The sequence below is a fragment of the Sciurus carolinensis genome, chromosome 11, assembly GCF_902686445.1.
Source record: "Sciurus carolinensis chromosome 11, mSciCar1.2, whole genome shotgun sequence".
Lineage (NCBI taxonomy): Eukaryota > Metazoa > Chordata > Mammalia > Rodentia > Sciuridae > Sciurus > Sciurus carolinensis.
The window spans coordinates 83,605,296-83,677,384 of NC_062223.1; positions in this window are offsets into that span (position 1 = coordinate 83,605,296).

The following is a 72,089-nucleotide window of genomic DNA, read 5'->3' on the forward strand; positions in this document are numbered from 1 at the left end:
TTGGAAAAATAAAATCGAACCAAATAGAGAATCTAAAACTAGGGTCATATTAATAAATTTCAGTCTCAAAACTGAAAGCATTTTCAATAATTGACACTAAAATGTCAGATTACTGTTTGTAAAGGAAAAGAAATCCATGCTTTTGTGATAAGCATCTAAAATTATTTTAAGGTAGACTACACTCCTAAATGCAAAATGTAGGAGTATGAAGTTTTAGTAGGAAGCTTTTTAGAACATCTTTATGGCCCAGAGACAGGCAAAGATGCCATAGGCAGAAGACAGAAAGTAATAAACAGAAAGCATATATACCTTTTTGATTGGTCTAAGCACAGATATTATTTTTAAAAGTTTAATGCTTTTAGTAGTGCATTATAGTTATACCTTATACTGGGGTACATTCTGACATAATTACACAGGCATGGAATATAATTTACTTAATTTTGGTCCCCAGTACTTCGTTTTGCCCTCCCCTCATCTATCACCATGTTCCTTTTTCTCTACTATACCAGTGTTTGTACTCTTTATTTTTTAAATTGGTGCTTGTTATGGTTTGGATGTGAGGTGTCCCCCAAAATCTCACGTGTGAGACAATGCAAGAAGGTTCAGAGGAGAAATGAGTGGATTGTAAGAGTCTTAACCCAATCAGTGAATTAATCCCTTGATAGGGATTAACTGAGTGGTAACTGAAGTGGTGGAGTGTGGCTGGAGGAGACTGGAATTGGGGCGTGTATCTGGAGAGTGGAGACTCTCTGCTCCCTGATGATGTGAGCTGCTTTCCTCTGCCACACTCTTCTGCCATGAAGCTCTGCCTCACCTCCAGCCTGGAGGAATGGAGCCGGCCTTCTATGGACTGAGACCCCTGAAACCTTGAGCCCTCAAATAAACTTTTCCTCTTTTACAATTGTTTTGGTCAGATCATTAGAGCACAAAAAAGCTGACAAAAAGAGTGCTTTTATACATAAAGAAGGAATTCGTTGTGGCATAATCATACATGTAGGTAACATAATCAGGTCAATTTCATTTCACACTTCCTGCCTTCTTCTATTCCTCTTCCCTCCTCCTTTTTCCCCTTTTTCTGCTCCTCTGGTCTCTGCTCCAGTTTCATGGGCTTTCCTCCACACCCTGCTTTATATTTTGCTCTAAATTCTGCATATGGGAGAAAAAATTTGACCCATGACTTTCTGAGTATGGTTCATTTCCCTTAGCATGATACTCTCCGCTTCTTTCCATTTACCACCACATGTCAAATTTCATTCTTCTTTAAGACTGGTAATATTTCTTTAAATATACATAGTACATTTTCTTTATCCATTAGTCTTTTTTTTTTAATTTTGATTCATTGTACACAAATGGAGTACAACTTTTTTTTCTCTGGTACAACTTGTTTCTCTGTACACCAAGTAGAGTCACACTATTTGCTTAATCATACGTGTACATAAAGTAATGATGTTTGTCTCATTCTATTATTTTTCCTTCCCCACCCCTCATTTTTCTCTATAGAAGCCATCCTTCCCTGATTCTTGCCTCTCCTCCATTCCCCCTTTATATATCATCATCCACTTATCAGAGAAATAATTGGGTGAGATGGAATCTTAGGGTAGTTTTGATTTGCATTTCTCTTATTACTAGAGATATTGAACATTTTTTTCATATGTCTGTTGATTGCTTGTAGATCTTCTTCTGTGAAGTGTCTGTTCATTTCCTTAGCCCATTTGTTGATTGGGTTATTTGTATTCTTAGTGTAAAGTTTTTTTAGTTCTTTATAGATTTTGGATATTAGTGCTCTATCAGAAGTGTTTGGGGCAAAGATTTTCTCCAACTCTGTAGGCTCTCTCTTCACATTGCTGATAGTTTCCTTTGCTGAAAAAAAGCTTTTTAGTTTGAATCTCTCCCAATTACGGATTCCTGCTTTTATTTCGTGTGCTTTGGGAGTCATGTTAAGGAAGTCTGATCCTAAGGCAACATGATGAAAATTTGGACCAACTTTTACTTCTCTAAGGTGCAGGGTCTCTGGCCTGATTTCAAGATCTTTGATCCATTTTGAGTTGAGTTTTGTATGGAGTGAGGGATTTAGTTTCTTTTTGCTGAATGTGCATTTCCAGTTTTGCCAGCACCATTTGTAGAAGAGGCTATCTTTTCTTCATTGTATGTTTTTGGCACCTTTGTCTAGTATGAGATGATTGTATTTATGTGGGTTTGTCTCTGTGTCCTCTATTTTGTACCATTGGTCTACCTGTCTGTTTTGGTGTCAATACCTTGCCATTTTTGTTACTATTGCTCTGTAGTATGGTTGAAGGTCTGGTTTTGTGATACCCCCTGCTTCACTCTTCCTGCTAAGTATTGCTTTAGCTATTGTGGGTCTCTAATTCTTCCAAATGAATTTTGTGATTGCTTGCTCTATTCCTATGAGGTATACCATTGGGATTTTAATTGGAATTTCATTGAATTTGTATAGTGCTTTTGGTAGTATGGTCATTTTGACAATATTAATTCTGCTTATCCAAGAACATGGGAGATCTTTCCATCTTCTAAGGTTTTCTTTAATTTTTTAGTGTTCTGTAGTTCCCATTGTAGAGGTCTTTCACCTCTTTTGTTAGATTGATTCCCAAGTATTTTTTTTTTTTGAAACTTTTGTGAATGGGGTAGTTTTTCTAATTTCTCTTTCAGAGAATTCATCACTTATGAATAAAAATGAATTAGATTTATAAGCATTGATTTTATATCCTGCTACTTTGCTGAATTCATTTATGAGTTCTTGAAGTTTTCTGGTGGAATTTTTTGACTCCTCTAAATATAGAATCATGTCATCGACAAATAGTGATGGTTCAAATTCTTCTTTTCCTATTCATATCCCTTTGATTTATTTGGTTTGTCTAATTGCTCTGGTGACAGTTTTCAAAGCTGATGTTGAATAGAAGTGGTGAAAGAGGGTATCCCTGCCTTGTTCCAGTTTTTAGGGGGAATGTTTTCAGTTTTTCTCCATTAAGAGTGATGTTGGCCATGGGTTTTATTATAGATAGCCTTTACAATGTTGAGGTATGTTCCTACTATCCCTATTTTTTCTAGTGTTTTGAGCATGAAGGGGTCTCTATTTTATAAAATGCTTTTTCTGCATCTATTGAAATAATCATATGATTCTTAAGTTTATGTTTGTTAATGTGGTGAATAACATTTACTGATTTCAGGAAGTTGAAACAATCCACTAATCTTTTGACGGGCACTTTGGTTGTTACCATAATGTGAATATGGTGAATTGTGTTGCATTAAACATTCATAAGTATATATCACATAGTATGCTGACTTTAGTTATTTTAGATAAATACAAAGGAGTGAAACAGCTGGGTCATATGATTTTCCATTCTCAGTTACTTGAGGAATCTCTATACTGCTTTCTGGATTGGTTGTACCAATTTGTAGTCTCAACAATAACACAGGAGTGTGTCTATTTTCCACACATTCTCACCAAAACTTCTTATTATTTTTACTTTTGATGATTATAATTCTAATTAGAGTAAGATAAAATTGCAATGTAACTTTGATTTGCAGATCCCTTATTCCTAGAAATATAGAACATTTTACATATATATATTTGTTGGTCGTTTATTTATATTTCTTCTTTTAGAAATTTCTCTTCAGCTTTTTTCCTTTTAATGATTGGATTCTTTGGTTTTTTATGGTAAGTATTTTTAGTTTATGTATATATAAATATATATATTCTGGATACTAATCTCACATCAGACGGCTAGTTCCTAAAGATTATCTCTTATTCTTTAAGCTCTTTTTTTTTTTTTTTACTCTTAAGTGTTTCCTTTGCTATGTGAAAGCTTTTTAATTTGATGCAATCCCACTTATTGATTCTTGATTTTATTTCTTGAGCTTAGGAGTCTTGTAAGGAAGCCAGTGACTGTGCCAATATATTCAAGTGTTGAGCCTATATTTTCTTCTAGCATTTGAAGTTTCAGGTCTAATTCTGAGGTCTCTGATGCACTTTGAGTTGACCTTATTCATCTCTGGGACAAGATGAAGCCATTATAAAAGAAAAGTTTATGTCAGTAAGCATCTACATTAAAAACACAGAAAGACACCAAATAAAATATGTAATGTTAAACCTCAATCCTGTACAAAAGAAATAAGAACTAATTTCAAAATCAGTTGAAGACAGGAAACACTTAAGATCAGAATAAAATTAATGGTATTAAGAATAAAAAGGTTCAATGAAACAGAGTTTGTTTCTTGAAAAAATAACCAAGATACATAAACCTTCAAGCTAACTAACCAAAAGATAAAGATTGAAGACCCAAATCAACAAAATTAGAGATTAAAAAGGAAATATCAAAACAAAAAATTTGGAAATCCAGAGGATCATTAGTAAGTATTTCTGCTGCATGAGTAGATGTCCAGAGTGCAACCTGAGGTCTCCTTCTAGCTGTCCCTACTTGGGTTCTGGTAATCAGGCAACTATAGTTTTTTTTTATTTTCATCCCCTATTCTACTTGTTAAAGTATTGTTGGAGCTTGCGTGAGCCTAGTTCATATGTGGAATGAGGTTTCATGTCACTTGACTGATTGTGAATGTAACTCAGCAGGAGGAGCTCTACCCTGTGAACTTAGAGTGCCCCAATCACTTTCCAGCACCTCTTATAAAAAGGGGGAGCAAACAATAGCAATAAGGATTGTGACTGACATACAGCCTTAAAATGAATGTCAGATGCCTACCTTGACTCTACAATACTAATTGTGACACAAAAATGAACGGGGGATCAATATTTAACACAAGCAACAGCAATAAACTGTCACACACTAGACCCAGTATTAAATGGCAGATGTCAACTCTACAGTCCACCATATTAATAACCATAACAAAATGATGGTCAGGGGCAGGAATTGTATAAACTAAAGAGCTTTAACAGATAGTACAATTACAATTCCTTAAGTAGAAGAGAAAATGAGGCAGTTGTACAAGAGAAAATTTGAAAAAGTTAGGAAGTGAACAGAGTGGAAACAGGAGGTAGCAGGTGATGATAGTAAAGGAAAAAGAGAAAAAGAAAGAACTGAAAGTAATAAATAGGGGGGAATAGAGAGCAAGAGAATTTCATTAGCAGAGGGGGGAGAAGGGAAGAAGGAGAAGTAAGCAAAACAAAGATAAGAACAAACAAATAAATCAAAACAAAACAAAACAAATCCACAAAAACTCTACCCTCCAAGTCAAAACAAGGTTAAATAACAAACATATGAATTCACACACACACACACACACACACACACACACACACATGCAAACCAATCAGCAAAGTGGGAAAACAGACACAAACATACATAGAATGAAAAAAATTTTTTGAAAAGGACAAAAATATTTGGGAAAATATTATTTTATAATATCCTAGTATTTTATAATATAGTATTATTTTATAATATTAGGAAAATATTATTATTGGAAAATGAATGTCTTGTGTCCACTGAGGGAACCAGACTGTTGGGAAGGATGGATGTTACTGCTTATGCTGTTGCACCCTTCCTTGCATTTCTGTTTATGCTATGTACCTCTTGGATCAAGGGCTGGGGATTGTTAAACCCAACATATTGTGTTTCTCATCAAATTGATAGCTGGTGTGGCCTGAAACTGAAGCTGGTTGTAGTGGCTCTCAGCTTTCCTTCTCGTAGTACAAGGTAGGATAAACCCTGAAGCACTGATAACTGGAATCTTGTCTGGACAGATGAGGTCAATGCACTCCCAAAACAGTGCTGGTGCAGAGTTCTAAATGGGAAGTTCCAGTGGCTGGGGTTTAGTTCTTACTATCCTTTGGAATTTTATCAGGAGATATTTACTCTAGGGAGTTTAGATCGACACTTCTTTTTGTTCATCTGAGTCTGGTCTCTTCTGAATGTCTGGATCTCAAAGGGTTCCTAAATATTTCACTTGCAGAGTGAATGAACTAACCTTCCATCAGTCTCACATATTTCACCACTGTGGATGTGGATTTCTCAGGATCCAACCTGAAGTGCAGATGCACCTGTCTAGTTCATGGCTTCCCTCAAATTAGTTGCATGAGCTGTCAGAAACAAAGAGAATGCTAGTCTCTCTCTCTTTGGTATCCTGGGCTGGATTTCCCAGGGCAAAATCATCCCTGTGCCTGTTTCAGTCTTGCTGAGCCAAGCACACTCTGGGCCCCACGGCTGGTATCTATTGGGATGGACTGAGAAGGCTTTTTATCAACTCCTGACTCCCACCACTGAAAGGGGCACATAGCCATGGGCAAATGCCTCCTCTCTCAACTCTGATCACAGCCAAGAGATTCAAACTACTTTTCAATCATCAGCCCACTTTGCTGTTTCTGGGTCAGTTAAGATCAGCCTCCCTCTCTGTTCTAGAGTTCGTCTATACCAAATTAATCCACAATGTTTTTATTCTCTTTCTGACTGTATTACTCCTCCCTCCCCGGGGAACTCTTGACATGAATACTGGTAAAGCTGGCGTTACTTCAACATATTATTTCTTGTTTGATGTTCAAAGCTTCTGAATTTTTGTGTCTCTATAGTTATTTTACTGTCCAATGTTGATTTTCAGTGAAATCCTTTAGTCACCCATCTCTTGAGAAACAATATTCCTGCTGCTTGAATTTCAAGCTGTGGAGCAACTGGAAAGTGAACCCTTCCTCTGATCTTTCATGTTCCTGACCTCCCATTTTCTTAAGATAGAATCTTCCTGTGAACACAGGTCCAAGCATGATTGATGCAAATCTTTTTTGTCTTTCTTTTCTTCTTCTTGTTTGTGTGTATGTGTGTTTGCTTGTGTGTGTGTGTGTTTCTTTTACAGTGTTAGATATTGAACACTTGCCTCATGCATGCTAGGCAAGCACCCCAGCACAGCACTGAGCTACACTTTAAAAAGACTATTATTATTTCCTGCCATGGAAATGTTCTCCATGCTTCTGAGGTTTGATACTTGGACACTTCTCTAGATATCTCCCTCTTGAGTACCTGTGATTATGGCATGGGGGATTTGGAAAAGTACTATTGGTGAAGTTGATCAGCGGCTAGAGAGATAGCAGGCAAGATAAGAATGATGGTGGAAGTGATTATAAATAGCAAATTTATGATGAAAATATTTGGAATAATTTATATGAGATAGTGATGTGGCACAAAACAAAAATATGATATTTGTTACATAAGTGAAATCAGAACTCAGCTAATGAAATTCAGACATTCTGCTCTTCTATTTAACACACAGGTTTTTTTTTTTTGTTGTTTTTTTTTTTTTTTTTTTGTTTTTTTTTTTTTTTAAAGAAAATGCATCTAGGTTGGTTCCACAATCTAGGTATTGTGAATTGAGCTGCTATAAACATTGATGTGACTACGTTACTGTTTTATGCTAATTTTAAGTCCTTTGGGTATAAACCAAGGAGTAGGATAACTGGGTCAAAAGGTGGGTCCATTCCAAGTTTTCTGAGGATTCGCCACACTGCTTTCAAGAAGCTGTGGTATATATATATATTATTCAGTCATAAAGAAGAATAATATTATGGCATTTGCAAATAAACGAATGGAATATCATGCTAAGTGAAATAAGTCTTTCCCAAAAAACCAAAGGCTGAATGTTTTCCCTGATAAGTGGATGATGATATATAGTGGGTGTGGGAGTGGAGAGTGAGAGAAGAATGGAAGAAATTTATGTAGAAGGAAATGGGGAGGGTATGAACAATGGTGGAATGAGACTGAACTCATTACCCTAAGTACACGTATGATTACGCGAATGGTATGCATCTACATCGTGTACAACCATAGAAACAAAATCATGTACTCCATTTGTGTACAGTGAATCAAAATGCAGTCTGTAAAAAATAGAAAAAAATTAAAAAATAATTAAAAAAAGAAAATGCACTGTATCCACATACATTTATATAAATATATGCATATATACACATGCATAGACACATTTTTAAAATTCAAATATATGAATATCATAAACCTCCCCAAATCACTATAATTTAAAAGTAGTTTTACCACCTATATCTGTCTCACATACACAAGGGTGCATACACACACACACACACACACACACACACACACTTACACACATCCCCCCAAATTGGAATTCTACAGTTCATTTACCACTAATTTATTATGATTCCCATTACATTAAATAGTTACACAAAGCATTTTATTAGTAGTGTTGTATTCCACTATATGGATGTGCCAGAGCTTACTTAACTGATTTTCTACTTTTGTATAGACAGGCCATTACAAACTTCTTCCATGATATAAATAAACCAGCATGAAAACACTTTGGAATAAATCTTTATTCTCATCCTATTATTTCTTTAATATGTTTTTTTGAAACCAGAATCACTAGGGAAAAGAACATCAACATATTTAGATTACACATAAATGTTGCTGCTAAATTGTTGTACAAAATTATGACAATTTATCAGGTGTAGCATTTGCTACCATTTCAGATCCTCTTTCCACTATACCTCAACTGCTTCTGGGCGGTCTGAAAAGATAGCAAAAAAAAATCATGAATGTGGAAAAACTTCTGTCTCCTTCTTGGTAATAGCATAGGACATAAATTTAAAGATGGGAATTTCTAGAAGAGATATCAACGTATTTTATTCAGCATGAAATATTTTAATTCCTGTGCAAAGACAGGAGACAAAAGATCAATAGAAAATGATAAAGCAATAGTGGAATTCTTGTAGGAAAAATAAAATCTTTAAGTTTGAAACAAATTTTCTATTTTACCTCCCAGTAATGTTGTAGTGAAAATTCTTGTATGGTTACTTATTTTTTTTCAAACTTCCCTGATGACTTTTTAAAACAAATATTTAAGCCCACATGTCATATTAATATATAAAAGGGTAGAAGTGTATACATTACACTCCTGTTACTGACTTGCCAATGGCACAATGTCTTCTCTATCTCATAGCAACTTCTGTGGCAAAAGATCTTAGTTCTACCCCACAGCCGGTTTCCCCATCTTCCATTCTAGCACAGTTCACATACTGACAACTGGACTACTCCTTCCTCTACATGACTACCTCAGGTCAACAATGATGCTCTTCAGTGTCTTGTTTTTCTGACTAGTTCCGGACTTCACACGAGGTACAATAAGGGTTTTATCCTTGTGAGAAAGGTGGGATTTTTTTTCATGTAAAAGGGAAAGATATTTTAGAGAAAAAAAGTGTTAGGATGAGCAGGTTTGTGTGCTTGGAGTAGTAAACTGGTAAATTTGCTGAATTAAGAGACAATATTTGAAGGTTGTGTCTGTGATGCTAAAATAATTTGATTTTTTATACTTTCAAAAATATTTATTAAGAATCAACCATATGCCAGGCTTATTTCAAGTTAGTGAGTAGGAGAAGGGTATAAGAATAAAACTAGAAGCAAGCAACACAATTTTTGTAGCATTCAGGGCTATGGAGGAATTGCAACCCGGTAATATGGAAAACATTGGCCAGAGAATGGTGGTTGTGTTGTATTTATATCATGGCCAGAGAGAGACCTGTAATGATATTTGAACAGAGACTGTCAATAAAAAGAACTTTGTCATGAGAAGGTACTAAGCTTGGAAATTCAAAATAGAGAGAATTGAGGGTATTGTTATTTTTTTCCTGGAAGGTAGAGAGTAATTCTTATATGTAAAAATCATATCATGCGTTGATTACAAGTTTGAAGTGAAAATTTAAGATAAATTCAAAATGATGTAATGAATAATAAAGAAAAATGTAAGCAAGGGAGGAATGTGGTCTGGCTTGTTCTTCCAAGTTTCACTGTTCACTGAATGAAGATTAAATTGTAAAGTAGGAAAGATAAAGGTGGGATAATAATGCCAGGGGCCATATTAGAGTTTGTATGTATTCTAAATCTAATTACCCTATTTATGGTCATCTATTTGAAATTCTCAAACACTGATTTTGAGTTGGTTAAATGAGGAAAGTATCTAATAACTCCTTCAATCTATTGAGTTATCTTTGTTCACATCAAAGTTTTGCCAACATTGATTCCTTTTCCAGACTCCCCCATGCCTCACTTCCCCAGAGTTGTCCATCAGTTCCAACTCCACAGCTCTTCTATCAATTGGATTGACTGGGTCACTTTGTAGAAAACCAACTGACCATAAATGTAAAGGTTTATTTATTGATCCACAGTTCTTTTCCATTGATCTGTGTGTCTATTTTGTCAATATCATGCTGTCTTGTTTACTGTAGCACTATGTGAAGTTTTAAAATTGGGACTGTATGAATCCTCCATTGTATTTTGAGCTTGTCAATTTTTGCAGCTATTTGATAGTAATTCTATAGACCACATCAATTTAAGGGTGTATTGAAATATTAATGAGGTTGTTTTCCAGTCCTTGAATAAATTCATTTAATTAGGTCTCTTTAAATATCTTTCAACAATGTTTCAGAATAAAATGTTGTACAATTCTATTGTTACAATTATTCTTAATTATTTAAATTCTTTTGTGATACCACCTTAACATCTGGTTACTTGATATCTTCTCTAATTGCTTCAGTCATTATTATTTCCTCAAGAATTTGACAAATTATATTCAAGGACAGATACACACATGTTAGCAACTCCTGTTTCTTAATGTGTGCCTATTAATTGTTCTGACTCCACAAGTAGTGTGCCAGCTTCCTAAGAGCAGGGTCAATGCATTCATATTTTGTTTAGGCGTAAGTGGGATAGAATTTTCCTTTTTATATAATATGTCTACAATGTATCATTATCTATTTTTATCTTAGAATTCAGATTTAATATTTTCAATGGTTCTGGTTTATATGAATCACTGTGGGATAGGATATACTGTATTAGATTCTGGTAACTCTTGATTTCTCCAACTTCATGACCTATATTTCCCACTAAAATGGTGATAATTTACTTAGAACCCATATACATAAAGGCTACTTCACATTGTATGGTTTTGTGTGTGTTTTTCCATTTCTTTAAGGATCTTCTTTCTTACAACTTCCTTGCTTTCTGGAAGGGCAATGTTTGTTGAATCTCAGTTATAAAATCCAGCGTATCCAGATGTATACCCATTTGTGTCCTTATCTGCTCTTATTAGTGTGTTGACTCTTTGCATGGTTTATTACCACATTTGCAATTATGAGATGACTGATTCTCTTATGAGTTCTAGGCTCTAGGTAGGCGGTGTTGATGTCTTGCTCTTTTTATGAATTCCATTGTCTTCAATGGACTCATGCTTATAGTAGGTGTTCAATGGTGATTCAATTAAATGTGGGAATTAACTAATATTTCCCCTAGATTTTGGTGTAAATATCCTATTTTACAAGAATGGTACAAAAATCTTTAGTACTTATTGTTCATTTACTTTCTCTATCAATTTAATTTGATCAATGTTATTGAAGCCAGAATTAAGGACAGGTAGTTAGTGTAGAAATAGGAAATCGGGTCAATTCGAGGAAATGAAGCCATGAAGCCATCTGCCTTTGGAAGTTGGAGACTGCCCCTGGAAGAATGGAATGTCAAGGATCTCCGGAGCCCATTGATGACCAAATTTACCTGCCTTTATCAAGGACTGCAAGCAAGGAGCTGCTAATTAATGCCCCCTGGGCCCTTGCCTGCCTGAATCACCTTGGCCCTCCCCTGCCCATGGCTTCTCACTTATGCAAAACCAGGCCTAGTCACGTAGGCAGAAGGAGAGAGAGATAAGGGGGGAGAGAACTGGAGAACAAAAGAGACTTTAACCTATAAAAGATGCAGGGTGTGCTCACTTCTTGGGACTTTTAGAACATCAGCCATGTCCCCCTTCTTCCTGCCGGGAGAAGTCTGTATTATTCCCTTTAAATAAACCTGCTTAATATGCTTGCCTTGGCGTGCTTCTCTAGTGTTCAATCTTCAACATTAGAAGGAGCAGAACTCGTCACCGGTAAACGGTGGTATCAGATTGGGTATTCTGAATAATTTTTGATTTGCAAAATTTTAAAATTTGTGTAATTTGTCTTACTTTAACCCACATGAGATATTGTTGGCAATAATTTTCCTGGGGAGAAGGTAGCAAGTCTGGCTATAAACTGAGGATTTGACTTGATCATAAGGAATGCTAGAGGGAAAAGAAAACAAGTTGGTATGAAATATTGGAATTTAGAGAATCCCCAACTAGAGAAATCCTGAGATTTCTCCTCAGGAAATGAGATGCAACCTGGAATCGTATGTGAAATGTTGAAAGTCCCTAAGGTCTCACACCATTTGGAAGTGGATGCCCAGTGAAAGCAATATTACCTTCCTCACACACAAGAGCAATTTTCCTTTCAAGACAGCTGACATATTTTGTATCTCTATACAATGGGACAAAACTTGAAAGCATCAAAACATTGAATGGACAGATAGGATTATCCCTGGGTGTCGCTAGGCTGAGAAGACGTACTGCTATGGCCTCATACAAGTTTGGGATTTCTATCTGAAAACTCAGGGTTATGATGAAATACAACATTGTAATACAGCCTGATATAACCAAATCACTTGTGGTAATAGCTGCTCTGATTGACTAAAAAATCAAAGTTAAATCCTTTTCTGATAGAAAATAACAGTCATCAACAATTTTCATAGCCCTATCATATAAATTATCACTCATACAATAATATAAAAATATAAATTGAAGAGCAAAACATCACCACTTCCAAAGAAGAAAGCAAAAAATACAAAAGAAGCATACCATCTATTTCAGAAATAATGTGAATATACAGAAAATTTTTAAAAAATATATAGAATAAAATTTGACAAAGAATGACATGGGCGAAATATACAAAATGAAGAATATCAAAATAAAAGTTACACATATGAATACTAATGAATAACCTAGACCTTGCAAAATACTCATTGGAGACCATTTTTTGAGATTACTATAGAAATGGAAAGACAATGATTAGAAATTGTCAAAATGAATCACATGATGAAAAAGGAATGAGAGACTAGAAAAGAACAGGGAAAACATCGTGTTCAATCCATCAGACCAAGAGAGTCCATATACATAGGAAGATTCATATATGGAAAAAGAAAATAAAAATACACAATGTTTGAATCAATCAATGACTGAAATTTTTCTGAAAATTAAAAAAGATATCAATTAATATATTTAAGAAGTTTAAAGATCCAAGGGTTAAAAGAAATATAAAAAAATACATTCCTAACTATATTATAGAAAAACTGCCAAAAAAGACAGATAAAAGGAGAAAAGCATTCTGAGAAAAATTATATATTAATTAGATAACAAAATTTTAAAAAGCAGAGAGAGATTGAGAGTGCGAATGCAAGAATGAGAAAGTTGACTTTCAAAAGAAACAATGGAAGCCTAAAGCAATCTGAAGACAATACCATGGCGCATTTGAAAGAATAAAAAAATCCCACCTACCTAGAACAAGCTACAGTGAGCGAGTATTTTCAAGAGAAGATAAAATAGTGTATTATCAGATAAAGAAAATGATGAATAAAAGTACTGTAGACTGAAGACTCATATTAATAAGAAAAATAACACTGAAGAGAGATCGCCTCCCTCAAAAGAGCATGCGTTGCAAAGGGTATGTATGTAAATAATAAAAATTTAATTTCACTTTTTGTAAAAACTTATAACACTAAACAAAGTATATCAAATCAATTGCACAAAGAGTGAGATGGTTGAATGAAGTTCACTGGTTACAGTGTATTTACAGTATTTGAAATGTGATGAGATCAATAACTTCAGGCAGGTTGCACTAGAAATTATCATCAAAGAGTAAGACCTTGAAAGATAATCAAATAAATAAAATGTAATTAAAAATATAAACGTATACCAAAAGAAGAAATAATGAATGTGGTAACACAAACTAATGGTACAGACCTTAAATTATACTTCAGACTTCAGTAGCAAAAACAGCATGATATTTGTACCACAATAGACATGAAGACCAATGGAACTGAACAGAAACACAGGGACAAACTCACATAAATACAGTTATCTCACTAGACAAAGGCACCATAAACATTGCAGAAAAGATAACCTCTTTAACAAATGGTGCTGGGAAAACTGGAAATCCATTTGTAACAAAATGAAATTAAATCCCTATGTCTCACCCTGAACAAAACTCAACTTAAAGTGGATCAAAGATCTAGACATTAGACTAGAAACCCTGCGCCTGTTAGAAGAAAATAAAGGCCCAACACTCCATTGTCAGTTCAGGAACTGATTTCCTCAACAAAACTCCTAAAGTGCAAGAAGTAAAACAAGGATCAGTAAATGGGATAGAAAGGTTTTTCACAGCAAAGAAAACAATCAAGAGTGTGAAGAGAGAGCCTTCAGAATGGGAGAAAATCTTTGCCAGTTGTACCCTCAGATAGAGCATTAATCTCAAAAAAACTGAACAACATAACCAGGCGTGGTAGTACATGCCTGTAATCCCAGCAACTCAGGAGTCTGAGGAAGGAGGATCATGAACTCAAGGTCAGCCTCAGCAACTTAGCAGGGCCCTAAGTAACTCAGACCCTGTCTAAATAAAAAGTAAAGGACTGGAGATAGGGCTCAGTTCAATCCCCAGTACGAAAAAAGAGAGAGAGAGAGAAAAAACAAAAAGAACAACAAAAATGCTACAGAAAATAAACCAATTAATAAATGGGCAAGGGAATTGAACAGACACTGCATGGAAGAAAAACATATGAACGGTCAACGAATAAATGAAAAATAGTTCAACATCTCTAGCAAATATAGAAATGCAAATTAAAACTACAACTGAGATTCCATCTCACTCCAGTCAGAATGGCAACAATCAAGAATACAGGTAACAATAAGTGTTGGTAAATATGTGGGGAAAAGCATCACTCATCCATTGCTGGTGGGACAGCAAATTGGTGCAACTACTCTGGAAAGCAATATGGAGTTTCCTCAGAAAACATGGAATGGAAACACCATTTGACCCAATTATCCTAGTCCTTAGTATATATCCAAAGGGCATAAAATCAGCCATACTACAGTGATGAAGCTGCATCAATATTTAAAGCAGCTCAATTCACAATAGCTAAGCTGTGGAATCAGTCTAGGTGCCTTCAACAGATGAATGGATAAAGAAAGTGTGGTATAAATACACAATGGAATATTACTTGACCATAAAAATGAATGAAATTATAGCATTTGCCAGGTGAATGGATGGATAAGCCTATCCCCAACAACCAGTCAAATGTTCTCTCTGTTTTGTCATTGCTAAACCATGGAAAGGTGAGAAGGAAAAGAACAGAAGTTAAGTAGATTAGACAAAGAGGAATGAAGAGAAGGGAGAGGGAACAGGATTAGGAAAGAAAGTGGAATGAATCTGATATAATTTTTTTATGTACACATATGAATACATCGCAGTGAATCTCCTCATCATGTACAAACACAAGACTGGGATTCTGATTAGAATAACATGTACTCCATATTTGTATAAATGTCAAAATATACTCTAATTGTCACATATAACTAAACAGAACAATAAAAATAAATATAATTCATAATTAAAAATGATACTACACAAAATAAAGCAACAAATGGTAGATTTAAACAAAATTTTATTGGTACCAATAACATCCCGTGTAAAATAAACAGTAAAGTAAAACTACAATGATTGTCAGAACATGTGCATACACACATACACATACACACACACACACAGATCACAAGGACATTCTGTTTATAAATGCAAGAACATTTGACCCAGCTATCCCACTCCTTGGCCTATACCCAAAGGACTTAAAATCAGCATACTACAGAGATACAGCCACATCAATGTTCATAGCTGCTCAGTTCACAATAGCCAGATTGTGGAACCAACCTAGATGTCCTTCAATTGATGAATGGATAAAGAAACTGTGGTATATATATATACAATGGAATATTATTCAGCCATAAAGAATGATAAAATTATGGCATTTGCAGGCAAATGGATGAAATTGGAGAATATCATGTTAAGTGAGATAAGCCAATCTCAAAAAACCAAAGGACGAATGATATCGCTAATAAGTGGATGATGCCACATAATGGGGTGTGGGAGGGGTTAGTGTTAGGGTTAGAGTTAGGGTTAGGGAGCGGGGCAAGAATGGAGGAAGGAAGGACTGTATAGATGGAAAAAAGGGGTGGGAGGGGTGGGGGGAAGGGAAAAAATAACAGAATGAATCAAACAACATTACCCTATGTAAATTTATGATTACACAAATGGTATGCCTTTACGCCATGTACAAACAGAGAAACAACATGTATCCCATTTGTTTACAATAAAAAAAAATGCAAGAACAAATGGTTAAAAAACATAGGTCACACAAATACTCATCCCAAGAAAACAGGCATGGTTATATAATATGAGGTAATGCATGTTTTAAGGGAAATACATTTTACTGAGGACAAGAAGCACATTATATAACAATAAAATAAACAATTTAAACTTAACATATGGGGATAATAAATTTGTAAGAGCACAGAACCCAGGTTCAAATTATTCCTGGCAAAAGCAATGTATTAAAAGGAAGTGCTGAGTACAGTGGCCATGCCTGTAATCTCAGAGGCTTGGGAAACTGAGGTAAGAGGATCACTAGTTCAATGCCAGCCTCAGTAACTTAGCAAGGCACTAAGCAACTCAGGGAGACACTGTTTCTAAGTAAAACATAAAAAAATGGGCCCCTGGGATGTAGCTCAGTGGTTAAGTGTCCCTTAGCTCAAGCCCTGGTACCAAAAAAAAAAAAAAAAAAAGCATTTAAAAACAAATCAAATCAACAATAATAAATATATTTTAACATACATCTTCCAGTAATTAGTAGAATAAGTGGGCAATAACTCAAACTTGATAGATACACACAGAATTACACTTGATAATTGTATACTACATATTTTCTCCAGTGCACATGAAACTTTTATAAAATAAGCCACATGTCATGATAGTAAGCACACCAGAGAATTTTTTCAAGTATTAAAGTCATAACAGTATGTATTCTTACCCCAGAAGAATTAAATTAAACTAATAGATAAAAGAAGACCACAAAATATTTGGAAATTAAGCTACCCAAATACTTAAGGGTTGAATACTCTTAAAATACTTAAGGGTTAAATGAAAACTCACAGTGGAACTTTGAATATATATTGAACTAAACAATAATATGATTATTACTTGAATTCTAAAAAGCAATGATTAGAAATATGACTTAAATACTATAGAAAAGTCAAAAAATAAAAATAAATAACCTTGCTACCAATGGCAGAAAACCAAAGAAAATTATGTCAAATTTTGAAAGAATATGTAAAAGTAAACAAAAAAAGCAGAAATCAAAGAATCCCAACAGAGATAATCTGTGAGCACAGAAGTTTGCATTTAAAGTAAATTAAGCTAAATGTCAAAACCTACTTAATTTGATTAGAAAGAAAATACAATGTATGATAAACACAATATATTATAGGTAATAAATAAGAATGCATTATAAATACTATTTGAATGCATATACTATGTTAAATAAATTTTAAAGGCAATAAAAAGTACAACTTACCAAAGCTGACATAAGAGGATACAGATCATCTTAAGTCTTATTAAAGATTGTTAAGGGAATTTAATCCACAGTTAAAGATTTCTGGGAAACTATTTTTGGCTCATATTGATTGCATAATAAACATCTAAATATTTAACAAATAAATTAAATCAATTGCATAAAAAGTCTTTCAAACAATAGTACAGAAGAAGTAACTTTCAACTCATCTTATGAAGCAATATTCATAATAGTATTATCTTCAAAATTTTATCAGGACTTTGCAAGAATAAAAAAAGACTTTATACCAACCTCATTCACAAGAATGGACACAAATATCCTAAACAAAGTATTAAAAATCTAAAAGCAGCAATTAACTTAAACAATATCATACTATAACAAAGGAGGGTTTATTCCAGAATTAAAGATAGTTTCAACATTGAAAACTCAAGGCAACATTCTTTACAGTAATAGAATAAAGGCAAAAAACACAGGATGATCTCAAGATATAGAAAAAGTAATTTCAGAAAATCAGTATCTTTATGATAAAGAATATCAGCATAGCAGTTAATTAATTATTGTTATTATTGTTATTATTATTTTGCAATAATAGGGATTAAATCCAGGGGCACTCTAAAACTGAGCTTTGTCCTCATCTCTTTTCATATTTTTTTAATCTTGAGACACAGTCGCACTAAGTTGTCCAGGCTATCCTCCAATTTTGTATCCTCCTGTCTCTGTTCCTGGAGTCTCCAAGATGACAGGAGTGAACCACAGTGCCAGGCATTTAACACATACTTCAGGGTGATTTGGAACTCTTCCTTCCAGTTGAGTCACAAGACAAAAGATGCCCATTAGGTCTCTTTTACTGAATACCAAGTTGAAGTTCAGAACCAGTTCAATATGTTTAGAAAAATTTAAAAATTTATAAACATTGGAAAAGAAAAAAAGTAAATCTATCATTATTTATAGATGATTTGATATTTTTGTAGAAAAATACAAAGCCATACAATTACACTGTTGGAATAAATAAATGATTATAGACTACCATTTTATGTGATCAATTGTTGAGAGCTGTGCCATGTGGGTTGCTCCGGGATGGCGCCTGGCGGCCAGCCGGAGGTTGTTTTGATCACATCGGCAGTGAGGAGGTTGATTAATATAAGCACACCCTGGTGATTTATCATTGGCCATATTCATTTAAGTCCATGCACACAACACCTGCAAGGTGTTCCCAAGTGCTCCTGCTTGGGCCTGCTCGTTTTGACCTTTGCCGTGATAGGGCAGCTGGCTCCTCACCTGATCTCAACTGGTGTGGCCCCGCCCTCCGCCTCCTGGAGGGAATGTAAGCGGGCAGTAGGTAGAAGCAAAACGTAGAAGGAGCTAGCAGAGAGAAGCAGCAGCAAGCAGTAAGCAGCAGGCAGCAGCAGAAGGCAAATCGTAGAGTAGAGAACTGAGAACACACCTCTAGACCTCAGATAGATAGCACCTAGTTCACAGGATGTGGGACCTATCTCTAAGAAGAAGCAGCAGAACTCTAAGAAGAAATAGATCTCTGGTAAGTGTAGAAGCCTGTCTTTCTCTAAAACTTTCTCTATAAGCATAGAAGCCTGTCTTTCTCTAAAAACTTCCTCTAAAAGCAAAGTCTCTCTTCCTGAAAAGCAAAGCCTATCTTCCTCTCAAAGCCACTCTTCCTCTAAAATCAAGTAAGCCTCTTTTCCTCTATAAGCTAGAGAATAAGCAAGCAAGCCAGGAAGCAGCACAGGAATAGAAGTAGTTTATTTCCAGTCCACCTTCGATAAATACCTGCGCAATTGTTGCTGCAGGCAGTAACAAATATCTGCAGGATTGTTGCCGCAGGCGGCGACAATCAATGTACATCACAAACTTAGTTTTGTATACTAGCAACAATAATTAAAAATAAAATTTAACCATATCTCTACATTAGTGCCACAAAACACTATGTATCTTGTGATGAATTTAATAGAATAATTTCAAAGCCTCTACATCAAATGTTCTTTGAAATAAGGTTTATATAAATTTTATAAAATTAATGAAGATGTCATTTATCTGTGAAGATGTCAATTATCTCTAAATTTATCAGTAAATTTAGTGCAATTCAAGTCAAGTCAAATTCTTGTATTCTGGAAATTGACAAGCTAAGTTTAAAGTTTATATGAAAATGTAAAATGACTTGGAATGATCTAGACTATCTTGGAAAATAAAAAATTTGGCAAAGTTAAAGTACCAAATTTTAAATTATGCTATCACAGAAGAGTAACTAAGGTAGTGGATTACTGTAGTAAAAATAGACTAGTGGACCAATTAAATAATGGAGAATGCAGATCCACACCCATAATAAAACTTTCATTTGATTTATGTCAGATTTAATTGTAATTTAGTGCAGAAATACATGATGTTTATAATAACAAGATTCTAGGAAAAATTAAGTACATATTATGAAAAATAATGAATCTTGATCTTTACCTCAAAAAAAATGTATATATAAATGAAGCTGACATGGATCATACATGTAAAATGTAACAGGTAAAATACTAAAACTTACAGAGAAAATTACCGAAAAATACTTTCTGGCCATATAGCACACAAATATTTCTGGAAGAGAGAACAAAATTTACTAAATATGTAAAAAATAATGAGACCCTTATTACAATTAACATATGATAACTATATGCAATTAGTTAGTACACGAAAAGTCAAGCCAGGGACCAAGAGTGGATCCTATCAATGCATATACATAGCAAAGCATTCAACTTACTAATATATAAAGTTTAGTAAAAATTAATTAAAAGAAGACAGCTAACAATACATATATTGAGAAAAGAAGTCCTTCTTAACAGAGGCTAACTAAAACCACTACATGAAAACATTTTTAACATTAATTAATCTTAAGGAAATGCAAATAGAAACTAAAATGAGATATGAAAATGGCATTTTGAAATAGTTTTAATATAACAATTTGTAGTGTCAAGTGCAGGCAAACATGAAGCAAATGGAACTATCATCCTTGCCTGATAGGATTGTACATCAATGCAAGTGCTTTTGACAGAACCCCTTCAAGACTAACATATTCCTACCTAGACATTCCAGCATTTTCAATCCTTAGGAACATATTCAGGAGAAATCAGGAGAAATAAGATTACAAATTCACATACAAAAAAGGATATATAGAAAAATGTAAACAGCAAATTTATTCAGAAAAGCTCCAAAATGAGGAAACAACCTAAATATCCTTCAATAGGAGAATATGTAAATAAAATATGGTATAGCGCTACAGTGGACTATTGAACATTCCAAAAGGAAGCCACTGGTATTCTTAATAAAATGGATGGAACTTACAAATACAATGAGTGAAAAAAGCCAGAAACTAAGATGTAAACTAAGATATATCTATTGTAAAACATAGACACGCACACACACACACACACACAAATTAATTGTCAAAGAATTCAGAAATGGGGTTATTTGTGGACAGGTGGAGAAGGCATACTGACAGAGAAGCAACACCTAGGTGTCATAAATATTAACTCTTCACCCCAGAAACTAGCTGAAGATGTATATGCAAATACTCATATGCCTTTATTCTTAAGACTTACACACAGTACCATAAGTCATGCATCAATATAAAGGTTTTAAAAAAGAGGAATTTGAAATTTTCAGAACTTATAAATGCAATCTACCTATACCTTTCTTACAATTGGCAGAGTTTGACTTTTAAACCAGATTTGCATGTCTGAAAAATTCAAGTTTTTTTCTTCATCCTTTCTCTCAAATGGAATTCTTTTTTTAAATTTATTTTATTTTATTTATTTATTTATCTTTTAATTTTTTACAGACTGCATTTTGATTCATTGTACACAAATGGTGTACATCATTTCGTTTCTATGGTTGTACACTATGTAGATTCATACCATTTGTGTAAGACCACTGACCCTCTTATTTTCTTTTTCTCTTCTCATGACTTAAAGCAACTAACTTAATTATTTGAGGCATCAAATGGAAGAAATAGTCATTTGAGCTATCATGAATATGATTTATAATTCTTAATAGCTTCTATTTCAAAAGCTATTAACATTTTTCCCTTAAAAGATTGAAGGCATACCCTTTGACCTGGAAATACATAATGACACTGATCACACTGAGAATAATAGTCTGATTTAAACAAAAGGAAGAGAAGGCAAGAATATTTTGCCTTGTATTATATCATTTGATCATCTCCATAGAGGAAATAAAATTTTTCAACTTAAATATGTCATAGCCTTTGGCAAAAATCAATTATCAGAAGACATAGTAAGTTGCTGTTAAAAGTCACTTTTAGATTTGCTTGTGTGCAAGTGTGTGTGTGAGTATGTGAATTTGTTTTTCAAAAGGAGTTGCAGTTAATAATAACAAATGTATATTATTGCATATATATAAAAAAGACACGTTAGTAGAAAAATCAGGGCAGAACAGAAGTTAATGTCAACATGTGCTTAGTGTAATGATCAACGTAATTTTAGTGACTGCCCTTCAAACTTACAAATTCACAGTTTTGAGCTTCCTTACAGCCAAAGCAAAATAGTAAATGAATCAGAGGGTAAATACCTCCATGCACCTTTTATATGATTGAATTCCAATAGATTTCTTATAGGTGACTTTATAGAAAGAATCTAACAGATGTTATCTGCAATAACATGGTTATTGTTCCTAAAATAGCACATTTATATTGCTCATTCTGGTACTGACTTTCAATAAAATCCAAGGGCATGACTTTAAAATGCAGCTTAGTAGAGGTAAACTAACTTCGTTTAGATTTAAAACATGTTTAGCAATCATTACAATTTAAAGTTTCCTGAAAGAGTACTGAACACATTGCACCTAAAATATTTTACCAAATTAACATTTCAATAGCTTGAAAACAGTCATATGCCTTATGATGTCTTCTCCAGTAACACAAATCTCTGATAAGAGACGCAGAGCAGAGATATAACCTTAAGCAAACAGGAACCTGGAAGAGTCACCACTGATCAACCACTGAGATGTAACAAGAGATAAATAAATCTCTGTTGATTTAAACCGCTGCAATTTGGGTTGCAATTTGTTGAGTTGAGCAAACTTGACAAATATGTAAATCACGTTGATAAAATGCTTTAGGAAATTGGAGTGGAAAATTTTAGAAATACGATTATTTTCCTCATTCAAATGGAGTACTAATAATATCCTTATGGAGGTTAAGGATTCATATGGTAAAGTAGAATAAAATAATGTATAGTTTATTAGAGTCTACAAATTATCTAAGACAATTGAAATATGGTTTTATTTAAATTAATTTCTTGAGAATTCCTTGAAAATTAATTTCTTCTATTTCATAGATAAAGGATTACCAACAAAACCAGTTCCAATGTCCACCCACTGAGAAAGAATGAGAGAGATGTGAACACATGTATTCCTGAATTTAGAAGTCAAATTCTATACATTGTTCTAGGCCATTTCTCAAAAGTATCTTTTCTTCATTAAACAACATTAGGTTGAGACTAATATAAATACAAGTGAAAATATAAGTTTGAAGATTTATATTTAATAAAGCACGGTCAAAATTGTTTTAAGCTGAACAGTGTCCACTACAGTGCAAAAGACACAGTTACTTGCCGTAGCCTTCATACTATTCCACTGAACTCTCAGAACCTGGATGACTATGAAAACCTCATGATAAGTGTATGGCTTCCCTGAAGCTAATTAATTTACTTTCCAACAGAAAGTCTGAATTTCTAGAAAGAATACTGACCTTTTATATTCAGAAATTGTGAATATAATTCTACAGTTCCTAATTCAACTTCATTTTCTCAGGAATCTTAGGCAAGTATTTTGACTTTCAGGTTTTTAGCTCCTTCATCTCTGCATTAAAAATCATAACTACTTGTGAATTATGTTGGGAGCATTGAATATGATATTCCGTACTCTAAAAAAAAAAAAAAAAGGAAGTTTTTTTTTTTCCTTTGTAAGTTTCCGCACTAAGATATCCATTGAATGCTTATTAAATGTCATTAAAGGCTATGCTTATTTTCCTTGCTATATTCTGTACCTGATTTTCATATTATAATATAAAAGCCAAATTATGGAATGATGCTTTCATTTTACTGAGAAAAACATGTTTGTGTTAAACATTTTAATTTGTAGAATTATTCGTTTGTGTGTGTTTGTGTGTGAGTGTGTGCACCTGTGCTTGGTGTTTCCCATTGATAATATCCCAAACTCATTCCTAATACATTTTAAATATTCATTTTGGAGGATTAAAAAATCCAGAAAATTGGGGTTTGGCCCTGAACAACACCACTGGAAGTCACTCCTTGCTATCATACCAGCAAAATGATGTTTGAGTAGTTTAATTCTATGGTATCTGTTACTCAAGTATATTTTCTTTTACTGTTTGGCTACTAATTTTATTCCATTTCAGATGCCACCTGAGCAATCTTTCCTTTGCATTTATCCTCTCTTTTCCTTGTCAAATGACTTAGTTCCCCTTATACTTTCTAATCATTTTAGCTTAGCCTCAACTCTCTGATTCTTGCCTGCTTTTTTCATGCAGTACATCTCCAGTTGAGATCTAGCCATTCATATTCTAAATAATAATAATAATAGACATTCTAGGTGCCTACTGTGCAACAGAAAGAAAATTAAACATGTTTTCCATATTGTCAGGTGTAAGTCATGAAGGAAATACAACTATTTTTGCCATTATATGAATGATGAAACTCAATTTTAAGAATTGAGGCACACATAGAAGTGGCTAAGCCATGATTTGAAATCAAATATCAAAATTCAGGATTTATTTTCTAATACTTTGTTCCATTTGGAGCTAAATTCCACTTGTTTCTGTCCTGTATATGGGATCTATGTATAACCATGAATAATTCATTTAAATTCTCTGAGGTGTATGTAGAAAGAAAGTGTGGAAAGGATTAACTGTGCCCTATCCTTTGGAGCAGTTCATGAATTTTATGTCTGATCTAGTTGAAGCCAAACACTCATCCAACAATAAAAATCTATTTTCAAAATCATGTGGGAATATCTGAGTCCTATGTCACAAACCCTTTGTACTCACAGGGTCACATCCCCCATCCCTCAAATATACCATTGGACCTTCTTACAGATTGTCAGCCAGGTCTTGGACTTATAACTTGTAAACCTTAGAGGTAACAGAAGCTGAGAAAATCTGCACTTTTTAAGCTGAGCACACAGACACATTCCATTAACTTATGTAGATGAGTTGCTTTCTTTTTCTTTTAAAGTATGAGCTAATCCCAATATATTTAAATAATGATAAAGTATCATACATACATATATAAAGTATACATAGATACTTTGTCATACCACATTTTTCGGTATCAAAAATAACATAGATCAAAGTTAAATCAATAAAATACCCATCAATTTCTTACTTTGCTATAATATATCTCAATTAAATTGTAGTCTTACAAAATAGTATGGGCAATGTTTATTTACATTATAATAACTGAAATAGACATTATCTACCAAACAGGCAGGGATGAATCTAGCTACTTTTATCTGCTTGAATTTTTGCGTGATTTTTCTATTTGATTACGTTGCATGCAGGTGACTTCCACTTGGAAGTCAATGGAATTTTTCCATTGTTATAGTGCTTGATTTAAAATTCATCAAATAGGTGAACACTGTTATTATGATAAAGTTCAAACACCTTAATATGCCATTTAAGAGCTCTCACAATCTTTCCCCTGACTACCTTGGTATTCTTACCCATCACCAATTCTCTCTGTCATACTCTATGCTGCAGTCATTTTGAATAAATGCCACTGAGGCATTGTATTAGTAAACACAGGAGTCTGATAAAATATCTGTGAGGAAGGTCATGCTCCTGCTCAAATATGCTGTCTCCTCCATTAGATAGCCTTATGCAAGAGAACAGTGACTCTATAATAGCTAATGCTCAGTTAATGGCCTGTCTATGTATATTATTTTCTGGTAACTGAGGCAAAGCTCTATGAAGTTTAGGAGACATATTTGCTTGAAATCAATGAATAAGCAGAGAAATGTGGAAAAAAATTGAATGATTGTTTATCCTGTGTGTAATACAGGTACGTAATTTAGAATTATTGACATCTTGCATGAGACACTAAAGAATTTAGTCATGGCTTTCAGAACTATAAAGTAATAGAGCAGTGGTATTTAAGACTATTACACATTTCTCATTCTTTATGTAGAATATCATTTTATATTTTGTCCATTAAAATAGTAAGATTTCTAGTTTCAGCTCCAACACATGAGGAGATTAGAAATTGACTTATCCCAAGAACTAGATAAAACTGGGAAAATTGAAAATGAATTACTTTCCTTGTACCTATTAGCAAACTAAGGTTACAGGACAAAGAGTCAATTCAGAATCTAGAAAAAAAGTGAAACTGGATAGTTCCACATGATATCTATTTACTTGGAATAGAAACTGCTGGGGACATAGATACTGTAGTAACAAGAAGTCATAACTTTGATGAATTCCTAGAGGCTTAAGTACCGTGAGACAAGAAAGTCTTGGGGACTTCAGTTTGGGGATGGCTTTCTACTTTCCCTTTACCTTTAAGAACCCCATTAAATTCTCACAGTGAAAATCTAGGAATGTATCCTTATGATTCAGGCAGGAAGTAGTACACAGTAATCATTGTAAAAGATGCCCAGAACACATCTATAGCAAAGACTTTCTCTCTCTCTCTCTCTCTCTCTCTCTCTCTCTAATGGGAAAATTATTCTAGAGCTTTATCTCATTTAGCAAAAAGGCATTCTTCTCACTTGAGTCCCAAGAACTCTTCTTGTTACAAGAAAAGGAGAAAAATTTTTAAAAAACCCTTAACATAAGAGAAACACTTGGGAAGTTCATAGATGCAAGATTCAGTTTCACTAAAAGAAAGAGAGTTAAACATTAGATTATAAAATTCTTCCCCTCCCCAAACCTTATCAGCACACCAACAAGACTCCAGTGTAACAGTAGGTTACAATTGAAACAGATGTGAAGTGCAGACTCTCCTTAAGGAGGTGTATGTAGGTAAGTACAAAGTCAAGGGAGAAGGCAAAATCAATAGCAGTAAAGAAACTGAATCCTGGACTTAGAGCTACAACAAGCATTAAACATAGCCCAACATCTAGCCATATTAACATAAATATTCACACAAAAGGCTTGTTTATTAGTTATTTACTATTATCTGACAAAACAAATATGCTAATTTTTAATACCACATAACAAATAAATAATAAGCAAAGTATACAAATCAATTAAACAAATACAAATTAGTAAACAAACAGTAAAAGCAAGCAAAAACATAGTCTAAAGGAACAAAGGTCAGGCACTGCAGGATTCTGCTGGGATCTGGGCAAATTCACTATGGATGGACCAGTCCAGCATCTTGTGCAATAGCTGTGATCACCAATGCCTCCAAGCTGCATGACACCATGAGTCTACAGCCCAACAAGACCAACACAACACTGGGGTAAAACCAAAGGCCACTGTCTATTGTTGAGGTGCAACTGTGACCTAAGACTCTTCCTTCCAGCCACAAGTGACATCAGCTGAAATAAATGCTTGATAGACTGTGGCTACATGTCTTGCCCTGGCACTGGAGCTGCTCCAGAGGTTCTGTCCACAGGCACACTTGGGGATGGGGGCTATTAGGATTTTCCCAGTGTTAGGATTCACTAGCCCAACACTAAATTCCATGGAAAAATCTTGTGCTAACTGCCCTGTCCTACCCCAGTAAATGATGTCTGGCACCACACACTATGCTACCTAAGGTCTGTGTAGTGTTGGTGAGGGTAGTTCATTGACCACTAGGCTGATGGTAAGTCAGTCCCCATCTGAGTCTCACAATCAGAATGACCTGCACAGATTCAGAGTTGTACCCAGGCCAATGTTGCTACTGTTGGTAATGCAGGTCAAACATGAGTCCCCCTCACTGAGACACAGGATACTGCCTCGTAGCACTGGCCTAGCCCTGCGTTAGCAGATGGATAGTGGAGACGTCCCCTGGCCACCATGGCTAAGATTAAACTGAATCCTACCCAAGTCTCACATGGATCTGCAGAAGCTTGAGAGGAGGGCAGGAATGCCCCAGGGCCACTCTAATGTTGGAAAAATTGTAGTTGATACTCTAGTCTTCCCCATTATCATGAATGTCTCTGCCTGTGGCAGGCTGCTCTGTAGGCTCCATGTTTGAGCTTTTGCCTGCATAGGAGGACTTCAGATGAGAACTTCAGTTTCTACTGGGTTCTGGGTCTCACCAGGGCAGGCCTGGCACTGGGCTCCATGACCAAGTCCTATGTTGGTTCCCCAGCAGATGAGGTTTTGCTCCTCAATCTACCACACAAGTTTGGAGAAAGGATGATGGACAGTCAGCTTCCTGCCTAAAGTAGTTCAGTAGCTGAGTCTACAGATATTATCCTAGGGTTATGGTTCATTGGGCTTTGTACCTCTCTGGGTCTCACAGAGGCAGGCAGGGTATTGGGTTATAAGTCTAAGGTCTGGGCTTAACCACCTGCCACCAACCATCCCTAAGCAAGAAGCATCTTTCTCCAAATTGAGCTGCTTAGGGTTGCTGTGTGGAGGAACTTGTTTCACTCACAGGAAAATCTTTGTTTTCTGCCTTCCTCAATGTCTTTATTTTTATACTAAAAGTAGGCATTATGGTCTCTTACATAATCATCTTGACTTGTGAAGGTAGTTCAGTATGTGAGTAACTGTTCAATGTGGCATCTCTGTAGAGGGATGATCACCAGAGGATCTTAGTGATCATCTTGCTCTGCATTTTGAACTTTATTAAAATTTAAAATTTCTTTCCTTCAAAGTTACTAGTAAGAAGATAATATGATAAAACTAAGATAAAAAATAGTATTTGCAGAACCTATGAAAAAGAACTTTTATGTAAAATATACAAAAAATTTAAAATTCAATAATAAAATAAAACCAAACCAAATAAAAACATTTGTGATACCTCACCAGAGAACATAAGCAAATAGCAAATAGGCATGTGAAGAGATCCTCACCAAAATTTCTCATTAGGAAATGAAAATTAAAACAAGAAGATACCTACTTGAGAACCTAAAGTTTCTTTTTTTTCTATAAAGTTTATTAGATTTTTTATTCAGTATCTGGCCACTTTAGTGTTATTGTTTGCAGTAGGTCTTTTTCTTTTCTGTTGATTCTTTTCATTTCTTTCTTAGACAATTTTATCACATCTGAAGAAATAACTTGACTTTTCTAATAATTTTTCTTCAGTTCAGTTTCCTTGATTCAAAATGAATAGTGAATTCAGAATTCTACCTATTTATCGATGTATCTCTAAGTATCTATGAATCTATCTATCTATCCATTCATCTATACTTTTTGCAGAAATAGACATTGAACCCAGGACTTCTATACTGCTAAGCTACATCCCCAGATCTTTTAATTTTTAATTTTCTTTTTTTTTGCAGGGGAAGGGGAATACTATTCTTGAATAACCCAGGCTAACCTGAGTCTAGCTTCCTGAGTTGCTAGGATTACAAGCATACTCATTTTACCAGGCAGAATGATATTTGTAAGAATAATTATTAACCATGTTTTATTCACAGTTTTAGTGGAAATGCCTCTATGCATATATGAGTTATATCAAGACTGTTATATGACTTGTGATATATATTATGTGCTTCTATAATTATGAATACATATGCATATATACATGCATTTAATCAAGTTTAGAAATCATCAACATATTCTTATTTCCATAAGAGTGCTTTTATTCAGACCTTAAGTATATCAGAGTAATGAATGCATGCATAGTAATATTTTATAATATTAAATCATCCTCCATTACTGGAATAAATTCTACTAATTTTAGCTATTTTATTATTTTAATATACCATGTACTATATAGTCACACCTTGAGTTATGAGATTTAATCATGATAAACTATTCATAGGTTTAAAATATCCTGCCAAAAAGCATTTAATACACCTAACCTACCAGACTTAGCCTAACCTACCTTAAACATGCTCAGAACATTTCCACTAGCCTACACATGGGCAAAATCATCTACACAAAGCATATTTTATAATAAAACATTGAATATCTCATGTGACTCATCAAAATTATAATAAAAAGGAAAACAATATATGAATATAAGAGACACAGATGGGCATTTTGTAGACATGATGAGATTAAAAAAACACACAACATATATAATATCCAAAAATTGTTGCAGCACAGTACAGTGCACAGTATCAGTTGTCACCCTCGTGATCTCATGACTGATTGGGAGCTATAGCATGCTCTTTCTAACTAGCATCATAAGAAAGTATTGTCCTTAATGTCATTAGCCAGGGAAAGTATCAAAATTCAATGTGTGTTTCCTACTGTGTAATTGCTTTCATAGGATAGTAAAGTCGAAATATCATTTAGTCGAACCACTGAACGTTATAGACCTTCTGTACATTGTTATAATCGTTGGAATTTTGTATTTCTTTTGAAAATGCATTGTATGTTTTATTTTTATTATTATTAACCAGTATTTTGAAAATTATTGATATCACATTTGCATATTAAAAGCTTGACAAAAGAGGTAAATTTGTTGTTTTATTTCTCTATGCTCTGATTAAACTTAGGCTCTAATCAAAGTAGAGGGAAAAAAGGAGAGGGTTGGATATCATGAAGATTGAAGGAAGATCAGGAGCAGAAAGAGATTGAAAGGGAGGGGAAAGGGAGGAAATGCAGAGTGAATTTGACAAAATTACACTATGTGCCTGTGTAAATATGCCATAAGAATTAATACCTTTATGTACATCTATAAAACACCAATTAAAAATATGTAAATGAGTACAAGGTAGACCAGTAAAATTGCAGAGGGTAATAGGGAGAGGAGAGAGGGGAGGGAAAGGTAGGGTACTGGGGACTGAACTGGAGTTAATTAAATTCCATTCGTGTATGTATGATTATGTCATAATGAACCCAACTGTTATATACAACTATAATGCACCAGTGAAAGCAACAAAAATGGGATAAAAATAAGTCTCTATTGATCTGCTGAAAGTTTCACAAGAAACTCTTTATTTTCTAATATTGTAGTCTGTTTTTCTTATAAATGAAAAATAGATCTTTTACATATTTAGATTTGATCATACTCTCTACCTAAAATCTTTAGCATTCAGGCACCATTGTATATATTTTTTTCTCAGACAGTTTTCCACTGAGGATTCAATTTAAAATATCACCCAGTCACTCAAATGCATGTTTCTATTGCATATTTTTCATTTCACTTCACTGGAATATAAGCTGCATAAGGGCAATATTCCTTTCTTCTGATTTCTACTAGTAGGTCTCTTCTACATTTTTCTTTTATTTGTTGTTAGGTTCATATTATGTGTAGAGAAATTAGGAGGAATGATAAGGAGGTGGGGGAAAGGGAAGAGAGGTATAGCACAGAGTTTGCCATCACTACTGAAGGGATTTGACCTCTGAGCTGCCAGGTTTTTAAAGGCAATTCTTCCACTAGTTGGGGTTTTGGGGAATTGGAATTGGTATAGTTTGATCGGGCTGCAGTTTCCTTGATACACATCAAATATCTCACTCTTCGCTTATTATCCTTTCCTCAGCTGTTTTTTTGTTTTTTTCCGCTTATTTAAGGTCATTTATTCCTAGTCACCACAAACTGGGAAATGGACCACAGAAATCTTAGTTTCTCATGTGTCTGGTTTTCAAGTATGACTTTGTCATCTCGAACTCCAGGAAACATATTTCCAGTTCTCAACTGTTGAGGCTGTCTCCATTTATGTAAGAGAAGACCCATCCATGAACCCACAAACTAGAAAGAGTAATTTCACTTATAGGTAAATGTAAGAAGCTCATTTTCACACATAAAAGAACAAATGTCTTTTAGACAAGAATTGAGTGAGAAATGAATAGCAAATAGAAATAATAGTTTGTACTAATAGAAAGGCTGTGTGATCTCTATATATGTGAAATTGTTCAAGCTTACTAAAAACTATGGAAATGCAAATTAAAATAGTAATTTGCCACTTTCCACATAGTGTAGAGGAGTGTGAAAAACCAAGCATTGACGTGCATTGCTGATGGAAGTGTAAATTAATGCAACCTCTCTGGAACAGAACTTCTATCAAAGTAATGGTATTTATATTCTGACCCAGAAATTCCACTTTGGTGCATTCATTTTTAGAAATTATGAAGCTCAAAAAGAAAAAGTTGCTCGTCACTGTGTTGTTTATAATTATCAGATTATTAAAACAGTATCTATATGCATCAACAAAATTTATTTAAATATTGTGCTAAATTCATGCAAGACTGACATTCAGTTTAATAAATATTACCTTTATTTACAATTGTTTCTTTACATCCACTCTTACCTTAATTTCCCTGGGTCATGTGCTTTACTTTAGCCAATAAGATTTGTGCAGACATAAACTCTAAATACATCTGCGTGATTTGGCAAATTCTCTTTTGTTCCTAACATTCACAGTGAGAACAAACCCCTTAACATGAACTCAGACTCAAGAATAAGAAATTGAGACTCTTTGAACTCAAAACATAAGTCAGGCACAGAAAGACAAATACTGCATGACATCACTTCTATGTGGAATCTGAAAAAAATTGAACTCACAGAAGGAACATGCAGAATGGTCATTACAAGAGGCTAGGGACAAGTCGGGTAGATAAGGAAAAGGAAGCATTGGTTTACCAGTAGAAAGTTGTGGTAATATAGGAGAAATATGTTCTGGTGATTTATTTCATAGCTTGTGACTCTAATTAATGACAACATATTGTGTATTTCAAAATAGTTGAAAGAATGGATTTTAAATATTCTTATACAAAAACAGGATAAGTATTTGAAATGATAGATATGTTAATTAGTATGATTTGAACATTCCACAATATATATCATATTGTAAAACCATAAATATGTATTCTTATCTGTCAATTGAAAATTGAAAATTTTAAAAAAGAATCTATAAACTCAAGAATAAAAACTAAAAAAAAAAGAATAAAAATTAATTCTTGACATTTTAAGCCACTGAATTTTTTATTGTTGATTAATAGCAATAGTACAACATTTGCTCTGAGTAATCAGGCAGACTTTTTTGGAAAATGCTTTCATTTTTTTGTTGTTGTTGTTTTTTTTTGTTTATTTATTTATTTTTAACGTTTACATAGGGTAATGATGTTTATTTTTTTTTCCCTTCCCCTCCACCCCTCCCACCCCTCTTTTCCCTCTATACAGTCCTTCTTTCCTTCATTCTTACCGCTTTCCTTAGCCTAACTCTAAACCTAACCCTAAACCTAATGCTAACCCCTCCCAACCCCCATTATATGTCCTCATCCACTTATCAGCGAGATCATTCGTCCTTTAGTTTTTTGAGATTGGCTTATCTCACTTAGCATGATATTCTCCAATTTCGTCCATTTGCCTACAAATGCCATAATTTTATCATTCTTCATTGCGGAGTAATATTCCATTGTATAAATATGCCACAGTTTCTTTATCCATTCATCAACTGAAGGGCATCTAGGTTGGTTCCACAATCTGGCTATGGTGAATTGAGCAGCAATGAACTGCTTTCATTTTTAATATAAACCCTGCATAGCTATAAATGAAATGCAATTGAATATCATAGGGGAAGATTATGTATATGTGTTTAATGGAAATAATATTAGAATGTATTCTGGGGTGATAAAGTTAAATATAGAAATATTTGTCCTAAAGTTTTGAAAGCATATTCATATGTATGTATAGACTTTTGTAAGGAAAAATCTAGAAATAAAATGCTTGCATTTGAATTGAGAGCCGATATTGAAGAAATAATATGCATTATTTAAATTTTTACATTTTTCAAAAAATTTTAAACATGCATGCATTATTTTTGTAGTAAACTACATGATTTTAAAGCAAAAAAAGAAAAAGTAACAAAACATTCAGCTTGACTAATAACATTGTAAAGAATGTTATTTTAATACAGTAATTAGAAATAATCTATGAATGTCTTAGCTGTATGATCCAAATTTCAAGTGATCAAATAGTTGTTGTGAAAGAATCAGTGAAGATCCAGTCCTAATTTCCCTTCATTATTATATAATTATACTTGAAATTTATTGATTCTTATTGAGAAATAGATATAAGCCAGGAAATCTGAAGAGACTTTAACAGGCATTATATTATTTAACACAATACCTTTTGAAGTAGGTGTATGCATAAGTATGACTAAGAGTTGATTTTCAATATCAAAAAAAATTATTTTCCCATTACTCACTAACCTACAAAGCAATCACTTTCTTTCTAAATTAGAGCTACTACATATTGTTCTCTGGAATCTTTTAAGTAGCATTTTGGTTTATTTTCTTTTTACTTTTTATTTCACAACAATCCAAGATATGCAGAAAAATATGAAAATAGCAAAGCACCTGTATCCCCTTTGCCCAGCAATCCCATTATTTGGTCACTGTCCTGAGAATGTTGGAGAAGAATACAATTCAGCATGACACATTCCAGATATTGCCATGTACTTATTTCCTTGGGTTACACATGGATCATGAATGCATGTATGTCAGGCATTCCTATTGTAGAAGTGATGCTGACTCTTTCATTGCAGATTGTTGAATGGCACAGACATGCTATTGTCCTATTAATAGTGCTTTCATAATTGATAAACTTCACCACAATATTGCTTATGAGAATTCTCCAATGGAAAATTACTTTTTAAATTCCCTTTAAAGTTAATACACATTTTATGGAGATATTATTTTGAGACTATGTAAAATCATGTGTTCTGTTCCACACCCAACTACTAGTTTTAGCATCATTTAAAACTGCTGTGAATGTGATGGTATGAGGCTTTTAAAAATGAGGTAAAATTCACATATATATCATTAATTATTTAAGAAAAGCAATTCAGTAGCATTTATGACAGTCATGATATGGTAAAATGAACCCCTCTTTCTAGTTCCAAAATATTTCCATAACCCCTATCTGAAACCTCATACTCATTGGACAGTAACACCCTATTTCCTTCACTTCTCCAAGCCCTTAGCAAATGCTGATCTTTCTGTCTCAATGAATTTACCTACTCAGAATATTTTACTCCAATAGAACTTTACCACATGTGATCTTCTGTATCTGGCTTATTTCACTCAGCATAATGTTTTTGAGGTTTAATCATTATAGTATTTATCAGTATTTCATTCATTTTTGTTGCTGAATAATATTCCATTGAATGAATATATAATATATACATATATATGCTATTCATTCATCTATTGAGGGACATTTAGGTTGTTTTCTAACTTTTAGCAGTTGTGCATAATGCTGTTATGAGAATTAATATAAAAGTACCTGTTTCAATATCTGTGTTCAATTCCAAGGTTGGAATTTCTGTTGCATATGATAATCTATGTTCTTTAATTTTTAGAGGAACTACCAATCTGTAAGCCACAAAAGCTATGCCCTCCTGTACTATATGAAGTTTCCAACTTCTCTATAGCCTTGGCATTTATAATTCTTCTACTTTATTTTCGCTACCCTGCTAAGTTTGCAGAGAAATTTCTCTGGTTTTAATTGACATTTCTCTAATGACTAATAATATTGAAAATATTTCTATGTACTTATTGGTCATTTCCATATTTTCTTTAGTGAACCTTCCATTTAAATGTGTGTGTATATATACATATATATATATAGAGAGAGAGAGAGAGAGAGATGGAGACAGAGAGATAGAGATAAGAGTTTGACATTTTGTTGTTGACTTTTAAAATTTTTTAATATTCTGGATACTAAACTTACTAGATACATGATTTGCAAACATTTTCTTCTGTAAATTATGCTTTTGTTGTCATATATAAGAATCTATTGCCAAATCCAAGGTTATGAATATTTATACCTATTTTCTTCTCAGCATTTTACGATTTCAGCTCTTATATTTAGGTCCTTGATCCATTTTGAGTTAATGATTGTATATGCCATGAGGTAGGGCTATTTTGTGAGTTAATTTTTTGTACATGGTGTGAAATAGGGGTCCAATTTCATTATTTAGCTTGCAGATATCCAACACCATTTGATTCAATTTATTCTTTACCCATTGAATGTTCTTGGTACCTTTGCCAAAATCAATTAGCCATCAATGTCCAGGTTTACTTTTGAACTTTCTGTTATTTCTTTGGTATGTACATCTAACCCTATGCTAATATCACATTGTTTAGCACTGTTCAAAATCTAATCAGTATTTCATTCATTTTTGTTGCTGAATAATATTCCATTGAATGAGTTAAGTTTTAAAATCTGTAAGTGTGAAATTCTGGCTTTGCCCTTTTATATAAACAGAATTTTGACTATTTGTGTCCCTTACAAAAAGAATTTGTAACTCTTTTTAATTAAGAACCATTTTTAGAAAACAAGATCTTAATTCTAGGTGTGCTCATTGCTGTTGAAGTCTTGCTCACTTCAGGCCTTCAGATAGATAGAATATATCTACATTGATCCTCATGGTTTGCTCTAGCTTTCTTCTTTTCCACATGTGTACATCTCTTCTTCGAAAGTGAGAAAGCTGAGTCCCACTGTTCTCAACGCTCTTTATTTGTTCAAAATACCTTCTTACCTTGACTTCATGCCCTGTTTGTGCAGGTCCTGACTCCCAAAGGGCCTCTTCCAGCTTGGATCCCAAATGAGCTTATTATGGTTGCCCTGATAAAATACCACAGAGTGAGTGACTTCAACAACAGGATTTTTTTTTTTTTTTTTTCTCACAGTGCTGGAAGTTTAAGGGCAAGATCAAGATGTTGGCAGGCTGGTTTCTCCTGAAGTTTTCCTCCTTTGGTTACAGATGACCTTTTCTATGTGAGTGGACATTTCCTGGTGTCTCTTCCTCTTCATGTAAGGACATTGGCCGTTTTATTTGATTAGAGCCCAACCTAAGTCCCCATTTTAATTTAATCATATATTGAAAGGCTCTATCTCCAAATTCAGTCACATTCTGAGGTACAGGGCGTTAAGGGTTCAACATGGACTTGGGAGAAACACAATCCCAACCTCAAAGAGGCACCATTCTGGCGCATCCCTGCCCCAACCATATCGGCTTACTGGGCCCCCTGCCTGTTCCATTCCTCGTGTGCTGTAGCCATGGCTATGCTGTCGTGGGAAGAATGGCCTTTAAAACACTGTTGTTTTTGTGTTATCAACTGATGTACATTGAGAGGACCTAAAGATGTTTAAATCTCAACCAAGTAAGTGAATAAGGCTTGGGCAGATATAGGGGGAAGAAAGTTAGAAATGAGTTTATGAGACAGGAAAATTACTGCTAAAATTTATAAATGGCACATTTGAATATGCTTGATTTTTTGTGGCATCTGACTGCTTTATTTTTCTCCTTTACTTTGAATTTTCTTTCACTTTCTCTTAACACTCTTGCTAGTATTCACCAGGTATTTTTGTTATGATGACTTCATTTCAATTACTATCCCTTATGTGAAAAAATTTAAAATTAAGCTTACAAGAGGGATTAACCAAAAGCTTTTGAGTTTCACTTTGGTATAGTTGATATTGTATCAGAATCTATATTAAGTTGGTATATAGAGGGTTTAAATAGATTTTCATCCTTTGAAGAAACTGAAGTATAACTATAGACTGTAATATTATAATGGAAGGCCCAGATTTTTTATTTGGATACCTGTTTGCTGTAAGAGATTCACTTATTATTCACATACTCAGTGGATGACTTTGAGTTTTCAACATGAAGAAACAGGAATCAAGTAGAAAACTCACTACGGAGTGTTGACTTTGAAGTGCACAGTGACAACTAATCTAAAGTGTGTGGGAGGAAAAGCACACAGAGGAGATACCACATCAACTCTGCAGTGAAAACATTGGATAATCACTCCGTAAAAAGTCCAGCTTTCTAGGAGAAAATATGTGTGAAACTGAAGAAGCAAATACTAGGAAAAGATGGATGGTAGCTGGAGCAAGAACAACCTAGACAGAGAAAGGACAGTATGAGAGTGGTGGGCACACTCAGCCATCATTAGCAGTGCAGAAATCTTGTGGTAAAGGTATGCATGGCAGATGTGGGAGACAGTCAGAAACTGGCAGGTCCCAACCCCAGAACACTGGATGTGACATGGGAAGTCACTGGAATGTATCTTCAAGGCGATGGAAATCACAGAATAACTTGAAGGGAAAGAGTAAAATCATCCAATTTACATTTTAGAAGATTGCTCACAGTGTGGAGGATGTCTTAGAAGGGCTTGAGATTAAAGGCATAGAGTTAATGTGGTTTCACAGATACAAGAGTCAATCAGAGCAGCATATTTTTAAACCTTGTACCACATATTATAGACACAGCATGAGAAAATATGTTATGAATAAGAATAATGTGACTTTCTAACAAATAGTGATTTACACATTCAAATAAATACATGTTTCTAAGTAGTAATCTGCAAAAGTATGCATTTATTTTAACACTGCTATCACCACTTAATGTATATTTGTATCTGTTCTCTTAAACTTCCCTTCAAAGGCTATTTATAAGCCATACTAAAAATGTTTTATTGCTTTATAAATTATTAAATTATTGCTGGAAGACATTTGAACAAAAAGATAATCCCTTAGTAAATCTGGCACCTTGTTTACAAATACTTTTTTCACTTCCTTAAATTGAATGAAAGGAATGTGTGAGCTTTCAGGAAATAAAGAAATAAATATGGTTAAAAGCTAGAAATTCCTATTAGGTGGTTTACAAAGGCAACCTCTTTTATAAAGAATATGTATTTTTCTCTACTTCAGCACATTTTCTATCACTCTTTTATTTATTTAATATTCTTGCTTGAACCCTTATAGTTAAGGCTAACAGAATCTAACGGGTTTGTTCTGAGGATTCTTGTGAGGATTAAGATTGATGTGTGCAGAGTTCTTAGTTTGGTGTGGTATTTAAAAACAGTTTTTAAAAAGTTATTGGTTAACCACAGTGGGGGACATTACTAATCATATTTAATTATTCAGTTTCCTACATGACAGAGATTGGCAATTTAGATAAAGGGACTGTTGTAGAAAATATATGTTTAATGTTAATTTTATATGAACCAGAACTTTGTACTTTTGTAGGGTTCGTTCATAACCTAATGATTTTACAGGACCTCCAAGACTTTATTATGGACACCACCTGTATTTCATTACCTTTTACTTTGATGAAAAACGAGAATTGAATATAAAATTTAATACATTTTGTACTTCACTTTATATGTTTATACTAAAGAAGAATTCCCTCTGGAAATTGCACTGAAATATAGATTGAGGCAATTTTTATTCTGTCTGCATATTTAGGATAAACCTTTTTGGTTTCAACTTCTGCTTCAACAAAATTATATTTGCTTTCACAGCGTGTGTTAAAAATATCCAGTGGGTTATGTGAAGCCACTGTCTTCTCACTCAACCTTTCCCATGATTCCCTGCCTTGACTTTCATTTACAACTGTTTCTTCCTTAACAGCTTTAACTGTTGAGAATTTTCTTGTTTCATAGATGTTTACCAAATGTGACTCTCAACATGACAGTAACCTAGATTTTTCTTTTCTTATCCTTTGAAATTCTTCATCAACTTATGTCATCTATCTATCCAATTTACATTTGATTCCTATCAATATACTGTGTTCATGAAACTAAGACCTTCAGATTAGAAGAAGCCCTACAGGATAGGCATGAAATTCAACCCTTAACTTGGAAATTTGAAAAAGTGGAAGCTTCTACATTTTTGTAAGAATGCCCCTTATACTTTTCAATAGCATCGACTTTTGAAAAATTTCTATATTTAAGGTAATCTTTCCTTTGCTGACTTTTGAATATTAATTTTACTTCAATTAATAATTCATGCCTTAAATTATATCTTCCTAACCTCTGAAGATATTGAAACAAATTAGACATATTGATTATATAAGCCAGAGAGAGAAAAGAAATCAAGTTTAATATGGATAAAGGATATCATGGAAGAAAAGTAAGAGTGAATATTTGCTACATATAATTAACAGATATAACCTAATCTAAAGTAATTATAAATTATGTGTTTAATATCATACCTCCTTCACTAGTCTCAAGGTTCTTTAAAAAGACTTTTTCATTTCCATATTTCTAGCATCTGAACAAAATGAATTTATCATTTATATTTACTGTTTCCTTCTATTGTTTCATTTGGTCTAGCTCTTTTAACAACTGTTATGAGTCAACAAACTCATTTAACTCTGTATTATTTTAAAATGTATCAGTATTTTTAACATAAAGCAATTACAGCTTTTTATTGTTTTTCCATTTTTTTTTTCATAAAAATGATTCTGAGTCTATAGTAAGTGAGTAGTGAGGAAGGAGAGAGGGAAATTGAAAATTTAGTAGGAAAATTGTGACAGGATGATAGAGTTCTTATTTGTGTCTGACATTGTGTTAGGAAAATGTATTTTTTACAATTATTGACCCAATATTGATATGTTATAATCAACTTAATTATAGTTCTACTTATATCTCTTTAGATTGTACTTTAATTCTTTTTAATTCTTATCCAATATTCCATGTTGTAACTAGTAATTCCATCTTGTGAAATTTCTTTTGGCTGTGATAGCTTCTCTAATTTACTAGTTTCTAATGATTTTGACAGTAACAAAGGGTATCAGTGAAGTATTCTGGAAATGTCTGTCAACTGAGTTGACTTTTATTTCTCTCTTGATTAGACTGGTGTTAAGGTTTCTTGGAAGGATTGCCATAGAAGGAAAGTGACCCTGGCCTCACCCCTGGTCATGACTGCAGTCATTGTGACTAGCCCAGTTGATGCTGACGCTGCTCAGATTGAGGTGGTGTTTTTCAAGTTTCCCCACTCTGAAGTTTCTCTTTTTCAGCTTTTCTATACTGGACTCTTTGGAGGCACATCCTTATGTACAGACAGCATAAAGAGCGAGGAATTATGTTCCAATTTAGGGCAAAGTGTCTGCACAAATTTTTTGGAACTCTTCATGGGAGGTTTTTCACTTTTCTCAGAGGTGATGTTTTTACTGTGCCTTCTTTTAAAAATGACAGAAAAAGTTGTGATATCACTAAAAACACAGACTATTTAGACACTGTTAAACACCCACTTGAATGATGTTTATAGAACACTGTATTTAGCACACATTTAATTCAAGTAGAAATAAAATAAATAAAAACTAATATTTTCTCAACATTTCATATGTAATCAGCCTATTTCTGATGAAGAATGTGTCAGTGGAAAATCATAAAGAAAATGAGAATTGTGTGTGTGTATGTGTGTGTGTGTGTGCTAGGAAATGAATCCAGAGCCCTGCATGTGCTAAAAAGACACTCTGCCTCTGCATTTTATACCCATCTCAAAACACATTTTTAATAAAATAATATATCAGGCCCATTAGAAAGCAAGTATTGCTTAGAGGAAGATCTGAGTTTTATATGCATACATTAAGAAAAATGAAAGATTTTAAACCAATGATCTGAAATCCTATCCTAATAAATTAGAAAAGCAAAATTTGCTGATTTCAAAATAAATAGAAAGATGAAAATAATAAAAATAGAATTGATTGAAAATTAATGAAATAGACAAAACAGTATCAAGAATGTCAGCAAAAGCAAAGTTGTTTCTTCTAAGGTATGATGTGCTCAGAGATCAAAGTATAAACCATTAGTGAAGGAAAAAACATTGGCAATATGTATACCTGGTAATGAAAACATATCTAAAATATAAAATGGGATTTTATGACTTAATAATAAGATGACAATATATTCAAAATCAGGCAAAAATTTTAACAAATGTATCTTAAAATGTATATATTAGTATCCAATAAACACATGTAAACATGCTGAATAATAGTCAGTATAAAACCAGAATTAGATAAAACTACATACAACTGGCATGGCTAAAATTAAAGTATGTCAATGTGAAGTTTTATTAGAGTCATGGAACAACTGTGTTCCTCCCATAGTTTTAGTTGGAAAGCAAAATGATATGTGCAGCTTAGACAACAGTTTATATCATTAAACGTGGATTGATCTCTTGACCTGTCAACTCAAAAACTATGTACTACCCAGGAGAAATGAAAATGCAAGTCCACATGAAGACATATATATAATTTTGGGCAATTTGGTTCATAGTAAGCCCAAACTAGAATAATGTTCATGTCTACTAACAGGTGGTCAGATAGAAACTTATGATGTATGCATATACTGGAATGTTACACAATAACACAAAGGAATTACTTAGGCAAACAATATTATCAATAAGGTCAAAATATTACCTGAGCATAAGATGGTAGCATGAAAGTTTACATAATGCATGATTCCCTTCATGTAAGATTCTACAAAAGAGAAATCAAATATGCCATAAGATATTAAATCAACCATTGCGTTTGACCTGGGTGGACAGTAATAATAACAAATAGAAATAAAAACATTTAGGGGAAATATAAATATTCTTTATTGATTGTAATGATGATTATATGGGCACAAGTGTTTGACAAATCTATTTTTTTGCACTTAAAATTCATCCATTTTATGGTTATAACATCAAAAGCATTATACATATTCAATGCAAACCCCATCAAAATATTAACAGTACTCTTCACAGAACTAGAAAAAATAGTCCTAAAGTTCATTTGGAATTATAAGAGATCCAGAATAGCCAAAGCAATCCAGGGCAAGAAGAGTCATGCAGGAGGCATCACATACTGGACCTCAAACTATAATTCAGAGCTAGAGTTAACACACACACACGCACTTGCACAGGCACACACACACACATACACACACACACACTTGCACAGGCACACACACACACACACACTTGCACAGGCACACACACGCACAGACACACACACTATCATTACTGAAACAAACATGAAGACTAGTGGAATAGAATAGAAGACATAGAAAAATAAATCCACGTACAGTCATCTAATACTTGACAAAGGTGCCCAAAATACACATTTTTCACAAATGGTTTTGGGAAAACTGAATATCCATATGTGGAAGAATGAAAGTAGAACCTTATCTCTCCTGCTGCACAAAAGTCAACTCAAAGTGGACCAAAAACAGGAATTAGAAGAGAAATTTTGCAACTGCCAGAAGAAAACAGAAGAAAAGAGGAATGGGAAAACAGATACTGTGGAATGAAATTAACCCCATAATGTTATGTACATATGTGAATATGCCACAGTTATTTTAACCTCTATGTATATCTATAATGTACTATCAAAATGACTATAAAAAACAGACGGAAGACAAGTAGACAAGAAGGGGAACCAAGGATGGGAGAAGAGGGTCAAAGGGAAGTACTGGGGAATGAGATGGAGCAAATTATATTTCATGATTTTATATTTATGTCAGAATGAACCCTGATATTATGTATAACTATAATGCACTAATAAAAACATGGAAATAAAATATTAGTCCATTTTATTGCATATAAATTATACCTTAATCAATGTATACACAAATAAACCCATATTACAAAGTTAAGAGTGTTTTGTGATATTCTTGTGGATGTAATTTTGACTTGCAAGAATATATTTTCCAGAATAAATTAGTAGAAACAGAATTTCTCCATCATATAGCAAATATTTATAAATCATAATAATGTTATAAATTACCCCTCAAAAGGGAGATGCAAATAATTGTATTTTAAAACTTAGTTTTTAATCTGTCTTTAATTGTAGTATTTATGTACATTTAATAAGATTAAAATATATTGAATTTACTCTTCTTACAAAGCAATTTTAAATTCGTCTTATTTTTCTCCCTTTTTCTACTTTTGACTTTATTAAATATTTTTACAATTTATTACCTGAACATGCCTTATTATTATACTATCTAAACTTTGTCTTACTTGCTAACCCTAAAGCTTGTAGCATTTATCCTAAGTATAATTTAGTATTAATTTTTAATTTTATTTTTTGATAATCTCCAAGAATCTCAGACCATCCAATATTTTGATTGGAAAATTATCTGTTAACTTACATTATTACAGTTCAATAATTCTCCTAGCTTTCTAATGTGTTGTTAAAACCTTTCATTTACTTTTTAATTTTTATTTAATTTTTAAGTTTTAGAATTTATATTTATCCATTCATCTGTTGAAGGGCATCTAGCTTGATTCCACAATCTAGCTATTGTGAATTCAGCTGCTATAAATATTGATGTGGCTATGTTATTGTAGTATGCTGATTTTAAGTCCTTTGGGTATAAACCAAGGAGTGGGATAACTGGGTCAAAATGTGAGTCCATTCCAAGTTTTCTGAGGATTCTCCACACTGCTTTCCAGAGTGGCTACACCAATTTGCCACTCCACCAGCAATGTAAAAGTGTAACTTTTTCCCCACATCCACGCTAATGTCTATTATTGTTTGTGTTCTTCATAATAGCCATTCTTATTGGAGTAAGATGTAATCTTAGAGTGTTTTAATTTGCATTTCTATAATTACTAGAGATGTTAAACACTTTTGATATATTTATTAATCACCTGTATATCTTATTCTGCACAATGGAATATTATTCAGCCAAGAAGAAGAATATTATGGCATTTGCAGACACATGGATGGAATTGGAGAATATCATGCTAAGTGAAATAAGCCAATCCCAAAAAGCCAATGGCCAAATATTTTCCCTGATAGGTGGATGATGGTATAAAAAGAGGTTGGAGGTTGGGGGGTGAGAGAAGAATGGAGGAACTTTAGATTACATAGAGGAAAATGAGAAGGAAGAGGGGGTGGGGTATGAAAAATGGTGGAATGGGACAGACATCATTACCCTATGTACACGTATGATTAAATGAATGGTATGAATCTACATCATGTACAACCAGAGAAATGAAAACTTGTACCCCATTTGTGTATAATGAATCAAAATGCAGTCTGTAAAAATAAAAAAGAATATATGTTTAACCCTTAATATTTTTGCACATAACTGAAATTTTTCATTCTGAAACTCCCCCATAGCATTTACATTTTTGTTTTTGTTTTTTTATTATATTTTTATTGGAGAATATTGAACAGAATGGTGAGTTTCATTGTGACACAGTCATTGACACATATAATATATGATCAGATTCTTTGGAAGAAGTCTTTAGGGTCTTCTAAATAGAAAATCACATCATCTGCAAATAGAAATAATTTGACTTCTTTCTTGCTTATATGTATCCCTTTTTATTCTTCCTCTTGTCTAATTTTTCTAGCTAAAATTTCAAACACTATATTGAAAAGTATTGATGATAGTGGACATCCTTCTCATTCCTTATTTTAGTTTTTCTCCATTTAGAATGAGGCTGGTTATAGGTTTTTCATATATATCTTTCATTATGTTGAGTCAATTTCCTTTTATATACAGTTTGCCCATGGCCTTCATTAAGATGTAGAATTTTATTGAGAATTTTTCTGCATTTGTTGAACTGATCAAGTGATTTTTTTAACACTGATTCAATTTATGTGGTATATTAAAATCACTAGTTTGCATATGTTCTTTTTTTATTTGTTCTAATTAGTTATACATGACTGCAGAATGCATTTTAAAACATAATACATAAATGGAGTATAACTTCTCATTCTTCTGGTTGTACATGATGTAGAATTACGCTGGTTGTGTAATCATATATGCACATAGGGTCATCATGTTCAATTCTTTCTATTATTCTTCCTACCCCCACGACCCTCCCCTCCCTTCGCTCCCCTCTGTATAATCCAAAATACCTCTATTCTTCTCTAGCCTCCCCCACCTCATTGTGAATTAGCATTTGCATATCAGAGGAAACGTTCTGCTTTTGGTTCTTTGGGATTGGTTTATTCACTTAGCATGCTATTCTCCAGCTCCATCCATTTACCTGCAAATGCCACGATTTTCTTCTTCTTTATGGCCAAATAATATTCCAAAGTGTTTATATACCACATTTTCTTTATCCATTCATCTCTTGAAGGGCATGTAGGTTGGTTCTATAGCTTAGCTATTGTGAATTGAGGTGCTATAAACATTGATGTGGCGGCATTTCTGTAGTATGTTGATTTTAATTCCTTTGGGTATAAACTAAGGATTGAGAGCTGGGTCAAATGGTGGTTCTATTCCAAGTTTTCTGAGGAATCTCCGTACCACTTTCCAGAGTGGTTGCACCATTTGCATTCCCATCAGCAATGTATGAGTGTCCCTTTTTCCCCACATCCTCGACAACATTTATTGTTTGTATTTTTTTTTTTTTTTTTTTTTTTTTTTGGTGCTGGGGATTGAACCCAGGGTCTTATGCTTGTAAGGCAGGCACTCTACCAACTGAGCTATCTCCCCAGCCCTGTTTGTATTCTTGATAATTACCATTCTGACTAGAGTGAGATGAAATTTTAGAGTAGTTTTGATTCACATTTCTCTAATTGCTAGAGATTTTGAACAATTTTTTTTCATATATTTGTTGATCAATTGCATTTCTTCTTCTGTGAAGTGTCTGTTCAGTTCCTTAGCCCATTTATTGACTTGGGCTTTTCAGGATTAATTTACTACACTTCTTTTGTATTGCAAATATATGCACCTTCAATTTATTATCACCTATAGATACTTGAAAAATTTCTTAATTTGTATGTTTGTTTTATCAAAATCTTGCTCAACTTCCAAGTTACAGGTGAAATCTTGCCTTCTATGTGAAAATATTTTCTTGAAAATATGTATAGTTCATTATGCAAATTTTGTCTACCATTTGCTTACACATGTTGCATATTGTATTTTTGGCATGTGTGAGTATGTGTGGTTTTTGTGTTCTCTTCTGTATATGAATAGCTTTGTGAAGACCAGGCAATCTCATTCTTTGGCATTCTCCAGCAAAGAAACTGTGGTGTCTTAATTATAATATCTACCAATGACTATAAGTTAAGATAAATACTGTGGAGACACAGCACAGCATAATGTCAAGAATATGTGGTTGAAATGAGAATTTAAGGATTGTTCAAGTTTCAGTTCTTCTTACTAGCTATGTGATTCTTAATAATTTACTTAAATTATCAAGGAAGCAGTTTCCCATGCATGATTTGGAATACTATTAATATTTATATTGTAAATTAATGGGAAAATTTAATTGGGAAAGTACAAATAAAACACCCATGACAAAATAATAAACATTAATAATAGCATTATTATATGGATATGAAATGTTCCTTCCAAAACACCTCATATGTTAATGCAGTTATATTCGGAGTGAAATGATTAGATTTTGGTTGATGTAACCTAGTCTGTGGTTTAATTCACTTGATGGATTATTAATTCAAATGGATTACTAGGTGGTAATTGTAGGTAGGTGGAGCACGACTGGAGGAACTAGGTCACTGGTTTCTAGCTGTTTCTTTCTCCCTCTCTCATTCAGGATCCCATATGCTGAGCTACTTTCCTCTGACATACCCTCTGCCATCATCTGCTTCATCTTGGACCTAAAGCAATGGAGAAAACTAACCATGTACCGCTGAAGCCATGATTCAAAATAAACTTTTCTTCCTCTAATTTGTTCTCGTGAAGTACTTGGTCACTGATGAACAGCTGACTAACACAAGTATTCTACACTTTCTATAGACCTCTGCTTCTATGGTCACATAGTCAAGTGTTATAGATTATTTTCTTATATTTTACTAAATCTTTAGGCTACTCCATGGCATTCTGAAAAAGTTGCTCAAGTCAATTACTTATTACAAACAAAACGAAGACACCAGCAGAATTTTAATTTTTTCTTTATTCTCCAGAAAACAGACAAATCGGGTATTGTATGAATAGATAGCAGGAGTGCACAGTATAATAGTTTTACAACTTTCAGCAGTTTGATGAGATATATTTTTGGGGTGAGTATAGGACAGATCTATTTATGTGTATTTTACTGCTCTGCCTGTCTTTCCAGAAAAATATCTTAACTGAATTTATACTAAATATTTCTTATGAAATACAAAAAAGTTAAAAAAGAACTCTTCTGGCATTTTCTTTTCTGATTGGGAAATTTCTGACATTTCAATATTTTCTCACTTTATAATTTGATGAAAACAATTTTATATTGATTTCTTGGACTTAAAAATTCCTGCTAGATATTTTGAAACAAACAATAACATCTATGGACAATTGTTAGCCTATGACTCTGTCACTTCTTCTAGAATATTTTTCCATCTGATGAATCTTCTTTGCCCTGTCACCTACTGACCTGAGCTTTGTCAAACAGGATTCTTGTCTATTCTTGAAGACAGAAAGAAAAGGTCAGAATACATGTTGTTCACATAAGAAAAATAAATGAATAAATTAGTGAACAAATGAGTGAATAGTGATCAAATCTAATATTTAGAAAAAGCCCCTCTTTATTATTACTTTTTTCATTGTACACAAATGAGGTATAATTTTTCACTTATCTGGTTGTACACAATGTAGAGTCTCACCATTTGTGTAATTATACACATACATAAGGTAATGATGTTTGTCTCATTCCATTATCTTTCCTTCCACCCACCCAACCTAACCCCTCAATTCCCTGTACAAAATCAAAAGTTCTTCCATTCTTCCCTTATCCCTCCCCCCCATTATGAATCATCATCCACTTTGGTTTTTTGTGATGGTCTTACTTCACTTAGCATGATGATATTCTCCAACTCCATCCGTTTACCTGCAAATGCCATAATTTTATTCTTCTTTATGACTGAATAATATTCCATTGTGTTTATATACCACAGTTTCTTTATCCATTCATCTGTTGAAGGGCATCTATTTGGTTCTCTTACAAAATAAGATTTTTTTGTGTTTTGTGGACTAGCATAGTAATTTAAAAGAAAATAATATTATATTATTAATGTATGTGCCCTAATATTCTACAAACTGTGTTCCTATTACTTATCTAACACAAGCCTCTGAGCAAATCTATGAGTTAGGCATTGCCATTATTTATACTACATACAAATGAAAAATAAATGACGGAGTGAGATTTAATTAATTGAATGCAGCATGTAGGTGGAGGAGGAGATCATCAGTGGACTGGGTCCTTTAAAATAGCTTCCTGCACTGTCCACAAAATTATAGCAATGAAATCCTCTTTCCCATACCATTCCCATGTTGACTCACTGGAACTAAATTCCATGTCCTTTCTGATCTATTCCTCATCCAATACCAAAGACCTTGGGTATCTAAACCATTTAATTTAATGCTTGACTGTGTTTCATCATATATGGTCTTTTATTTTTAAGTTTAAAGTCTTTCCCCACAAAGACAGTAACTTCTACATGACAAGAACTAAAATTCTTATTACAGAGAAGAAGGAAGCTTTTAATAAGTATGTGCAAACACTTAAATGAAGTGAAATTTCACATCAAGAATATAGAAGCAAAATTCAATCATGTTAATGAAGAGGAGTTGACAGACATGCTCTGAACATCATTCATGGGTATCCCTAAATAAAACTGGATTAATGACTTTTTTCCTGCAGAAATCTTGCTGGGTAAACACATCTGCTCACTTCTGAAGTGCCTATCTTCACCATCTTTAATATAATGCACTGTCAAAGGATTTTGAGCCTTTATTTTGTGATTTGTTAACTCTATTACTCAAGTGATTTTTTTTACTTGCTAGGAAAAACATATTAGCTATGACAGTAAAAGGAATATATGTAAACTTTATCTCTACATTTCTTCATTGCTCACAAATCATTCATCTTCTCAAACAAACAAAAGAAAGAAGAAAAATAAAGTAGCCAAAAAATAAACAAAACTAGGTGAAATCGACTTATTTTGTGCTTAAGAATTGGAGATGCAGTATTTGGTGGAGGAAATAACAATTCTCCAGGCCTTTAGATGCTCTATATTAAACAGTACTTCTCCTCTAATTTCTTTGCATTTCCCCTTTTCTCACTCTTTAAAAAAATCTTTTAGAATTCTTCCTTTCTTCTCAAGTACACCTTCCTCCGACTAGTCAATAACTTTGGTTCATACTTAATTGAAAAAATAGAAGTAATCAAGGGAATTGTGTTTATCTTCCTTTAATTAACTGTCCATCTACTAGAGTCTATAAATGATTGACCCTTTTTGCTTTTCTTCTAATCACTAGGATTCAGCTTTTATGTTCTACCTGGCCTCCATAATCAATCAAGTAATTCCTATTTAACACTGTTGCCACAATTGGCACCCTAAGCAAGCTGCCATTTTCTCTTAGATGATTACAAAAAATCCCACTCATAACACATTTGTCCCTTCAAATCTATTTTCCCTCAGAAGAAAAAGGAATTAAATTTCATTCATTCATACATTCATTAAACAAATATTTATGGATGGATTCATTTGTTAGGCACTACTAAAGATACTAAGAATAAAATATTCAACAAAATAGACAAAAAAACCCCCTACCATCATTGAGCTTATATTTTAGAGGATGAAAAACATACTAAGTTAAATATGTTGTATTTGTCACAATGTTTCATATATACATACACGTTATCCTTACTTTATATCTGTAATATGTAGTCTATAGTACAATAATAAATAATTCATACTTTACCTAATGAACAGTATATAAAGATATAGGAATACATTATCTGAAAAGATAAAGAAGGGAAAAAGGACATTAAATAATGCTGAATTAAAATTTTAGGGTGTTCAGGAAAATCTTTGCAGAGGTAACTGTTACAAAAAGATTTAAGGAAATGAGGAATCCATCTGGGATAATTCTGAGAGTATTCCTAGCCCTGTGTTAAGACTGTTGGTTAAGGGATGGAAATCAGTTAGCAGGGAACAGCAAGAGCTATGATGACTGGTCCAAAAAGGTGCTGGTGAGGAAGGCAAGACATGGTCAAACTGGAGACGGTCTGGAAGAAACAGCATGAGAGGAGACAGACAGAGAGGTAGAGATAGATAGGGGCAGGGAGACACAAACACACACACAGCAAGTGGGGGCGGGAGAGAGAGAAAGATAGAAAGAGAGAGAGAGAAAGAGAGAAAGAGAGAGAGAGAGACAGAAAGAGAGAAGAGAGAGAGAGAGAGATAGAGAGAGAAAGAAAGAGAGAAAGAGAGAGAGACAGAAAGAAGAGAGAGAGAGAGAGAGAAAGAGAGAAGAGAGAGAGAGAGAAGGCCTTGTGGGCACACACTAGGAAAGGCCCTGTGAGCACACAGGGAAGCCTAGAGTATGTCATCCAAGAAGCAGGCCCTCACCAGGAGCCGAATCTTGAGACGCTCTCTGCCTCCAGAACACTGTTTAAGCCACCCAGTCTATGGTACTTCTTTGATTTGGTGACTCGAGCAGAAAAAGTGAAACAGAAAACAAAAATACAGGCGTTGCATGCTTAGAGGTCACCCAGGTACTGAGTGACATGGAAGAGGAAAGAGGTTCACAGCAGTTCCTGAGTTTTTGGATGGGGTTGAGTGTGATGTTCTGGCAGACATGTCCAAAATGTTTTTCAGGAAGAAAGTGACTCATTCTCTCAAATGATGCTAGTATAGATGTGGACTGGACAGTGGCTACTAAACTTAGTAAACTGGAAGTCAAGGTTGGTCTTAAGAAGAGCAGTATCTCCACTTAACACTCCCAAATTGTGTCTCATTACTACTGTAATGAAATATAAATTTTTTATGTATCTACCATTAAGGATCCACACAATCTTCTCTATCCAGACCCTGCAAGCTCACTGATGCAACCCTATCTCCCCTCCCCTTGTCCATCTGCTGTAGCCCTACTACTCCATCCTTCTGCTTCAAAGAGATGCCACCCTCCTTGCTGACTTAAGGTCTAGATTTGTTCTCCTTTATGCCCTAATTGCCTTTTCCTCAGGAAACATAGCTACCACTTTTCAATCAAGTACCAGCTTAAGTGACATCTCTGAAAGAGGCCTTTTCTGTCTACCTCTATATAGAAAAATCCCTCCTCCTCTATCAAATTATGTCTATTTTTCCTTCCTACCTCTTCATGAAATCTAAAGTGTTCCTTGTTAATTGTGTTATGTTTCTTTCTTTAAAATAAAGTAAAAGAACCCATGAGTTTATGGACTCATCTGTCCTACTTTCCCCTGTATCACCAGGGCTTTGCAGTGAAATTAGACTATAGTATTTGCTCAGTAAATATTGCTCAGCGGATAATTATTTAACTGGAAATACCCTCTGCTTTGGTTAGAATGAAATGGATCTAAGAGAAGTTAAATAGTTGAATCTTTGGCATTTAACTAGATATTAACACTGGATATGTATGATTTCCAAATGTTGATCCTACATATGCCTATGCAATCTAATAGTATGTAAAAGGGGACTTTCTCATTGCCTCAAAATTGTAACTAAAGCCAAATAGCATCAAGTACCCTATGGCTGCTGGAAACATCAGCATTAATTTACTAATTTACAGCCTCCCTCTCCCTCTCTCTCTCTCTCTTTTCCTCTCTTTCTTACAGTTTATATACATATATCAAAGAGTAATATAGTTTGTACAGGTAGCAGGTATTAACCTTGTGGGGCGTATTCTAAAAGATAGAAATAGGTGTTACCAGGCATACATACAAATGATTGTGTACAGCAACACCTGGAGAAAAGGGTAAACTGGTGTTTTGGTGTTTCATTTTGCAACTGAAGATTGCCTGAAGAAGTCAAGTTCTGGAGTGACTTTGCTTATATTAACAAAGCAGAAACCAATCAAAAAAATTTTTAGAGAAGTCTAAAAGGAGTTTTACCTGGGGGTTAAGTAAGAGAGGATAAGTACTCTTTTCTATCAGGACATATTCTACCTTATCACATCTCATCTCATCTCAATCCTGTAGACGTGTGTAACTTTGGGATTACAGGTACAGGGCACCACTGTGGAGAGTTGAGAAGACCAACCACAGAAGATTGACAGTGACAGGGCCCTTTGCCGAGGAAGAGGTCAGGCAGAACCTCTTAGAGAACCTCCGCAGGTGCCTCCAGAGAGATCCAGCTGTAGGATACTCATCGCTCTGTGTATGAAGCCTTGTTAGTAATAAAACTCTATTCCTTTTCCTCTAATTGCTGTGCTTTATCCCAATCCCCTAAACTTGGAGGACTCAGAAAGTAAAAGAAAAAAACGTGGAGAAGAGTAATGAGGAAATAGATTCCACTTTCCACTCCTTAGCGTAGGTCTCTCCAGTCTGAGTGGAAGAAGCACAAAACTGTGAATCTCCACTTAATTTTAAATTTAAAACTCTTACATTTAAGTTTAAATTTTATTAGTCTTAACTGGAGTTTTAAAGAAGGAGTGTGAGATAATTTCTAATTAGTGTGTAGAAATACCATAATAAATTCTATGTAAAGAAATTGCTATGGGTTTTTTCAAGAAATATTTAAGGGATGATAAAGAAATGTCAATGAGACACACATGAAGGCAGCAAGCAGAAAAATGAGTACAGCGATTTCATGATGTGACTCGCCATGTGTGTGTGTGTGTGTGTGTGTGTGTGTGTGTGTATTTCTATATTGTTGAAAACAAATCTCTTCCAGTTTCATGTCTCTTGTTAAAAAAAACAAAACCATCTCATCATTTATGGACCTGTGCCTCTTCTGGACTCATCTGAAATGGGCGGATATTGACTGTGTCGTAGTTGGTTTTATTTTTTCCCATGTGCCTCCATATTCTGAAATCAGTGACTAAGATATATTTTCCTCATAATGGATGATTAAAGTGAAAGAGTTTATGGCAAATGACCCAAACACATTTCAAGCTTATGATTGCTTGATGATGTCTAACACTACTTTGGCCAAAGCAAGTCAAAATGCTTTAGCCCAACTCTAATGGAGCAGGACACCTACTTTTCCATGAGGCAGTGGAAATTAGAATGGCAGGAACAGGAGGAAAAAGCAAGAATTCTAGGCATTAGTTCAATCTTGCGCATATACATCAATCTGTTTATTCCAAAATCCAAAATGTATTTTGTGAGACTATCCCACACACAAAAATAAATGCTTGTTGAATGAACAATGATGAAAATATCGTAAGCTGATTAAGGGGAATTCCACCAAAAAGAATGGTGAGAGAAAATAACACAATGTCATAGCCTTAAACAGGAAGAACAGTTAACATTCTTCAACCTCATGGTCAAGTATTTTAAGCTAAAACCAGAAAGAAAGGCCTTTGGGCACTACAGTAAAGTGTAAATAGTAAAATACTGAAATTATCTCAGCATTTCAGACTGGGAAGGCCTTCCATTTTTATTCTGAGGTCAAATTGAGTTTTTTTAAATGGTGGCATGAAGTGGTATTTGTTTTAAGGGTCAAAGTTCAAGGACAAAATTAAGAAAATAAATCAGCATTTCTTTCTACATGTGCAGTCAACTAATTTGGACAGGTAAAGGGTTATAGATCTTGGGCAGAATGTGCTTGAAGTTGCTATACAGTAGCAGTTGTATCTTTACAATGGACAAAATATCACTCTGCCTTATTTTCATCTATGAAATGAGAATGATAAAACGCATATAACATGACATAATGTTTATATGTGCATTCATGTGTTTGTGTGTATGTGTGTATACATATATTTTAGTTTGTTTGTAAGAGTCAGGTACAGTTTATGGAACATTAAATACATGTTAGCTGCTCAATTGATTATTATGTAGAATTTTAATTATTAAAGATATAAGTTTTTTTCAAAGAAAACTTTTTGGTTTGAAGCAAAACCTTTCCAGATTTCCCCAAGCCTCTTCTGAACATTTTATGGCAAAAAATATATATAACTACTTATTTGGAAAATATTTTTTTAACATTTATCTTATGAAAAAGCAGCCGTTGATACAATTCAAATTAGTAATTGGAAAGTCAGAAACTGATTTGTTCAAGAAGCTATTCTCTCAAGTTGATATATTTTAAAGAAAAGTCAATTTGTTGTTATATCGTATTAGTTTTAGTCAGAAGTAATCACGACATATTCTTACCATTCTCATTGTCCTTGTGATAATGAATGTGTTCTTCATCTTTTGCCCAGGTAAAGATCAAAACCTTATGTGACCATTTTTTGCAATAGTCTTATTTTATTGAACTTATCTGCACATGAAATTCTGGTTCAGACTACTGAATCATAATTTGTATGATACTACTGCCACCTCTCTTATTAGTTTATAAACAGTCCTTATTTTCCCTCTGTATTAAGACCAAACTCTTGTGCCTTGTATTATATTCCTGATTTCCAGGGCTTCCTGTTTGAAAGTAATTATCTTGAAACAAAGTTGCATAAAGATATTAACATCCACACTACATTATGTATATTTCACCATTGCATTTTAAGCTCAATTATTTAAGTATAATATCATGCCATTATCTTATTTCCTTGTATCTTTAAGTGTTTTTATTTGTTTAATAAATGATTGATAATGTCAAAGCAATTGTCCAAAGGAGAATGGAAATGGAGTCCAGAAGAAGCAAAGAGTGATACAACTGTAGATTCTGCCAGTTACCAATTGAGACTAGTTTTATAAGTTACTTTTCAGTTAGTTTCAGCATAAGCCAGGTGCAAGAATGTCAGTTGGATTGACATTAATGTTTTTTTTTTTCACTTATTTGCACTCAGTAATGATCCAATGTTCATTACAATAGAATACTAAGTACATGAATGAACAGAATAAATTTATGTGTAAATCTAATGTCATTTTACTCCCCCCCCCCAGCAAGGAATATCTTTAAAATAGAGGAGTGTGATCACTGTAGTGCGAGATACGTGAGCCCAATCACTTGCTAAGTCCCTGCTAATGAAAAGCTGTCTGTACCAGTTTGATCAAGGCACTGAGTCTCAACTTGACTCACTGGTTGTCACAGGAGAGTCCATATCAGGAAGATTACACATTAGGTTCTTTGCTGACTAGAATCCATACAATAGGGATTGAGAAAATGCTTTGATCAATTATGTGAATACAGAAAACTTCTTCATGCTAAGGTCTGGCATTGTTTAGAATTTATATTCTAAAGGATGCTTTGAAAAAGGTGCAGTACTTTTTGGATTATTTTAAAGTAAACATTTATGATATCCATGCATTTTTTCACTTGATGAGAATAAGTACACAACTTTTAGTCTAGAAACATTTTGAATAAATTTTTATTTTATTGAAAGTACTATAGGTTTCTTAATGACATATTTTAAAAAGGAATATAAAAACCAATTGAAAATTACCTTAAATATCATTCCCTAGAAGCGACAAATATTAATATATTATATTCTCAGTAAAGTATAATGATTATTGTAGTAATGCAAGAATTTCTACCAAAAAGTCTTACTTTCCAAGCATATTGAAATAAATAGTAGAGGATTTTTGTTATACAGATGGCATAATGTTCCTAATTTGTAGATATGTAATGAGCTATCAATTTTAAGGAAATGTTTAAGTTATTTTGTCTGGTACACATTCTAGAAACAAAATCTGAATAAAAATATTAGATAAAGAATAGATTTACTCATGCTGTCACTTTTAAACAATCATTTTGATCATGTTTCCAGGACTTATTGCACCCTTTACTTCAAATTTCAGGAAATACTTCAAGAAGAATTGCAAAAATTTAATGTGTTAACTCACTGAGGTCCTGAGTTTACAATTCTGTAAATATTTCAACAAAATTGACACAGGTGTGTTCAAATACATTAGAAATAATTATTCATGTGTTCATGTGCATAAATCTATTATTATATCATTTAATATTAATTAATACTAGTAGTAATTATTCTAAGTATTGCATTTTAATGTACTTGCATTGTTTTATACAGTTACATATTATAAAATTATATTACGTACTATATACTATGTTTAAATTTTTGTAAGTGTTCCACATCTGAGAAGATGGGACAAAATGGGTTAAAGTTCTTGTCTTTAGACTTTATATAGCATTTGGCAGACTATATTTATGCCTGTCAATTTTAAGGACCTTCCTGGAAAGGTCATAAAATACATGCATGCTACTGTCCCTAATTGTTAGAACAACCTTACATAAAAATCTCTACCTCTTTCATTGATCATCTAGAAATTTTTACCATATGTTTTTTAGAAGTTAAATCCTAAAATCATTATTCTTATTTTGAAAAAGAAAAATTTCAATTAAAGAATACAGGCACAAAATCAAATGAGTTTTAAGTACTAATATTAAACCAAAAAAATTAAAAACTTTAATAACTCACTAGATTGCAAAAAATGTTTTGTTAATTATCTGCTTTCAAATTTCTAAACTATTTAAAAATTTTAGAAATTTGTATCAGATTATCTTCTTATCTAATACTTATTACTTTGCTTTAGGACAAAACTGGACTCTTAGGCTTTGGGACTTTTGTATTTTTTTAATTGAGTGCCTCATTCTATTTGATACTTGTGTCTTTTCAAGTTTATTGTGTTAAAATTAGTGCCATATCATCCAAAAGGGCAGCTAATGAAAAAGTACAATGAATCAGACATCACTTTCCTATGCTCGTATATGAATACACTACCAGTGAAACTCCATATCATGTACAACCACAAGAATGGGATCCTAATTAGAATAAGTTGTACTTCATGTACATATAATATGTCAAAATAAACTCTATGGTCATGTGTATCTAAAAAGAAGAAGAAGAACAACAAATATTTCATCCTACATATTTCAGTGATATCCTCCCAGGACCCCTGTCAAAGGAGGCCACCATGTAAGAAAATGTGTACCTGGCCAGGCAGCTGAGTCACTGAAGCAGAGATCCCATGCAAACACCAGCACCTTGGAAGATGTGGAAAACTGATAGAGACATTTTCCAGTCCACACCCAGGTATAAATATGAAGACTAATACAGCCCGGTTTTGTATATTTGTTTTTACTTTAGAAATGGAATGTTTCTTAGCAGTGACATGAAACTTATTTGATGAAAAACTAGCTGTTTATATACCCCTTGAGATATATGTAATGAAATTATCAGCTTAATGAAAGAACTGGAATCCTGAGATAATATATATATATATATATATCCTGAGATAATTTCATTACAACTGTTTCGCCCTGGGATTTGACTTGGATCCAAGCCTCCTCTATAAAATAGTTTTGAGAACTAATTGAAAAAAAAGCAAAATATTTATACATGTATATGTGCTTATATTTGATAATACCTACCAGATTCAACATAGTGCCTGGCAAATGCTACAAGATTAACAACTGCTAATCCCCATAAATGCTTTCTTTAGCACCTGGTGAAGATTGAATTTGATATACTCCTATCTAGATTCAGATATTATATTATGGAACTTGTGAGCCAGGATGCTTTAAAAACTTTATATTCCTTAAACTAAATTTCCTGAATCAATTTAAAATTTATTTTTATGTTCTTGCTAAAGGTCAGAAAATGAGATACTCAGTATTTCATGCTTGTCATTCAAGTAATTGACTGAAGATTACTCTGTTTTTGTAAGAGAATTCTGGTCAATGCTGACTCCTGAATTCTTTTGCCCAATGTTTAACTATAATTTAAAATGCTGAAAAATCCAGGCAGTTACTGAGCCACAGTGCAACCTTTCTCTGTGACTCATTAAAGATATCTGATACTCAGCTCAAACACGTGATGAGATTGAATCTGCTGAAAATTGATTATATGCTTTCTAAATTGTTTTAGGAATTGCCTTAAGAGAAATTATTCCAACAATTCAACTCCAAACATGCTGAACTGATTCTAAGCCACCAGATGTAGGTTGAGCAAAGGGAAAGAGAAGCAGAAAATACCTAGCTATAAATGATAAAATATGAGCAACTGGAAGACAAAAGACCATTAATGACAGTCATTTGTAAAAGTTACATTGTTTGTCTATAAATTTTAATTTGCTGAACTATTATATGCATATATCTTAAATGTATATATTTTCACTACAAATGATTTTTACTAGTGTGAGCACTTCATACAATTCTATAGAAGGAATGGTTGATAGAGGATATTTCCTTAGAAAAATAAACAGCAGAATAGTACTTGGTGTGGCAACATTAGTACTGACCTATGCAAATTAGACTCTGGGAGATCAGGAAATAAGTTCCCTCCTCCCCTTTCCCCTGACATACTCTCTGAACTTCCCCACTACTTCCCTTCTTTTTTCTCTGCCCAAACATAACAAGCCCATTCCCACTACAGAATTCATGAAGTATGTATTCCTGTTGCCTGGAATTACTCTTTACCATAACTTTTGCGTGGCTGACTTCTTTTTGTCATTTGGATATCTACTAGAAATGTGTTTCAGAGCAAACTTTCATGATCATCCCATTAAAAACAGCTGCTCAGTCACATTTTACCACCTCAGTCTATTTTAATTGCAACATGGTTTTTGCTTTTACATGACATGACATTTTTGCTTAAATATGCATGGTGCCATTAACTGTAGTTTTCTCCCTTGAGCATCTCTCCTCACAGTCTTCCAACAAATAAAATGGTGGCTTTATGGGAGCATGACCTTCTTTTCTCATGTACACTTACTCCTCAGAACCAAGAGTAACATTTTTACAAAGCATTTAGAGAGGAAAGAGATAGGGAAAAAAAAAAAAAGTCAAAGGGGTAATGCTTTAACAACCCCTTGAACAGACTCTAGGATATTTCTAGTTATGGCTTTCTTCAGTATAAAATAAACTTTTCACTTAAAAATAGTTTTAGATTTAAAAAACTTGCCAAAAAGAACTCTCATGTACCTCCACTCAGTTTTCCCTGTTGTTAACTTCATATATTTGTGTAACACTTTTGCTATAATTAAAAAAACTAGAGTTAACATATTAGCATTAAGTGAAGTCTATATTTCTTTCATATTTTTATAGTTTTTATTTAATGCCCTTTCCCATTTACTTTTAGTTCTCAGGCCTGCTTTGGCTCTCTGGTTTGTGATAAACCTTCAGATTCTTCTTTGACTTTGATAACCTTGAGATTTTTGAAGGCTAATAAGTATTTAGTAGCCTGTCATTCAGATGTGATTCATTTGATGTGCTTCTCTTGATCAGACTAGTGTATAGATCTTTGGTAAGAAGATCACCTAGGTAAAGTGCCAATTTTGTAACATCGTGTCAAAAGCACATGCTATCGAAATGACTTACCACCATTGTGGTTAACTTTGATAATCTGGTTAAGGTATGTTTTATTTTTTCTTCTGCACTGTGGTGTTACTCTTTTTTTCCCTTCTCCATGCCCCATTCTGTCACTATGCACAGCTGTACCGAAGGAATTGGGAGTTATGCTTCACCTCCTTAAGGGAGTGTTTTCTACATTGATCTTTTGGAATTCTTCATAATACAGATTTGGGGGCTGGGGAGATAGCTCAGTCGGTAGAGTGATTGCCTCTCAAGCACAAGGCCCTGAGTTCGATCCCCAGCACCGCAAAAAAAAAAAAAAAAGAATCCATAATACAGATTTGTCTGGTCTCCCTAAGTGTATATACTGATTAAGTTGATTACTTATGTCAATATGGATTCATGAGCATTTATTTAATAATTTGTTATATAATATACACAATATTAATTTGCTGCTCAAATTTGTTTTTAATCTGAATATTTTGAGTTCTTCAGTCAGCGACAGTTACTGAAGTACTGTTCATTTGAAACAATCTTGTTTGTGTGTGTGTATGTTTGTGTGTGTGCAATTCCTTACTTTCTGGAAACACAAGATACTGTAGCTCACCTTATGTATTTCTGTTCACAATTAAGGAATCAACCATTTCTTCAAGGATTTCTGGTCCGTCCTACTTGTAAATGGAATTAGAAATCAAGATCAGGTCTCAGCAGCACAAAAAAGAAATCAAGATCAGGGTGCTGGATATGCTTAATAGCTACAGGAGTGTCCTTGGTTTGTGACTTTCTCAGCTGACAAATAAAGGAAATATACATGTATATGCTAAACTGTGATCATATGTACATTCATGGAAATTTCCCATGGGCATCTACTGTATCTATGTGAAACCAAACATGAGTTCATACTGATGTTTCCAACTCTTATCCAGTATCAAACTGATAATGTTATTCCTTCTCTCTTGCTAAGTTTTAACTTTCTACTCCCTACAGTGATAAACCTGGCTTCCATCACCCACTACTCATTTACTTGTGGATTTATGTAGTAGAAAAATTTATACAGTAGATTTTTAACTCATATCTCTGTGGGAAACACCTTTGCCAATTAAACTACAGAGCTTATACACAGTCCCTTTTCTCTTCAGGTTTGTTTTCCATTCATTCCCAACTTACTTTGGTCAGCACTTTTTGCCTCAAAAATCCTTCAGTGAGGTAATTTTATGCATCTGTAATGTAGTTAATTTTTTTCTTATATTTTACAATGCATCCTCAAACTTTTAAAATATTTACATACATTAAGATTCATAATTCTGCTGTAAAGTTATATGAGTTTTGATAATTGTGCTATCATGCATGCACAATTATAATATCATATATAATTGTTTTACTAGAAAATCTCCTGTGGTTCTCATATGCATTGCATGTACCAGTCTTCCACCTTTAAAACCCTGTGGGAATAATGATGGCTCATGTCTCTACAATTTTGCTTTTTCTACAATATCACATAAATAAAATCATATAATATATAGCCTTTCAGTCTGACTGCTTTTACTTAGTGATATGCATTTAAGATCAATTCATGTGTTTGCATATCCTAATAACTGCTCTGATTTAATGGTCAATAGTATTCCATTGTATAATAAGCCACTGTTTGTTGATTCATTTACCAATTGAAGGACACCTTGATTACTTCCAGTTTGGGGCAATAAGGAACAAAGCTTCTATTAACATTCACTAGCAAATTTTTATATGGACAAACGTTTTTTAATCAGTTGGGAAGATTCACAGATTATATTTATAACATGAAATTTATAAGATTATATACATATAATTTTATATTTATTGTATGAACACATACTAAATATAAGATTATATTTAGTTTTGTGAGACACTATCCACTGTCTTTCCAGGTGGCATTATGATTTGAGTTCAAACCAGAGATGAAAGGGAGTTTTGCTTGCTTCACTGACATTTTCGGGTGTTTGGATTGTGGCACTGTGACGGGCCTGCAGTGGTACATCATCAACCTGCCCCTCGATTCCTTACTGACTCCTGAGGTTGACCATTTTTTGATATGCTTATTTGATACCTGTATATTTTCCTTGCTCAGGTGTCTGTTCAGAACTTATGTCTATTTTTAATTCTTCTACTTATTTTTGATTGTAAGAGTTCTTTGCATATTTTGGATATGTCTTAGAATGAAACAAAATTAAACAAAATCAATCTCTCAACTTTGGTTTAATTTATAGTGGTGAATTTACTCTTCTAGGTAATTTGTCTCTCCATTTAAACTTTAGAATCAGCTTATCAGTATCTAAAAAAATATGTAAGTTGATGAAATTTTGATTTAGATTGGATCGAATCTATCGATCATGTTCAGAAAGAGTAAAATAGTAACAATATTTAGTCTGTGATAGAGTATCTCTTTTGCTTATTTCTATCCCTTTTTATTTCTTTCATCAATATTCTATAGTTTTCCACATATAGATTTTGTTCAATTCTGTTAGATTTATACCTAAATATTTTATTCTGGGACTACTATTGTTAATGATACTGATTTTTCAATTTTAATTTCCAGGAGTTCATTGCTCAGGTATAAGAAACCAATTGACTTTTATATATTAAATATATTCTTTGTTGGTGTCATGTTCATTTTGATTCATAGTTTTCCTTCCAAAAAATTGTTATTATCTATATTAGACAATCCAATCATCTGTGAAAAATGAATTTTATTTTTCTTCCTTTTTCTGTATGAATTTATTTCTTTTTATACCCTCCTTATCAATGCAAATTAGGAGAAATAGGAGAGGACACCTTTGTCTTGTTCATCATTTTAGAGAAAAAAGTGTAATGTCTTACAATTAAATCTAATATTAACTGCATGTTTTTTAAATGAGGCTTTTTAATATTAAGAAATTTTCCATGTATTATTTTTGCTGAGATTCTTAACATGAATAGATGCTTTGTTTTGTGAAATTCTTTTTCCTGCACCAGTTCTTATGATCATATAATTTTTCTTCTTTAGACTATTGATGTGGTGGATAAGATTGATTGAATATGGATGTTGACCCAACCTTGCATACCTGAAATAAATCACACTTTGTCATGATGTATAGATCTATTTACACACTGTCTGAAACATCTTGCATACATGATTTGATTTGTTAATCTATTTTAGAATTCTGGAACTAGAATCATGAAAGATCTTGGGCTGTAGTTGCCTTTCTTTCAATATATTTATCTGATATAAATACATTTATTTGACCTTAGGATAATGCTGGTCTTAGAATGAAATAAGAATTTCTTTCTGTTTCCACTGTCTACAAGAAATTGTAGAAAATTGATATTTCTTATTTGGTAGAATTTGCTAGTGTAGTCATTTGCTTTTGCTTTTGATGCTTTTATTTAATGGAAGTTTTTTAATAAGAGATTTATTTCTTCAATTAGATGTAGGTCATTTCTTTATATGAGCTTTTGGTAGTTTGTCAGGAAATTTTTCATTCCCATGTAGGTTATCATATTTGATTGCATAGAATTTTTGACAGCATTCCTTGTTATCATTTTAATGTCCGGGATCAGTGGAGACGAACCTCTTTTATTTCTGATTTTGTACATTTTGTGCTCTCTCTCTCTATTTCTCTCTCTCTCATTCTCCTTCCCTTCCTCCCTTCCTCTTTTTATAGACTAGAGTCTTCTCCATTTTACTGATATTCTTAAAGTAAAAGGTTTTGGTTTCATTGTTTTTTCTCCATTATTTTTATGCTCATATATTTATTATATCTTATCTTCTACTTGCTATCTAATATTCTTTGCTATGATTTGTGATATTCCTATATTTCACTTATTTAACCATATGCTACTACTATCCAATACATTGTTACCATTATTACTCTAGATATTTATTTTCCAGATTTATTAAAAGTAAGACGAAAATAAAAAACACCAAAAATATATTTGGCAATATATTGGCAATTTAACTAAATAGATATTTCTCAAAAGAAGAAATTTAAATGACCAAAAAATATTTTTAAAAAATGTTCAATATCTTTAACAATCAGAGAAATGCAAATCAAAACTACACTGAGATTCATCTTACTCCAGTTATAGTGGCAATCATCAAGAACATAAATAATAATAAATGCTGTTCAGGATGTGGGGACAAAGGAACACTTAAATGCTGTGGATGGAATTAGTACAAACACAGTGGAAATCAGTATGGAGGTTTCTTAAAAGACTAGAAATGGAGACATCATATGACCCAGCAATACCACCCCTTGGTATTTTTCCAAAAGATGTAAAGTCAGTTTTCTATAGTATACAGGCAGACCTATGTTTATAGGATCACAAATCACAATAGTCAAGTCGTAGAACCAGTCTAGGTGTCTACCAACAGATGAATGGATAAGGAAACAAACACACACACACACACACACCACAATGGAGTTTTATTCAGTCATAAAAAAGTGAAATTATGTTATTTGCATGAAAAACAATGGAACTAGAGTACATACTTTTTAGTGAAATAAACCAGACCCAGAAAATCAAGGGTCATTTGTTTCTCTCATATGTGAAAGTTAGATAGAAAAAAGTTTAAAAAAGGGACACCATGAAAATAGAAGGGATACCAGCAGAGATGAGGAAGGATATCTGGGGGAGAGAGTAGGGAAAATAAAAGGGAGGTACTGATGAATGAAATTAATCAAATAATGTAATGTGCTTGTACAAGTATATCACAATGAATTCCAGTATTATGCATGATCATAATGCAACAATAAAAAGAAATAAAAATAAATAAGATCTTATATTCATTTATTCCATCTCTGATCCCTTTCATTCTTTATATAGATCCAATTTAATGATGGCATATGTCCTTATCCTTCTCTCTAAAAACTTGTTTTAATATTTCTTGCCAGACAGTTATGCTAATTATTAAGTTCCTAAAAATCTTTGTCTCTCTTTCTCTTTTGAAGTATGATTACTCTGGAGAGGAATTTAAGTTATTTTTTATTCCTCTTTCAACATTTTAAATATTTCATCCATTTTCTTCCTGCATATTCTGTATTCCTTTAAATGTAAGTTTTTATTTCTCATATGGGATTTTGTCTCTGTGTATGGTATTTTATTATGCATGTGTTTTATTTGTTTGCAGTACTGGGAGTTTAACCCAGGCGCATACTAACACTGAGCTGTACCCCCAGCCCTTTTAAATTTTTATTTTTTATTTTTTACTTTATTTTTATTTTATTTATTTTGTTTCACTAAATTCCTGAGACTTGCCCAGAATTTGCAATCCTTCTTAGCCTCCAGAATGGTTGGGATTACAGCTGTGTGCCACCATGTTCAGTTTATGCATGATTTTGTAATTGTACCTAATGTCTTTGATTTTATTTTCTAGTTTCCTTTGTTGTTCAGTTTCTTGATTTGAATTTCATGTAGGGAAGTTTTAATGGACAAATCTTCAGGCTCACTTATTGTTTCCCTGACTTTGTCCTGTATACTGCTAGGCCCATCAAAGACACTATTTCCTTGATAGTTGTGTTTTGTTTTGTAATCCCTAGAATTTTCTTTGCTACATTCTCAGTATTGCCATCTTTTTCCTACATTGCACACCTGTTCTTACATGTTATGCACTTTTTAAAAATTAAAGTCCCTAAGGTCCTCCACTATATAACCATCGTTATCAAATGTCAAACCTCCACTGTCAGCGGTTTTGTTTTCCATCCTTTTGTTTTGGGGCTTCCTTGCAAACTCCTTAACTGATTCTGCATCTTGGAATTCTGTCAGTTTTGATCCTGTCTTACTTTACTGGAGCTCTGTCATTACAAGATGTGGATTGGAGGAGAAATTGTTCTATAATAGTAATGTTATTCTTACTATTATATTATTACTATCAATATAATCACTAATTATTTTTTTAATAATTTATTTATTTGGATTCATTGTAAACAAATGGGGTAAAACTTATTTCTCTGGTTGTACATGGAGTAGATTCATACTATTTGTGTAATCATACATGTACATAGGGTAGTGATGTTTGTCTCAATCTGTTATTTTTCCTTCCTCCCATGCCTCCCACACCTCTGTCCTCTATACAGTCCATCCTTCCTCCATTCTTGCCTCCCTACCACCCCCCATTATTTATCATCATCCGCTTATCAGAGAGATCATTTGGCCTTTGTTTTTTTTTGGAACTGGCTTATCTCACTTAGCACAATATTCTCCAACTTCATACTTTTTCTTGCAAATGCCATATTTTATTCCTTTTTATGTCTGAGTAATATTCCATTCTGTATATATACCACTGTTTCTTTATCCATTCATCAATTGAAGGACATCTAGGTTGGTTCCACAGCCTGGCTATTGTGAATTGAGCAGCTATGAACATTGATAAGGCTCTTTCTCTGAAGTTTGCTGATTTTAAGTCCTTTGGGTAAAGGCTGAGGAGTGGGATATCTGGGTCAAATGGTGGTTCCATTCCAAGTTTTCTAAGGAATCTCCACACTGCTTTCCAGAGTGGCTGTACTAATTTGCAGCCACACCAGCAATGTCTGAGTGTACCTTTTTCCCCACATCCTCTCCAACACCTATTGTTGTTTGTATTCTTGATAATCACCATTCTAATTGGGGTGAGATGATATCTTAGGATCTTTTTGATTGGCAATCCTCTATTACTAGAGTTGATGAACATTTTTTCATATATCTGTTGATTGCTTGTAGATTTTCTTCTGTGAAGTGTCTGCTCATTTCCTTGGTCCATTTGTTGATTGGGTTATTTGTATTCTTGGTGTAAAGTTTTTTGAGTTCTTTATAGATTCTGGAGATTAGTGCTCTATCTTAAGTATGTGTGGCAAAGATTTTCTCCCACTCTGTAGGCTCTCCCTTCACATTAGTGGTAAGTTTACTTTGCTGAGAAAAAGCTTTTTAATTTGAATCTATCCCAATTATTGATTCTTGCTTTTATTTCTTGTGCCTTGGGAGTCATGTTAAGGAAGTCTGATCCTAAGCCAACATGATGAAGATTTGGACAAACTTTTTCTTCTCTAAGGTGCAGGGTCGCTGGTCTGATTCCAAGGTTCTTGATTCATTTAGAGTTGAGTTTTGTGCAGGGTGAGAGATAGGGGTTTAGTTTCATTCTGCTGCACATGGATTTCCAGTTTTGCCAGCACCATTTGTTGAACAGGCTATCTTTTCTCCATTGTAGGTTTTTGGCAGCTTTATCTAGTATGAGATGACTGTATTTATGTGGGTTTATGTCTGTGTCCTCTATTCTGTACCATTGGTCTACCTGTCTATTTTGGTGCCAACACCATGCCATTTTTGTTACTATTGCTCTGTGGTATAGTTGAAGTTCTGGTATTGTGATACCCCCTGCTTTACTTTTCCTGCTAAGGATCGATTTAGCTATTCTGGGTCTCTTATTTTTCCAAATGGATTTCATGAGTACTTGCTCTATTTCTATGAGGTATGTCATTGGGATTTTAATTGGAATTGCATTGAATTTGTATAGCACTTTTGGTAGTATGGCCATTTTGACAATATTAATTCTGCCTATCCAAGAAAATGGGAGATCTTTCCATCTTCTAGTTTTTCTTTAATTTCTTTCTTTAGTGTTCTGTAGTTCTCATTGTAGAGGACTTTCACCTCTTTTGTTAGATTGATTCCCAAGTATTTTATTTTATTTTATTTTTTTGAGGCTATTGTGAATGGAGTAGTTTTCCTAAATTCTCTTTCAGAGGATTCATCATTAATGAATAAAAATGCATTAGATTTATGAGTATTGATTTTATATCCTGCTACTTTACTGAATTCACTTATGAGTTCTTGAAGTTTTCTGTTGAAATTTTTCAGCTCCTCTAAATATAGAATCATGTCACAGGCAAATAGGGATAGTTTAAGTTCTTCTTTCCTATTCATATCCCTTTAATTTCTTTGGTCTGTCTAATTGTTCTGGTGACAGTTTCAAGGACGATGTTGAATAAAAGTGATGAAAGAGGGCATCCCTGCCTTGTTCCACTTTTGGGGGGGAATGCTTTCAGTTTTTCTCCATTTAGAATGATATTGGCCATGGGCTTAGCATAGAGGCCCTTTACAATGTTGAGGAATGTTCCTACTACCCCTATTTTTTCTAGGGTTTTGAGCAAGAAGGAGTGCTGTATTTTATCAAAAGCTTTTTCGGCATCTGTTGAAATAATCATGTGATTTTTAACTTTAAGTCTGTTGATATAGTGAATTACATTTATCGATTTCTGGATGTTGAACCAACCTTGCACTCCTGGGATAAAACCCACTTGATCATGGTGCAGTATCTTTTTAATCTGTTTTTGTGTTCTATTTGCTAAAATCTTATTAAGAATTTTTGCATCTATGTTCATTAGGATAATTGGTCTGAAATTTTTTTTCCTCAATATGTCTCTATCTGGTTTTGGTATCAGGATGATATTAGCTTCATAGAGTGAATTTGGAAGGGTTCCCTCCTCTTCTATTTCATGGAATTCTTTGAGGAAAATTGGAGTGAGCTCTTCTTTGAAGGTCTTGTAGAACCAGGCAGAGAATACATTTGGTCCTGGACTTTTCTTTGTTGGCAAGCTGCTGATTACTTCTTCTGTTTCATTGCTTGAAATTGACCTATTTAAATTGTGTATGTCCTCCTGATTCAGTTTGGGTGGATAATATGTCTCTAGAAACCTGTTGATGTCTTTGCGATTTTCTATTTTGTTGGAGTATAGATTTTCAAAATAGTTTCTATTATGTTTTGTATTTCAATAGAGTCTGCCCTGACATTTGTTTTTCATCCTAAATGTTAGTAAGTTGTGTTTTCTCTCTCCTTCTCTTTGTTAGTGTGGCTAGGGGTTTATCAATTTTGTTTATTTTTTCAGAGAACCAACTTTTTATTTTGTCAATTTTTTTGATTATTTCTTTGGTTTCAATTTCATTGATTTCAGCTCTGATTTTAATTATTTCCTGATTTCTACAACTTTTGGTGTTGATTTGTTCTTCTTTTTCTAGGACTTTGAGCTACAGTGTTAGGTCATTTATTTGTTGAATTTTTCTTTTATTGAATGCACTCCATGAAATGAAGTTTCCTCTTAGTACTGCTTTTATAGTGTCCAAGAGATTTTGATATGTTTTATCTTTGTTCTCACTTACCTCTAAGAATTTTTTATTTCCCCCCTAATATTTTCTGTTATCCATTCATCATTCAATAGCATATTATTTAATCTCCAGATGTTGAAGTAGTTTCTATTTTTTTATTTTGTCATTGATTTCTAATTTCATTCCATTATGATCTGATAGAATACAAGGTAGTATATCTATCTTTTTGTATTTGCTAAGAGTAGTTTTGTGGCATAACATATGGTCTATTTTAGAGAAGGATCCATGTGCTGCTGAGAAGGAAGCATATTCGCTCATTGCTGGATAGACTTTTCTATATACATCTGTTACGTCTAAATTATCAATTGCATTATGGAGATCTATGGTTTCTTTGTTCAATTTTTGTTTGGAAAATCTGTCCAGTGGTGAGAGAGGTGTGTTAAAGTCACCTAGTGTTAATGTGTTGTGGTCTATTTGGTTCCTGGAATTGAGAAGGAATTGTTTGACGTACATGGATTAGTCACTATTTGGGGCATAAATATTTATGATTGTTATGTCTTGCTGATTTATGCTTCCCTTAAGCAGTATGAAAATGTTCTGCTTTATCCCTTCTGACTAACTTTGGCTTGAAGTCCACGTTATTTGATATGCAGATGGATACCCCTGCTTTTTTACTGAGTCCATGTGTATGGTATGCTTTTTCCCATCCTTTCACCTTTAGTCTCTGGGTACCTCTTTCTATGAGATGATTCTCTTGCATGCAGCATACTGTTGAATCTTTCTTTTTAATCCAATCTGCCAGTCTGTGTCTTTTTATTGATGAGTTCAGGCCATTAACATTCAGGGTTATTATTGAGATATGATTTGTATTCCCGGACATTTATGCTTACTTTTGGTTTTTAACTTGACTTGATTTCTCCTTTATTTTGCTATTCCTTTAGGGTAGTTCCTCCCTTTGCTGACTTACACTGTTGTTTTTCATTTCTTCCTCATGGAATGTTTTGCTGAGAATGTTCTATAGTGCAGGTTTTCTATTTGTAAATTCTTTTAGCTTTTGTTTATCATGGAAGGATTTTATTTCATCACCAAATCTGAAGGTGAGTTTTGCTGGGTATAAGATTCTTGGTTGACACCCATTTTCTTTCAGAGCTTGAAAAATGTCATTCCAGGCCCTCCTAGCTTTTAGGGTCTGTGTTGAGAAATCTGCTGATATCCATATTGGTTTCCCCCTGAATATAATTTAATTATTTTCTCTCGCAGCCTTTGAAATTCTATCTTTATTTTGTATATTAAGTATTTTCATTATAATATGCCTTGGTGTGGGTCTGTTGTAATTTTGTACATTGTTGTCCTATAAGTCTCTTGTATTTGATTTTTTATTTCATTCTTCAGATTTGGGAAATTTTCTGATATTATTTTATTGAATAGGTTATTCATTCCTTTGGGTTGTTTCTCTTTGCCTTCCTCAATCCCAATAATTCTTAAATTTGGTCTTTTCATGATATCCCATAATTCTTGGAGATTCTGTTCATAATTTCTTAGCATCTTCTCTGTTTGGTCAACTTTGTTTTCAAAATTAAATATTTTGTCTTCAATGTCTGAGGTTCTGTCTTCCAAGTGTTCTATCCTATTGATTATGCTTTCTATGGAGTTTTTAATTTGGTTTATTGTTTCCTTCATTTCATTAATTTCTGTTTGGATTTTTTTTTTTCAGAATCTCTGTAAATACTCTTTCAATAAAGAGTATTGAAATGATCCTTTGCTTCCTGCATTTGTTCTTTTAACTCTTGATTGGTGCAATTATTCAATGCTCGCATTTGCTCTCTAATCTCATTGTTTTCTTCTCTGATCATTTTAATTATGTACATTCTGAACTCGCTTTCAGATATTTCTTCTGCCATGCTGTCATTGGATTTTATTGATGTAGCATCTAAGTTTGTTAGTACACTTTCTTCCCTTGTTTTCTCATAGTGCTGATGTATCTTCCCCTCTAGGAGTGCAAATCTGAGTTACTGCAGTTTCCCCTCTATTGACTTATAGTGTCCCTGCAGGTTTCCAATAACTCACCTCCCAGTCTTCAGTAGCCTGAAGTCTTGGTGGAACTTGATAATGCAGTGACCCGAAAAGGATTCTACCCCTCTAGGGATGGTGGCCTCCAGGTGGGGTATATTCCCTGCTAGTGGGCAGAGGCACGTCTGCATGTTGACAGATGATCAACAGCAAGGGCACTAGACTGCAGGCTTGGCTCAGCTGGTCTGGTCCTAGCTCTCTTGGCCTGCGTCCCCAGCAGGGAAGTCTCACTCGGCGCAAATTTTTTTTTTTTTTTTTTTGTACTGGGGATTGAACTCGGGGCACTCAACCACTAAGCCACATCTCCAGCCCTTTTTGTATTTTATTTAGAGACAGGGTCTTACTGAGTTGCTTAGCACCTCACCATTGCTGAGGATGGCTTTGAACTCACAATTCTCCTGTCTCAGCCTCCCGAGTCTCTGGGATTTCAGGTGTGTGCCACCGTGACTGGCAAATTTTTTTTTTTTTTTTTTTTTTTTTTTTGTGGTGCTGGGACTTGAACTCAGAGCCTTGTGCATCCAAAGCAAGCACTCTACCAACTGAGCTATATCCTCAGCCCCTAATTAATTATTATCAATATAATAATATAATATTACTCTAATATTATTTGTAATGCTGGGCTTCATGCATGCTAGGCAAGTGCTGTATCAGTAATCCATATCCCCAGCCCTGATTTATACAATTATTATCAAATATCAGTCATCTGGTGGGCCTGTCCCTGTGCAGTGGCCAAAACAAGTGTATATTAGTTTTTATTTTTCCCCTTAGACAGAACATGAAAACTAGAGGGGTGTGAAAGAAAAGTGCCAGACCCTCAGTTTGGATATGACTCTAGTATAACTTTATTTTTACCTAGAAAGCTGGTCTCTTTTGTGGAGAATTCTCTGCCAAAACTTCACAGTGGCCACTTTTCTTTTAGTCTTGCCAGAAATCCAAGTACGTATCATTCTGGGTTTTATAGCTTGACACCCTGATGGTGTTTCTGGAGGCAAAATCAATGGCCTCCCTGAGACTGTGGACCAAGAGTTCTTCCTCCCTAGTCTATACAGCCTCCAGAAATTCATCAAAATTAGTGTTTAAATGTTTCTTCTAGTTTGTAGATCCTGCATTTCCAGTTCAGGTAACATAATCTCTTGTATGTTTTCTTCCTCCACATTTTTGCGGGGGGAGAGAGACAGGGTATGGTTTCTCTCCTCCTTCAGTTAGTTCTCTGACAGGTCCAAGGAGAGTAATGATTTTTAATTCATTCACATGTTTTCTGGTTATAAGAACAGAAGTATCATTTCCATGTTCTGAATTATGGATCCCAAACAAGAAGACCTGATATATTCCTTTAGGTTTTTAAAAAATGATCATTGTTAATATTATTATTTGTTACTTCCTAAGTTTACACAGGTTGAAACTATTGGAGGTTGAGGGAATCCTCTGTCTCCAGTGTGG